The following is a 51,035-nucleotide window of genomic DNA, read 5'->3' on the forward strand; positions in this document are numbered from 1 at the left end:
CTACGGTATCTTAGTCACTTAATGTTTACATATCTTGCATTACTCATCTCATATGAATATACTGTATTCTATACTATTCTACGGTATCTTAGTCACTTAATGTTTACATATCTTGCATTACTCATCTCATATGAATATACTGTATTCTATACTATTCTACGGTATCTTAGTCACTTAATGTTTACATATCTGGCATTACTCATCTCATATGTATATACTGTTTTCTATACTATATCTTAGCCGTTCCGCTCTGATGTCGCTCGTCCATTTGTATATAGTCTTAATTCATTCCTACTTAGATTTGTGTGTATTGGGTACATGTTGTGTAATTTGTTATACATATATATACTTATATATATATATATATATACTTGTTAGATATTACTGCACTTTCGGAGCTAGAAGCAGAAGCGTTTCGCTACACCCGCAATAACATCTGCTAACCACATGCATGTGACCAATAAAATTTTATTTGAACAAGAGAAACTACACACACACACAACCAAATTTCGATATTGCACCTTGTTGTATTCTACTATTATAACTGTCAACAGTAAATTGAGACTCCGACTGAGTTCCCTGTCCTAGGGGAGCTGTGTCATAAATTTAAATTATCAGGCTTGTGCAGGCATGCTGGTAGTTACTACAGCCACGAATAACATTGTGTTCCATCCAGTTGGTCACATGAAGAGTAAAGGAAACATGATTTTAAAGAATTGACTGATAGGGATGTGAGAGATGAGCATATAGCCATGTCCATTGTTATAAGCAATCAGTTCATAGTTAAAATGTTCATATTTCGTTAACAACTTGGGAGGAAATTGTATGGGCTCCGGAGTTGCGCAGCGGTCTAAGGCACTGCATCTCAGTGCTAGAGGCATCACTACAGACACCCTGGTTCAAACCCAGGCTGTATCACAATTGGCTGTGATTAGGAGTTCCAAGGGCGGTGCACAATTGGCCCAGCGTCGTCTGGTGTAAGCTGTCATTGTAAACAAGAATTTGTTCTTAACTGACTTGCCTAGTTAAATAAAGATAAAATGAAAAACACAGTGGGTAACCAACTGTTCAGAAGATTTGCAGGAAAATAGCCATTTTGATCTATTATGTACATGCACACCGGGAAAAAGATGGTGGAAAATAGAAAAACATGTAAACACGTTACCGAGATCCAGGTCGACAAGAGTATTGCACCTTTGCAATAGATTCCGACACTCGCTGAACAAGGCAGCCATGCTTATTTCCCCTTGACCTGGGCGTTTACAGGGACACGTCTATTAAGATTACAGCTTTATCAAATTGACGTCAAAAGTTTTTGCATTTTAGCTAACCCTGATGGACCCTAACCATTTTCCTAACCTTAACCTTGTAACGGTCGTTTTCCTCGTCGTCTGAGGAGGAGCAAGGATCGGACCAAAATGCAGCGTATTGTGAAGACATAATGATATTTATTTGTGAAAGACGAACAAACACTTGATAAACTACAAAACAATAAACGACGTGAACAGACCTGAACTTGTGAACATATAACAAGAACGAACGAACAAACGAATGACCGAACGAACGAGCCCCGTGTGGCACAAACACTGACACAGGAACAATCACCCACAAAGAAACAGTGAGAACAGCCTACCTTAATATGGATCTCAATCAGAGGAAACGTAAAACACCTGCCCCTGATTGAGAACCATATCAGGCTAATTGAACATGAACCCAACATAGAAACACATAACATAGAATGCCCACCCAGCTCACGTCCTGACCAACTAAACAAAGACAAAACAAAGGAAATAAGGTCAGGAACGTGACAAACCTACTTATCCTAACCTGCTACGTTAATTATCCTAAGCTCCTGTGTAAATTCTCGAACCTGCTACGAAAAGTCAATTTTTACAAAAGTTGTATCCCTTCTAGATAAAACCGGGTTACATTGATGACGGCTGACAGCCAGGAAGTAAAGGGGAGTTGGTTTTGATTGAGCGCTATTCGGACCACTCACGAGTCTTAGCTGAGCGCAACAGCCAATGGAAAATCTTGCAAAGGCGGGATATCCTGTGTCTTAATGCCCCTGAACAGGACATTGTTTGTAAGATACAGTAATGAACTGGTCTCAAACGCTAACAGCAATATTTCGAGTGCAGACTCCTCATTTGGTACAAGATTAGTGAATTAAACGACTAAAACGCAAATCGTTTGTGGTCATTAACATGTTTAAACAAAATATTTTCAGATAAGAGGAACCTTGATTACGTTCAATCAACCATAGTTTGCAACAAAACTTTCTAAACATGCTGTGCAAATGTAATAGTTCCGGCAGTAATATTTTCAATTACCCTAACTGATGTACAGTAGAGTAATTCTATTTAGGCTATCAAATGTACTTTACGTTACAGTGGTTCCCAACCAAGTCAGTCAGTTAAAAACAAATTCTTATTTACAATGACGGCCTAGGTAGTGGGTTAACTGACTTGTTCAGGGGCAGAATGACAGATTTGTCAACTCAGGGGTTCGCGCTAACCACTAGGCTATCCGCCGCCCCCTAGAACCCCCAGCGACTCATTCCATCATCACTCTGTGTTGCATACGTTTCGCTCTATTCAAATCAAATCAAATTTTATTTGCCACATACACATGGTTAGCAGATGTTAATGTGAGTGTAGCGAAATGCTTGTGCTTCTAGTTCCGACAATGCAGTAATAACCAACGAGTAATCTAACCTAACAATTCCACAACTACTACCTTATACACACAAGTGTAAAGGGATAAAGAATATGTACATAAAGATATATGAATGAGTGATGGTACAGAACGGCATAGGCAAGATGCAGTAGATGGTATTGAGTACAGTATATACATATGAGATGAGTAATGTAGGGTATGTAAACATAAAAGTGCATAGTTTAAAGTGGCTAGTGATACATGTATTACATAAAGATGGCAAGATGCAGTAGATGATATAGAGTACAGTATATACATATCATTATATTAAGTGGCATTGTTTAAAGTGGCTAGTGATACATTTTTGATCAATTTCCATCAATTTCCACAATTTCCATTATTCCCAGTGCAAGATGCAGCAACTGGCCAAATAACCTGACATTTGCCAGAGATAGCTACTGTATATTCATTAATTGCTTTATTGGTTTATACTTGCAAATAGATTGTTTTTCGTCATCACATCATTGGAATTTGCGCGTGGTGGAAATGGAATCTCTCTCCTCAGCACCGCCACCATCCCATCCCGGAAGTGACACCATCAGTTTTCACATTTCAGGAAAAGCATCAGCATCTTCAATGCTTTGACAACGGGGGTTGAAGCTATTTCCACAACCGCGTTTGGACTGACACATTTGGCTTTCAAAACACACTTTGTCGCAGTTTGGATTCGTAAGACAGGTAATGAATCGATTCAAGCGGAAAAAATAGCTGTGATTGTCATATTGCTAGGGGATTTGGCCTGCTAGCAAGACGTATAGCTAACACTGAGATTATTGCTAGCTAACAAGATAAGCTAGTTTGTTGTCAGATCCGTTAGTCAACGTGACGTTAGTTAGCTACAAGGCCCTTGAAGGTTAATGCGGAGATATCTTAATCGATCCAGTTGTCAATGAACATGATAGTTACGTTAGGGCAACGTTATATATGCGAACAGTATAGCTATCTAGCTAATCATCTTACGTGTGTTTGTGTCAGATGCAGGCTCTTGGAAAATGTCAAGGGAATATTAGCTCGCTACCTAGCTATAGTTAGCAACTCCCCGTTCGCCTGTGGTAAATGACACCTGTACTGGCTGTGTTAAATTTGGCCGTCCTTGTTTGGGCGATCACTCGCTTCAGCTTTTGGAAGCCTATATTGTGGTTTTTAGTTGACATGATCTCATGCAGTCTGTTTGCCATCATGTCGTTATTTTAACATGTTTAGGCAGGCTTGGAATTCTTCCATGTTACATTTCAGTTCACTAGCATGTATTTACATTTGATTGTACATGGGTAAAATGTCAATTTGATGCGTGTGTATATATGTGTGTATGTGTGTGTGAGAGAGGGGGAGGGAGAGAAAATATGCATGCCCAACCAGAAATGTTTTCATATCCCTTCCCTATATTCTTTTCCCAAATTCTCTCTATTACTAATTTTCCCTGCAGTTCGGACAAATGAAGTGACAAACAGGATATGATGTCATCGTTCCAGGTGGTGGGCTCTTTGCCCAGCAGTGTCATCGGCGTCATGGAAACATCAAACTTTGCCCATGTCATCTTCCAGAACGTTGGGAAGAGCTTCCTGCCCCAGGAGGCACTGGAGTGTTGCTACACCCTCACCTCCTACATCACCCCCAACCCCAAAGACTGGGTGGGAATATTTAAGGTAACACAAACACACACATCCTACATCACTCCCCACTCCAAAGACTACTAGTGGGCATATTTAAGGTACACCCTACCCTACTTACAACCCACCCCCAATGACCGGTGGGCATCTTTAAGCTACACCCCACCCAAAGACTGGGTGAGCGACACTAGATCTCGCTTAGCCCTGCATCAGTACTTATCACACTCTATGGTGCATTGACTCATCAGACGCTATGCAGTCATCCTATGCAGTCGTCACAGGGCCTAAATGTAGCCTCATGACCATCCAACTAGAAGATTGGCCGTTAGGCCTCGTCGTGTCTCCAACTAGAAGATTGGCCGTCGGGCCTCGTCGTGTCTCCAACTAGAAGATTGGCCGTCGGGCCTCGTCGTGTCTCCAACTAGAAGATTGGCCGTCGGGCCTCGTCGTGTCTCCAACTAGAAGATTGGCCGTCAGGCCTCGTCGTGTCTCCAACTAGAAGATAGGCCGTTAGGCCTCGTCGTGTCTCCAACTAGAAGATTGGCCGTTAGGCCTCGTCGTGTCTCCAACTAGAAGATTGGCCGTTAGGCCTCGTCGTGTCTCCAACTAGAAGATTGGCCGTTAGGCCTCGTCGTGTCTCCAACTAGAAGATTGGCCGTTAGGCCTCGTCGTGTCTCCAACTAGAAGATAGGCCGTTAGGCCTCGTCGTGTCTCCAACTAGAAGATTGGCCAACTAGAAGATAGGCCGTTAGGCCTCGTCGTGTCTCCAACTAGAAGATTGGCCGTCAGGCCTCGTCGTGTCTCCAACTAGAAGATTGGCCGTCAGGCCTCGTCGTGTCTCCAACTAGAAGATTGGCCGTCAGGCCTCGTCGTGTCTCCAACTAGAAGATTGGCCGTCAGGCCTCGTCGTGTCTTCAACTAGAAGATAGGCCGTTAGGGCTCGTCGTGTCTCCAACTAGAAGATAGGCCGTTAGGGCTCGTCGTGTCTCCAACTAGAAGATAGGCCGTTAGGTCTCAACGAGTCTCCAACTAGAAGATAGGCCGTTAGGCCTCGTCGTGTCTTCAACTAGAAGATTCTTGTCTCCAACTAGAAGATTGGCCGCAAGGCCTCGTTGTGTCTCCAACTAGAAGATTGGCCGTAAGGCCTCGTTGTGTCTCCAACTAGAAGATTGGCCGTAAGGCCTCGTCGTGTCTCCAACTAGAAGATTGGCAGTCAGGCCTCGTCGTGTCTAACTAGAAGATTGGCCGTTAGGCCTCGTCGTGTCTCCAACTAGAAGATTGGCCGTTAGGCCTCGTCGTGTCTCCAACTAGAAGATTGGCCAACTAGAAGATAGGCCGTTAGGCCTCGTCGTGTCTCCAACTAGAAGATAGGCCGTTAGGCCTCGTCGTGTCTCCAACTAGAAGATAGGCCGTTAGGCCTCGTCGTGTCTCCAACTAGAAGATAGGCCGTCGGGCCTCGTCGTGTCTCCAACTAGAAGATAGGCCGTTGGGCCTCGTCGTGTCTCCAACTAGAAGATTGGCCGTCGGGCCTCGTCGTGTCTCCAACTAGAAGATTGGCCGTCGGGCCTCGTCGTGTCTCCAACTAGAAGATTGGCCGTCGGGCCTCGTCGTGTCTCCAACTAGAAGATTGGCCGTCGGGCCTCGTCGTGTCTCCAACTAGAAGATTGGCCGTCAGGCCTCGTCGTGTCTCCAACTAGAAGATAGGCCGTTAGGCCTCGTCGTGTCTCCAACTAGAAGATAGGCCGTTAGGCCTCGTCGTGTCTCCAACTAGAAGATTGGCCGTTAGGCCTCGTCGTGTCTCCAACTAGAAGATTGGCCGTTAGGCCTCGTCGTGTCTCCAACTAGAAGATAGGCCGTTAGGCCTCGTCGTGTCTCCAACTAGAAGATTGGCCAACTAGAAGATAGGCCGTTAGGCCTCGTCGTGTCTCCAACTAGAAGATTGGCCGTCAGGCCTCGTCGTGTCTCCAACTAGAAGATTGGCTGTTAGGCCTCGTCGTGTCTCCAACTAGAAGATAGGCCGTTAGGGCTCGTCGTGTCTCCAACTAGAAGATAGGCCGTTAGGGCTCGTCGTGTCTCCAACTAGAAGATAGGCCGTTAGGTCTCAACGAGTCTCCAACTAGAAGATAGGCCGTTAGGCCTCGTCGTGTCTTCAACTAGAAGATTCTTGTCTCCAACTAGAAGATTGGCCGTAAGGCCTCGTTGTGTCTCCAACTAGAAGATTGGCCGTAAGGCCTCGTCGTGTCTCCAACTAGAAGATTGGCAGTCAGGCCTCGTCGTGTCTAACTAGAAGATTGGCCGTTAGGCCTCGTCGTGTCTCCAACTAGAAGATTGGCCGTTAGGCCTCGTCGTGTCTCCAACTAGAAGATAGGCCGTCGGGCCTCGTCGTGTCTCCAACTAGAAGATTGGCCGTCGGGCCTCGTCGTGTCTCCAACTAGAAGATTGGCCGTCGGGCCTCGTCGTGTCTCCAACTAGAAGATTGGCCGTCGGGCCTCGTCGTGTCTCCAACTAGAAGATTGGCCGTCGGGCCTCGTCGTGTCTCCAACTAGAAGATTGGCCGTCAGGCCTCGTCGTGTCTCCAACTAGAAGATTGGCCGTTAGGCCTCGTCGTGTCTCCAACTAGAAGATTGGCCGTTAGGCCTCGTCGTGTCTCCAACTAGAAGATTGGCCGTTAGGCCTCGTCGTGTCTCCAACTAGAAGATAGGCCGTTAGGCCTCGTCGTGTCTTCAACTAGAAGATTCTTGTCTCCAACTAGAAGATTGGCCGTAAGGCCTCGTTGTGTCTCCAACTAGAAGATTGGCCGTAAGGCCTCGTCGTGTCTCCAACTAGAAGATTGGCAGTCAGGCCTCGTCGTGTCTAACTAGAAGATTGGCCGTTAGGCCTCGTCGTGTCTCCAACTAGAAGATTGGCCGTTAGGCCTCGTCGTGTCTCCAACTAGAAGATTGGCCAACTAGAAGATACGACGAGGCCTAACGGCCTGTCTCCAACTAGAAGATTGGCCGTTAGGCCTCGTCGTGTCTCCAACTAGAAGATAGGCCGTCAGGCCTCGTCGTGTCTCCAACTAGAAGATTGGCCGTCGGGCCTCGTCGTGTCTTCAACTAGAAGATTGGCCGTCAAGGCCTCGTCGTGTCTCCAACTAGAAGATTGGCCGTCAGGCCTCGTCGTGTCTCCAACTAGAAGATAGGCCGTTAGGCCTCGTCGTGTCTCCAACTAGAAGATTGGCCGTTAGGCCTCGTCGTGTCTCCAACTAGAAGATTGGCCGTTAGGCCTCGTCGTGTCTCCAACTAGAAGATTGGCCGTTAGGCCTCGTCGTGTCTCCAACTAGAAGATAGGCCGTTAGGCCTCGTCGTGTCTCCAACTAGAAGATTGGCCAACTAGAAGATAGGCCGTTAGGCCTCGTCGTGTCTCCAACTAGAAGATTGGCCGTCAGGCCTCGTCGTGTCTCCAACTAGAAGATTGGCCGTCAGGCCTCGTCGTGTCTCCAACTAGAAGATTGGCCGTCAGGCCTCGTCGTGTCTCCAACTAGAAGATTGGCCGTCAGGCCTCGTCGTGTCTTCAACTAGAAGATAGGCCGTTAGGGCTCGTCGTGTCTCCAACTAGAAGATAGGCCGTTAGGGCTCGTCGTGTCTCCAACTAGAAGATAGGCCATTAGGTCTCAACGAGTCTCCAACTAGAAGATAGGCCGTTAGGCCTCGTCGTGTCTTCAACTAGAAGATTCTTGTCTCCAACTAGAAGATTGGCCGTAAGGCCTCGTTGTGTCTCCAACTAGAAGATTGGCCGTAAGGCCTCGTCGTGTCTCCAACTAGAAGATTGGCAGTCAGGCCTCGTCGTGTCTAACTAGAAGATTGGCCGTTAGGCCTCGTCGTGTCTCTAACTAGAAGATTCGCCGTTAGGCCTCGTCGTGTCTCCAACTAGAAGATTGGCCAACTAGAAGATAGGCCGTTAGGCCTCGTCGTGTCTCCAACTAGAAGATAGGCCGTTAGGCCTCGTCGTGTCTCCAACTAGAAGATAGGCCGTTAGGCCTCGTCGTGTCTCCAACTAGAAGATTGGCCGTTAGGCCTCGTCGTGTCTCCAACTAGAAGATTGGCCGTTAGGCCTCGTCGTGTCTCCAACTAGAAGATTGGCCGTAAAGCCTCGTCGTGTCTCCAACTAGAAGATTGGCCGTTAGGCCTCGTCGTGTCTCCAACTAGAAGATTGGCCGTTAGGCCTCGTCGTGTCTCCAACTAGAAGATTGGCCGTTAGGCCTCGTAGTGTCTCCAACTAGAAGATTGGCCAACTAGAAGATAGGCCGTTAGGCCTCGTCGTGTCTCCAACTAGAAGATAGGCCGTTAGGCCTCGTCGTGTCTCCAACTAGAAGATTCTTGTCTCCAACTAGAAGATTGGCCATCAGGCCTCGTCGTGTCTCCAACTAGAAGATTGGCTGTTAGGCCTCGTCGTGTCTCCAACTAGAAGATTCTTGTCTCCAACTAGAAGATTGGCCATCAGGCCTCGTCGTGTCTCCAACTAGAAGATTGGCTGTTAGGCCTTGTCGTGTCTCCAACTAGAAGATTCTTGTCTCCAACTAGAAGATTGGCCATCAGGCCTCGTCGTGTCTCCAACTAGAAGATTGGCTGCTGGGCCTCGTCGTGTCTCCAACTAGAAGATTGGCTGTTAGGCCTCGTCGTGTCTCCAACTAGAAGATTGGCCGTTAGGCCTCGTTGTTTTTTCAACTAGAAGATAGGCCGTTAGGCCTCGTCGTGTCTCCAACTAGAAGATTGGCTGTTAGGCCTTGTCGTGTCTCCAACTAGAAGATTCTTGTCTCCAACTAGAAGATTGGCCATCAGGCCTCGTCGTGTCTCCAACTAGAAGATAGGCTGTTAGACCTCGTCGTGTCTCCAACTAGAAGATAGGCCGTTAGGCCTCGTCGTGTCTCCAACTAGAAGATTGGCCGTTAGGCATCGTCGTGTCTTAAACTAGAAGATAGGCCGTTAGGCATCGTCGTGTCTTAAACTAGAAGATTGGCCGTGTCTCCAACTAGAAGATAGGCCAATAGGCCTCGTCGTGTCTCCAACTAGAAGATTGGCCGTGTCTCCAACTAGAAGATAGGCCAATAGGCCTCGTCGTGTCTCCAACTAGAAGATTGGCCGTGTCTCCAACTAGAAGATAGGCCAATAGGCCTCGTCGTGTCTCCAACTAGAAGATAGGCCGTGTCTCCAACTAGAAGATAGGCCGTGTCTCCAACTAGAAGATAGGCCGTGTCTCCAACTAGAAGATAGGCCGTGTCTCCAACTAGAAGATAGGCCGTGTCTCCAACTAGAAGATAGGCCGTGTCTCCAACTAGAAGATAGGCCGTGTCTCCAACTAGAAGATAGGCCGTGTCTCCAACTAGAAGATAGGCCAATAGGCCTCGTCGTGTCTCCAACTAGAAGATAGGCCGTGTCTCCAACTAGAAGATAGGCCAATAGGCCTCGTCGTGTCTCCAACTAGAAGATAGGCCAATAGGCCTCGTCGTGTCTCCAACTAGAAGATAGGCCAATAGGCCTCGTCGTGTCTCCAACTAGAAGATAGGCCGTGTCTCCAACTAGAAGATAGGCCAATAGGCCTCGTCGTGTCTCCAACTAGAAGATAGGCCAATAGGCCTCGTCGTGTCTCCAACTAGAAGATAGGCCAATAGGCCTCGTCGTGTCTTCAACTAGAAGATAGGCCGTGTCTCCAACTAGAAGATTGGCCAATAGGCCTCGTCGTGTCTCCAACTAGAAGATAGGCCAATAGGCCTCGTCGTGTCTCCAACTAGAAGATAGGCCGTTTTTGTTTTACTCTCTTTCATCAACCTGATTCTCTTCTCTATTTCAGTGTTTTGGTTTTTGCCCTTACACTACACAGCTGATTCAAATTATCAAAGCTTGATGACTAGTTGGTTATTTGAATCAGCTGTGTAGTGCTAGGGGAAAAACCAAAACGTGCACCCCTTGGGGTCGCGAGTTCCGAGTTTGGGAAATCCTGGCCTATTTCCTTCTACAGAGATGTTTCCAGTAGCTGTGGTGTGGTTATTCAATGTGCAGAGGGAGGTGGGAGAAGGCAGGGAGAACAGATAGGTGTTGCTGGGGGGTATTTTCTGGTCTGTCTCTCTGGTCTAACCAGATATTTTTTTCCTCATTGCACATACACACACACACATCCTTATTTCTTTCTCTCTCTTTCCATCTCTCACTTTCTCTCTCTTCCACCTCTCCTTCTCTTGTTTCCCCCTCCCTCCCCCTCTCTCTATTTCTCTCCTCTTTCATCGGGCCGTCAAATTTCACACTGAATTAACAGGAAATGTGAACGAGGAAGCTTAATGTCTCGTAAAGACACAAAGCAAACATTTATCATCCTTTAAGAAGTTACTTCAAATCCACCCAGCTCAATTAAAAAGGAATAAAGATGGTGGGTTTATTTGGAAAATGTAGATTGGAAAATGTAGATGGTTAATCTGCACTAATGAAAACTGTTTCATGGTGAAGCGTTGGGAGTGTGATAAAGAGCTGTGTATTTCCGCAGCTAGAGGTGGTAGGCTTTTCCCATGAAAAGCGTGGCATGAAAGAGTGAAACTCAGCCACAGGAGAAATGATTAAAAAAATGTCAGTTTTTCAAGCCAACACTCCTCCCTCCCTTTTCACCCTTCTCACACTTTTATCTTCTAATGCTTTTCTCTTGTGCCATGACACTACCCCTCCCCCCCTCCTCCCCAGCTCTCTCTGTCTGTGTGTGTGTGATTGCACTACTGAGAGATCTCCAGACACATACATCTAGCACAGCTGCTTGGGCACTAACTCACATTACCCTTGACACACACACAGACATACCCTGAGGTTCTCTGACACAAAGTATGTAGGTTAGGTACAGGCTCCCCCTACTGGCTGTATACTGTCATTGATACTGTCTTCTAAAACCTGGGATTGGCATCACAAGGCCTTGATAATACCATGATAATATTCCTACACTTATCACACTTATCCATATATCAAACAAAGTAAGATTGGAATGAGATTTAAGTTTTAAGACATATTTTTTTCTAATGCAATTATATGCTTAAATTTACTTGTATCAACTCTTAAGATTTAAAACACACACCTCTGGAAAAGCCCCTGATTCAGGAGGTAGTGGAGTTGTGGCATGTAGCTGGGAGAAACCCGTGCAGTAAGAGTGTAATTAACATGTCATCGGACCGCGTGCATACCCCTCTAATTCGTGATGGATGGCAGCTTTGTCTGTGATTATTTTATAACATCACTCCTGAGTCTGAACACTCCAAACCAAACTCCAGTCACCTGCAACCCTCCACTATACAATTAGCAAATAATTTATGTGTTTAAACCTCCCCATAGACCAGCGTTTCGCAAACTCGATCCTCTGGACCCCAAAGGGTGCACGTTTAGTTTTTCCCCTAACACCAAAGCTTGATGACTAGTTGGTTATTTGAATCAGCTGTGTAGTGCTAGGGGAAAAACCAAAACGTGCACCCAGAGGGGGTTGCGAGTTCCGAGTTTGGGAAATCCTGGCCTATTTCCTTCTACAGAGATGTTTCCAGTAGCTGTGGTGTGGTTATTCAATGTGCAGAGGGAGGTGGGAGGAGGCAGGGAGAACCGATAGGTGTTGCTGGGAGGTATTTTCTGGTCCCGAGGACCGAGTTTGGGAAACCCTGACTTAGACTAACACACACACACACACACACACACACACACACACACACACACACACACACACACACACACACACACACACACACACAGACACTTGGGTATAAATAATGTTCTCACCTGAAAAGAGTTAGATATTTATTATTATCACTTGGAGTTTCACCTGCATTCCGAGTAGGCCCTACATGCATTACACTACTTTATAATATCACACCAATTACTGTCAACATACTAAAAACATTATCACCCTCGCACAGAACATTGTCATCAAACTAACAATCATCATCACTGGGAACATTGTTATTTCATTAGTAGTGGATGTTGTCATCAAGGTAGGGCTGGGCGACTATGGCCAAAATATAATATCACAGTATTTTATTTGTTGTTGACGGTATTTGTCGCTGTTTTTTGTTTTTGAATAATAAAAGTTCTAAATGTGCTTTATGAGTAGTGTGATCCTAGGGTAGCAACACATACATTCTAATGTATTTCAATGGGTCTTTCTCCATTCTGATTGTTTTATACTGTTCAATTCAACCCCCCAAAAATTCAGCATTTTCATACATTTCTGCACTTCCTGTACTCATTTGAGAGAATTTCCACACTGCCATGTAGGGTCCACGATATTGGCAAACAATCTAGGCCTTATTTTTTTACCAAATGTTGCAGTTGCGGTTTGACTTGTGATTTAGAGCAAAACACTTGGGTGAACTCTTGGAATCATGGAAATATAACTATTGTTCTAATTCTATAGTTAGAATATAATAGTGGGCACTTTTGAATACTGTGTTTGACATGACAACAAATTAAAATGCCAGGGAGGAGTTATTGTGACAGGGTAGGAACCAAAGTGTTGACAAGTGTTTCCTAGGGGACCCTATAATCTTTGGCTACATTTAATGTTTTCTCTTAGCAACTTTATAGCTAACATTCTTGCTTTGTGTATTCCTCTTTGATTTAGAAGATACTGTTGCACAAAAATCATTCAGCTGTAGGTCTACGCCACCACTGGTATTATCAGGCTGTATAGCTTGTTATGTTTGTTCTGACTCAGTTCATTTATTAGCTAGCTAGCAATTAGCCTTAGATTTAGGCCCAACTTGCTAAGAAAAAACGAATTGCTGTTTGCTGATGTAAGAAACACAAACTAATAGTGTAATTTATAGAACACTAGTGGATTTATATTAAGAAGAAAAGTGAAAACAGCATCGTTGTCATCAACATTGTTGCATGTGCTGCATTGACCATGCAGACTGAACGCAAGTGTCTCGTGGTCGAGGAACATCAAAATGCGCTCCTCAAGTGACAGGGGGCGACATTCATATGATTACATCTCTCTCCCGCCATTTAGAAGTATGTGTAAAATTAGAACCTCTTTCTCTTCTGCGTCTTCTTCTGTTTAAACTAGGCTCTGCTGCTCCCCTCTGTCAGACCTTACACACACACACACCTCCTCCCAGCCTCTCCACGGAGAGAGGAGAGAACTGGCAAGGAGTGAGGGAGGGTTTGTGGTTTCAAATAAATGTTTCCATCCCTGTAATTGTATGTGGTACATTATTTTGGTTTAGCCTACTGTTACATGAGAATGAGAAAAGGACTGGTGTGCATGATGTGAAACAAACTCATCTTCAACTTTGGCTTTCTATCACAACTCGGCTGTGAAATACAATACCGGTGAAAAGTTTTAGAACACCTATTCATTCAAGGGTTTTTCTATATTTTGTCTATTTTCTACATATTAGAATAATAGTGAAGACATCAAAACTATGAAATAACACACATGGAATCATGTAATAACCAAAAAAGGGTGAAACAAATAGCCACACTTTGTGCAAAGCTGTCATCAAGGCAATCTTGGCATTTTCTCAACCAGCTTCATGAGGTAGTAACCTGGAATGCATTTCAATTAACAGGTGTGCCTTAAAAGTTAATTTGTGGAATTTCTTTCCTTCTTAATGCGTTTGAGCCAATCAGTTGTGTTGTGACAAGGTAGGGGTGTACAGAAGATAGCCCTATTTGGTAAAATACCAAGTCCATATTAATGCAAGAACAGTTAAAATAAGTAAAGAAAAACGACAGTCCATCATCACTTTAAGACATGAAGGTCAGTCAATCCGGAACATTTCAAGAACTTTTAAAGTTTCTTCAAGTGTAGTCGCAAAAACCATCAAGCGCTATGATGAAACTGGCTCTCATGAGGACCGCCACAGGAATGGAAGACCCAGAATTACCTCTGCTGCAGAGGATAAGTTCATTAGTTACCAGCCTCAGAAATGGCAGCCCAGATAAATGCTTCATAGTGTTCAAGTAACAGACACATCTCAACATCAACTGTTCAGAAGAGACTGTGTGAATCAGGCCTTCACGGTCAAATTGCTGCAAAGAAACCACTACTAAAGGACACCAATAAGATTAGACTTGCTTGGGCCAAGAAACACGAGCAATGGACATTAGACGGGTGGAAATTTGTCCTTTGGTCTGGAGTCAAAATTTGAGATTTTTTTGTTCCAACCGCTGTGTCTTTGTAAAACGCAGAGTAGGTGAGCGGATGATCTCAACATGTGTGGTTCCCACCGTGAAGCATGGAGGATGAGGTGTTATGGAGTGGGGTTGCTTTGCTGGTCACACTGTCTGTGATTTATTTAGAATTCAAGGCACATTTAACCAGCATGGCTACCACAGAATTCTGCAGCGATACGCCATCCCATCTGGTTTGCGCTTAGTGGGACTATCATTTGTTTTTCAACAGAACAATGACCCAACACACCTCCAGGCGGTGTGAGGGCTATTGTACCAAGAAGGAGAGTGATGGAATGCTGCATCAGATGACCTGGCCTCCACAATCCTCCGACCTCAACCAAATTGATATGGTTTGGGATGAGTCGGACCGCAGAGTGAAGGAAAAGCAGCCAACAAGTGCTCAGCATATGTGGGAACTCCTTCAAGACTGTTGGAAAATCATTCCAGGTGAAGTTGGTTGAGAGAATGCCAAGAATGTGCATTCATGGAGGCAAAGGGTGGCAATTTGAAGACTCTCAAATATAAAATATATTTTGATTTGTTTAACACTTTTTTGGTTACTACATGATTCCATATGTGTTATTTCATAGTTTTGATGTCTTTCACTATTATTCTACAATGTAGAAAATAGTAAAAATAAAGAAAAACCCTTGAATGAGTAGGTGTTCTAAAACCTTTGACCGGTAGTGTACGTTTCACTTTTCGGCTGCTGGGCTGTTCGACTTGTTGGTCTTGCTTTGGGCAATACCACTCTTGTATTATGATTAACAAGGTACGTAACAGGTATTTGTGAGATCCTAGTCTTGCTGTGTGTCCTGTGTTGGTGTGAGAACAATATGGCAGTGTGTATGTTTTAGCTGTAGCCTGTCCTCCTGCGTTGGGTCTGTAGGTGGGTTGGAACACAGCGAGGGATTACTACACGTTCCTGTGGTCTCCCATGCCGCAAGACTACCAACCTGGAAGCACCGTACACAGGGCTGTGGTGTTCCAAGGTACACACACACACACTTACTTAGGAACGTACACACACACACCGAGCATGGGAAGCACTGTGGTATACTAAGGTAACCTCATGATTTAACAGTCCCTATATTAAACCAGCTACCTTATTTTATTGATGGAATACAACCGCAACCTTGGTCAGAGACTTGAACACCTCTCTTTCGCTCTCTTTAGGGATATTACACACACACACACCTTGGAGGGCCGATGATCTGGTTTTACAGGGGCTGACATGGTCTCTGTGGTGTCAGTGGAACTCTGTGACTTCTGCATGTGTTTATATCACGGACAGTGATCTTTACCTCAAATACAGTGCAGTTGAGTTACTGGACTTCTACTCTTATTGAATGATGTGTTTACTATGAGTAGAAGATGGAAGATAAGGGATTTTATATACATTAGATTTAGACAGGTTTCACAGTGCCTCTCAGAGTGCTGATCTATGGTTCATTTTTGCCTTTTGAGATCATAATGCATTATGATGATATGGGCATGTGGGGACCAGATCCTTGATCAGCACTTCTTCTAAGGGATGGGCACGGTTATTCCAATATCTGAACGGACGTTAGTATTCGATTACTTGAGAGAGTAGCCTATTTTAACAATGAAAAGATTTTGTCTGAAATTAAATGAAATTAAATATGTGATGTTGCTATATAGGCTGTAAGGATGGACCATTAGATTTAACAGTTTAATAAAACAACAGTTTAATGACAGTTTTTACGAGTGTGCCCCATTAAAAAAGGATGCACCATTACCCTACACACCCGTTTCACACCTGTCGGTCAAGGCGTTACAGTCAGAGGCTTCATGGGAAGATAAAGATTTTAGTCAATGCAAAATGGAATTAAAATGACGGAATTTGGTTGGATAAATGAGAAGGAGCAGGATACCATGATCAACCAACAGGTAGGCTGTTGTTTCATATCAATGGAGTTGTTGTAGACAAGGATGAGGAGCGCAGCAAAATAGACTCAGTTAGCATTGCTACTTTAGCTAGCTAGCAGGCTAACTTAACTGTCTACTGTAGCTAGCTAGCTTCTTTAAAACAATTTGATGTAGTCAACATTTCCCCCCCCAGTTTTATTATTGGGAATGTGATACAAAATGAGGCAACAGTGTGCTTTAGGACCACGCGGACGCCTCCGAGCGGTCGGATAGGCTTTGGAGTGTTTATCAGACTGGTCAAAAAAATAAATAAAAAATGTCCCACCCACTTCTAAAACCAAAGTTGCGCACCTGGTCACACACACCGGCCCCTGCTCCTCCTTTCCCGCCCCTCCCCCACATTCTGCTGAAGCAAGTAGAGTGTAGTTCACCAGCTTCCTCCAGAGTCCAGTGAGCAAGTCTCCATTGAAGTAGAATAAAAAAAATATATAAAAAAAATCTTTAAAACATGTATTTTAACTATCTGGATATCCAGAAAAAAGTCATGATATTATTCTAATAGTTAAATCATTTCAAATGCCCATCCCTAGTCCTACTCTGATACTCTTTATGAATACTCTAGACGAAACAAGCGCAACCAATTCACCTGACGATACTGTCTCAAAATGCCACACCCTTCCTAACTTTTTCCCACTCGGTCTCTCCCATTGCAGGGTACTATGTTCCCAAGAGTGACGGGGAGTTTTATCAGTTCTGTTACGTCACACACACGGGTGACATCAGAGGCGCCAGCACACCTTTCCTGTTTCGCCCGGACACGCCCACCGAGGACTGTCTCACCGTTACCGAGGATGACAGCAACTCAGACATTCTGGTGGTGACCACCAAGAGCAGTGTGCTGGAGGTACACACACACACACACACACACACACACACACACACACACACACAGAGATACAGTATAGCTGTCTAAATGTTACCGGTACACAGTCTCCTCTTCTATCCTCTGGTGAGAAGCAGCGTGTAGAGGAGGCGCAGCAGGAGCGCAGGGAGCTGTTGAAGACCATGCACCACCTGCAGGAGGAGAAGCAGCAGCTGCAGGAGGAGCACAGGAGGCTGCACAGAGAGAGAGAGCAGGAGAGGGAGACCTGCAGCCTGCTACGCACACACAACCAGGTGAGGGAGGGAGAGAGACCTGCAGCCTGCAACGCACACACAACCAGGTGAGGGAGGGAGAGAGACCTGCAGCCTGCAACGCACACACAACCAGGTGAGGGAGGGAGAGAGACCTGCAGCCTGCAACGCACACACAACCAGGTGAGGGAGGGAGAGAGACCTGCAGCCTGCAACACACACACAACCAGGTGAGGGAGGGGGAGAGACCTGCAGCCTGCAACGCACACACAACCAGGTGAGGGAGGGAGAGAGACCTGCAGCCTGCAACGCACACACAACCAGGTGAGGGAGGGAGAGAGACCTGCAGCCTGCAACGCACACACAACCAGGTGAGGGAGGGAGAGAGACCTGCAGCCTGCAACGCACACACAACCAGGTGAGGGAGGGAGAGAGACCTGCAGCCTGCAACGCACACACAACCAGGTGAGGGAGGGAGAGAGACCTGCAGCCTGCAACGCACACACAACCAGGTGAGGGAGGGAGAGAGACCTGCAGCCTGCAACGCACACACAACCAGGTGAGGGAGGGAGAGAGACCTGCAGCCTGCAACGCACACACAACCAGGTGAGGGAGGGAGAGAGACCTGCAGCCTGCAACGCACACACAACCAGGTGAGGGAGGGAGAGAGACCTGCAGCCTGCAACGCACACACAACCAGGTGAGGGAGGGAGAGAGACCTGCAGCCTGCAACGCACACACAACCAGGTGAGGGAGGGGGAGAGACCTTCAGCCTGCAATGCACACACAACCAGGTGAGGGAGGGGGAGAGGGGAGAGAGAAATACGTAGCACAGGAGACTGTACAGAGCGAGGCAGTAGAAGAGAGAAACCTGAGTGCCAGTTCCTATTCAGTGATCACAGGTTCAAAACATCAACGTTTATGAATGATCTGTGTCCATGGTTGAACACACAAAGCAGTGTGTGTGCACTTTATTTGCACAGTGTGTCATATTTTTTTGTTTGTTTCGTGTGCGTGTGTGTGTGTGTGTGTGCCTGTCTCTCTGTCCCTCTTTAACGAGCTGACTCACTGGGCCAGGACGCTAACTGGACACGGTCTCCCAGGCATCTGGCATCAGGGCAATGCCATCTCAACCACAGAGTGAACAAATATGACGTCAATGCCACACACATACACACAGACTACTCCTCCTCCCCCCACACACACATTCTAATTCACCCATACAGACACACACTCAATCCCCCTGACACACACACTCACAATGCCACCCACTTGTAACTTCTTTTAAAATGCGTGTGGAATGAGAGACGGTTGTCTGCAAAACCGCCTGGGTGAAGAAAGGGCCTGCCCAGTTTAGGGAGTAACATGACTGAGTCACGCCAATGTACTAGGGGCACTGCTCTCTCTCGCCGTCTCTCTGTTTCTCTCTCTTTCTGACTCTCTCATCTTTCATCTTAGTACAACTGCTGAGAGTGACTTAAATTTTGTAATTTATTTGAAGTACCATTTGGTGTTGTTCAGTGAATAAACATTTCCATGTGATTTAACCTGCAAAGTAAGATTTAACCCACTGAAACTAGAGGAAAGAGGGGGAGGATGAAAGGAGAGAGGAGGGAAGCAGGGAGCATGAAAGCAGGGAGGATGAAAGGAGAGAGGAGGGAAGGAGAGTGGAGGAAACTAAGGGGAGAAGGTTGATGATATGGAACCAGTCTCTTACTGCCCCCTGGTGCTTTTTCCTAGTGTGTGTGTGTTTTAGTATCCTTATGGGGACCGGAGGTCCTCACAAGAATAGTAAAACAAGGAACATCTGGACAGGTGGGGGCATTTTGCTGATCCCCCACAAGGAACAAGTAGATTTTAGGCTTAGGGTTAGGTATAGGGTTTGAATTAGGGTTAGGGAAAATAGGATTTTGAATGGGAATCAATTGTTTGGTCCCCACAAGGATAGTAAAAGGAATGTGTGTGTGTGGTAGACAGCTTTGAGAGATTTCCTACTTGGTCATTTTATGAAGTACTAAATCGCTGTAAATAAAATGTACACAGATTATTAATGTCAGATTCTTCATTCAACAAGGGTTTCTCTTATGAAATAAGGTGTGTGTGTGTGTGTGTGTGTGTGTGTACTCGTGTTCAGTTGTGCAGTACACAAGAACATTTGAGTATATTCACCATGGCCCTTTAGTGCAGCATTGATGAAAATATCCTTTAGCTGGACCATGAAAACGTAAGTACATATTTTGCGGCTGCTAATTTTACGACAACATGTTTTATAAGGTCTTTATGCGCTGCTAAAGTGCCTCCCGGCTGCAGTTGAAATCATACAGTCCTCCAGGGAGCCAGCGGGCTGTACCTGAACTACACATGACATCTGGCTGTGACACTGTGCACGTGTTTCCTAAAACAAATAGAAATGTATATACTGCACCTGTATGTTTGATGGATGTGTCTGGTCTGTCTGATGCACAAGTGCGTGTGTGTGCGTGTTGAGCGATGGAGGGGTGTTTATGTAGGCGTGCTGGTCTGTCAGGTGCAGTGTGTTGTGGGTGATTTAATGTCCTCTACTTCTCAACGTGTTCCAACAGGGGAGATCACTGGCAGGACCAGGTACAAGATACAGGATAGATAGGACTCCCAACTGGTTCTCATGGTTGTCTCTTGTTTCAGAACATTGCCATTCGTCATTCGTTATCACACAGCATTTTGATTGAGAGGGTCACACTCAATACAAAGCCAAGCATTTGCAGCATTTCCCTCCATTTTACTTGATTGATCAATAAAGGTCATTGATTAGATAGGAACTCCCCTCATATCATTGGCTGGGTCTTAGTTGAACACAAATTGAGAGGAAAAGACAAAAAACAGAAAACACTCAGCCTTCCAGGAATTGAGTTTGACACCTCTGGTCTAACCGGACTGACCGACAGGGCCTGTGATTGGTTAACAGTGTGATTGACAGCTGAAGTTGCCTGTGGTGTGGTTGCAGGAGCTGCTACGCTCCTCCCAGGGCCTGTCAGAGGAGAGGGAGGAGGTGAGGAGGAGGCTGCAGGAGGCCACAGACCGGGTCAGACAGCTGGAGGAAGACCTACAGGGAGTCACACAGAGGGGACTGCAGAAAGAGACCGAACTGGACTGGTGAGGAGGACACCAGGGTTTCCGTTAGGAAAATGTGGACAGGACGTTTGGCCGGCAACATTTTAATTTACCGGACATTTGAGAAATGTGCCGGACCCATATCCATTGGGTGTGTAACCTGATTAGGGTGTCCACCCACACTGCTCAGAATGACAGAAATCACATTTGGATTATGGTCATTCATATTAACAGAACATGTTGAACATGCAACAATGTGTAGTTCTTCATACTGAATTCTGATGTGCATTTTGAAGATTCTAGAATAACTGTCCACATTTACTTTTCCTCATCAACAAGACGAGTAACAAACAGCCAAATCACTAGCCTACGCCAATCTACTATCCCCCATAGTAGAAAAGTTGACCTATTCTATTGGTCAGCTTGTTGAGAAATAGCCTATTCCAAACAGACTGGGACAGCTGTGGGAAGATAGAGCCCAAATTCATACAACCAGTAAGCCTAAGCTACATAAAAAAATGTATTTTTAAATACGTAAAAAGCAATGAGGGCAACAGATCAGAGCGTTTATCTTCAAATGTTGATGAACTATTATTTCTTCACATTATAAAGCTCAGCGATGTGCACAAGGCAGTAGGCTACATGCACATGTTCTTTCCATAATGCAATTAGCAGGAAACACCGTTGTCAAAAGGGCAGTGCACATGGGAGGGGTGTAGATCTAATAGGCTGCTTTGAAGCAAGGTAAGACATGCCTCATAATACATGTTAAAACGTTCAGCTTTCCAACAATGAACTATGTGTTTTCAAAACGCGTCCTGCCTCCAGCTCATTGCAAAGTGGTGTGTGACGCACTGATGGAGCCTGTCCTCTGTTGCAGTTTGAGATGCTGCTGCTGCAGATTTTCCAGCTCCAAGGCTCTGTATCTGTGTGCTGTAGGGGTGTGATAAATAAGATGCATAAAGACTATACAGTAGCCTACGCACGCTGCAATTTAATTACACACAATTATGCAAATTACCCTATAGACCGATAAGCATGGCCAGTCAAATGTATTTCCATCGACTAGTATTTCCACCATTTAAATAGGCTAAAAATCATTATTTCGCAATCTATTTTTTTCTTCTCCCGGCCTGGCACCAATTTTAATTATCAGCTCTTTTCATTTTTTATAGGCCAAGAGCCGGCTATTACCGCCTAGTGGAAACCCTGCCCCCCCCCCCCCCCCCCCCCCCCCCCCCACACACACACACACACACACACACACACACACACACACAGCTAGACTACTGGGAGTCACACAGAAAGGACTAGAAGGAAACTAACTGGACTGTTGATGAGAAACACCATAGATACAGTACTATACTCAAATGACATACAGTACAGAAAACTAGAGAGAACATTATTGGCATTAATGCAGTTGTTGTTGTTGTCCAGTCTGAGAGACAGGTTAAAGAAGCTGACAGCAGATAGAGACACTCTGGAGACCCAACTGAAGAATGAGAAGGACGAGAGGGACCTTTACAAGGTGAAATGATACACTCTGTGTGTGCACATGTATGTACAGTTGAAGTCGGAAGTTTACATACACCTTTGCCAAATACATTTAAACTCAGTTTTTCACAATTCCTGACATTTAATCCTAGTAAAACTTCCCTGTCTTAGGTCCATTAGGATCACCACTTTATTTTAAGAATGTGAAATGTCAGAATAATAGTTGAGAGAATGATTTATTTAAGCTTTTAATTTCTTTCATCACATTCCCAGTGGGTCAGAAGTTTACATACACTCAATGAGTATTTGGTAGCATTGCCTTTTAAATTGTTTAACTTGGGTCAAACGTCTTGGGTAGCCTTTCACACGCTTCCCACAATAAGTTGGGGGAATTTTGGCCCATTCCTCCTGACAGAGCTGGTGTAACTGAGTCAGGTTTATAGGCCTCCTTGCTCGCACACACTTTTTCAGTTCTGCGCACAAATGTTCTATAGGATTGAGGTCAGGGCTTTGTGATGGCCACTCCAATACCTTGACTTCGTTGTCCTTAAGCCATTTTGCCACAACTTTGGAAGTATGCTTGGGGTCATTGTCCATTTGGAAGACCCATTTGCGACAAAGCTTTAACTTCCTGACTGATGTCTTGAGATGTTGCTTCAATATATCCACATAATTTTCCTCCTCATGATGCTGTCTATTTTGTGAAGTGCACCAGCATCTCCTGCAGCAAAGCATCCCCACAACATGATACTTGTCACGATCGTCGATGTAAGCATACTCAGACCAAAGCGCAACGTGATATCGGTTCGACATATTTATTTATTATGTGAACCGCACAAAAAACAATAAAGAATACACGACACGTGAAGTTCATGCAGTGCTCACAGTGGGGAAATGGCTGCCTAAATATGATCCCCAATCAGAGACAACGATAAACAGCTGCCTCTGATTGGGAACCATACCAGGCCAACATAGAAATAAAACACCTAGATAAGAACACCCCCCCCCCCCCCCCCTAGTCACACCCCGATCTAACCAAAATAGAGAGTAAAAAGGCTCTCTATGGTCAGGGCGTGACAATACTGCCACGGTTGAGATGGTGTTCTTTGGCTTGCAAGCCTCCTCCTTTTTCCTCCAAACTTAACGATGGTCATTATGGCCAAACAGTTATATTTTTGCTTCATCAGACCAGAGAACATTTCTCCAAAAAGTACGATTTTTGTCCCCATGTGCAGTTGCAAACCGTAGTCTGGCTTTTTTATGGAGGTTTTGGAGCAGTGGCTTCTTCCTTGCTGAGCGGCCTTTCAGGTTATGTTGATATCGGACTCGTTTTAATGTGGATATAGATACTTTTGTACCTGTTTCCTCCAGCATCTTCACAAGGTCCTTTGCTATTGTTCTGTGATTGATTTGTACTTTTCGTACCAAAGTGCGTTCATCTCTAGGAGCAGAACGCGTCTCCTTCCTGAGCGGTATGATGGCTGCGTGGTCCCATGGTGTTTGTACTTGCGTACTATTGTTTGTACAGATGAACGTGGTACCTTCAGGCATTTGGAAATTGCTCCCAAAGATGAACCAGACTTGTGGAGGTCTACAATTTTTTTCTTAGGTCTTGGCTGATTTCTTTTGATTTTCCCATGATGTCAAGCAAAGAGGCACTGAGTTTGAAGGTATTCCTTGAAATACATCCACAGGTACACCTCCAATTGACTAAAATTATGTTAATTAGCCTAACAGAAGCTTCTAAAGCAATGACATAATTTTCTGGAATTTTCCAAGCTGTTTAAAGGTACAGTCAACTAAGTGTATGTAAACTTCTGACTCACTGGAATTGTGAAACAGTAAATTATAAGTGAAATAATCTGTCTGTAAACAATTTTTGGAAAAATTACTTGTGTCATGCACAAAGTAGATGTCCTAATCGACTTGCCAAAACTATAGTTTGTTAACAAGAAATTTGTGGAGTTGTTGAAAAACGAGTTTTAATGACTCCAACCTAAGTGTATGTAAACATCCGACTTCAACTGTATGTCTGTGTGTGTGTGTTCATAATTGTATTTCTTTGTCTGTGTGTCTATAATGGTCTCTCTGCATGTGTGTGTGTGTAGGTCCACCTGCGTAGCACGGAGCTAGAGAACACTAAGCTGAGTGCAGAGCTGCAGATGCTGAAGGCTGTGGAGCTCAACAGAGAGGTGACCATCGCTCAGTTCCAGGAAGAACTGGACAGGCTCCGAGCCTGCGTCACTCAGAAAGATCGCCTGGAGAAAGAGCTGCACACACACGCTGTCGACAAGGTGAGGAGGGAGGGGTGTGTGTGTGTGTGTGTGTGTGTGTTCATATGGGTCTTTCTATAAATTAGGGCAGCAGTGAGGATTTGTTGTAATGGACATCTGTTTGGAGCTGTTACAAAGTCATTAATACATTTAGATATAAAGGGGGAACATAGATACATTCAATATAATTCATGAGTAGTATCGAAACCTTTTTTGGTGGGTTGGGGGAGATCTCGGAAGTGTACTGTAACCTCGTAACATTTTCTATCTTCCTATGTTATGGTGTGAAAACAGTTTTCATGGGCACATTAGGGTCTGGCAGTATCCAGGTGTTTATATTGTCATGCAGTACTTCTCTCATACCAGGATATACACAGTATTACTGGCTTTGGGTGTCTGTTACCAGAATGCTTGTCTGAAGGAAGAACAGTACTTGCTCTGGAGCAGCATGTGTAGGCTGCACACTGTGTCTGAGTGGAGTGGAGTTGCTAGGGCAACGGACCTGCCTGCTCTGCTTGGAGGAGAAGACGAGCTGAGAACGGGAAGTAGGGAAAAAAGCAAGAAAATCAAGATAGTGGCAGCTGTACAAATGGCTTTGACTTCTCAAACATGGCAGCAAGCTCACACAATATGATGCCCCGTCACCTTATTCATTCAGCCACTAGTAAATCAAACTTAAGGGTTGTGTTAACGCAGAATTCTGCATTTTTCTCACAGGATTTTTTTTGGAAAATGCATAACAAACATCTTGCTGTGTTTTGTAAATGCAGATGTAAAATGCTTCTTATTGTAATTTCTGCTTGGCATCAGAGTAATTTTGTGCTTCTGTTGCACTTCTCCACTCGGATGAGAATTCACCAATGGGCATTCTGTCAGTTAGAGCTTTATGACTGATGTGTAGCTACTTTTCCCCAGTACTTTTCTATGTGTAGCTACGTTTCTCCAGTACTTTTCTATGTGTAGTTACTTTTCCCCAGTACTTTTCTATGTGTAGCTACGTTTCTCCAGTACTTTTCTATGTGTAGCTACTTTTCCCCAGTACTTTTCTATGTGTAGTTACTTTTCCCCAGTACTTTTCTATGTGTAGTTACTTTTCCCCAGTACTTTTCTATGTGTAGCTACTTTTCCCCAGTACTTTTCTATGTGTAGCTACTTTTCCCCAGTACTTTTCTATGTGTAGCTACTTTTCTCCAGTACTTTTCTATGTGTAGCTACTTTTCCCCAGTACTTTTCTATGTGTAGTTACTTTTCCCCAGTACTTTTCTATGTGTAGTTACTTTTCCCCAGTACTTTTCTATGTGTAGCTACTTTTCCCCAGTACTTTTCTATGTGTAGCTACTTTTCCCCAGTACTTTTCTATGTGTAGCTACTTTTCCCCAGTACTTTTCTATGTGTAGTTACTTTTCCCCAGTACTTTTCTATGTGTAGTTACTTTTCCCCAGTACTTTTCTATGTGTAGCTACTTTTCCCCAGTACTTTTCTATGTGTAGCTACTTTTCCCCAGTACTTTTCTATGTGTAGCTACTTTTCCCCAGTACTTTTCTATGTGTAGTTACTTTTCCCCAGTACTTTTCTATGTGTAGCTACTTTTCCCCAGTACTTTTCTATGTGTAGCTACTTTTCCCCAGTACTTTTCTATGTGCAGCTACTTTTCCCCAGTACTTTTCTATGTGTAGCTACTTTTCCCCAGTACTTTTCTATGTGTAGTTACTTTTCCCCAGTACTTTTCTATGTGTAGCTACTTTTCCCCAGTACTTTTCTATGTGTAGCTACTTTTCCCCAGTACTTTTCTATGTGTAGCTACTTTTCTCCAGTACTTTTCTATGTGTAGCTACTTTTCCCCAGTACTTTTCTATGTGTAGTTACTTTTCCCCAGTACTTTTCTATGTGTAGCTACTTTTCTCCAGTACTATGCTAGATTAACTTTAAGCTAAACATTAGGAAATGTAGATGGATACATTTTTTCTGTGATAAACATTAGAAAAATGATGGCCATTCATAATTTTTGCAAAAAATTGTGAGAATTTTCTTGTGTGGCTGCCTGCCAAATAGCGTTGCATCTGATGAAAATGAATCTATTTTCTGCTGAATGTGTTGTGTTGCACTAAAGTATTTTCTGTGAAGGTTAATTATAGTTGCACGTCCCTGATCAATCTATTGAAGCAAAAAAACACTGTTGCCTTTTCAATGTGAAGTGTGAGCCCTGTCAATACACAGCTGGACTCACCTGCTCCCGCTTTCTCTCCTTGTGCTATTTACAAACAAACACATGTCTGACTCAACTGTTCTGGGGAACTATGGCTGCACATATTAAAATGTGTTGAAAAACTTCAAAGAAGTCGTTTCAACAGTTTTGAAAAAGCATCCAGTGGCTATTTCCAGATACCCCGGTACACAGTATATATGCACACATATCCAAAATAATGTATGTGATTCCAAAATCCAATGCTTCAAATGGAAAGAGTAACTTTCATATGATTAATAAAACAAAATAGATACGGTCATTAACAGGGTTCTTCAATAATTATGCTTAATAGTTTGATACACGCTTGATGTCTAGCTGTTTAGTTACGTGGGGAAATTATTGCAAAGCAACAGCTGATTGAGGAAAGGACTTTCTGAATGACAGTCAAGTGATAAAGAGATTTTCTCTAATTATCTTAAGATAATTAGCCTACTTCGTGGACAACATTAAATCAAGATTCCTGAGGTAAGATTACGGTCCGTGTACGTTTTGATTGCTCCGTTTTAACTCTGGGGAAAACAACAATCGGGAATGTGAAAACGGCCTGTATATTCGTTTTTTGAATATAAATTAAAAAAAATGACTTGATATTGCGAAGTTCAAATGTGGGTGGGGTTAAATGTGGAATGCCTGGTCAAGTGCTCAGCCAACACTTCCTGTCCTTTCAAAGTAGGAGGTCACACTTCCATGAATTAATAGCTGCCCATACCGGGCCACAGTGCCAAGATAAGGTAACATTTCTCAATTTCTGCATAATAATTAGTGTGTATTTACTTATTAATGAACTGCTGTTACTGTAAATGGTTAGCTGACTGATATGTCCTAGCTAATCATTGGTAATCTTATTAAATGGTGATATCCAGCCTAAACAACAGTATCAATTGCTAGACTAGAGATATGCCCTAGCTATAGTTGGTCAGTGGTTGCACATCTAACTAGCTGGAATGAAGCACAGGTGTAAATATATCATTTCAGTGTTTCCAGCAGGTCTCCAGCTACCCAGGCCTGTCTGATCAGCCTGATAGGGTGCCGTGGGTGTCTCCAGCTACGCAGGTCTGTCTGATCAGCCTGGTAGGGTGCTGTGGGTGTGTCCAGTTTACACCTGTTTGTGTGTATAGCAATGGAATGAAACATCCAACCAATGCCTCAAGTGTTGTACTGTAGGTCCACCCCACACCAGACGGGTTCTGGGGTCCAGAAACCACTACTACCCCTAGACACTTGTGGAGATCTGAGAGAATTGGACAGAATTGGACATTCAATGTCAGCAAAACAAAAGAAATGATCATGGACTTCAGGAAACAGTAAAGGGTGCACCCCCCTACCCACATCAACGAGACATCAGTGGAGAAGGTGGAAAGTTTTAAGTTCCTCTGTGTACATATCACAGAAATGGTCTCAGGAGGCTGAAAAAAATGTGGCTTGTCACCGAAAACCCTCACTAACTTTTACAGGTGCGCAATTGAGAGCATCCTGTCGGGCTGCATCACCGCCTGGTAGGGCAACTGCAGAGGGTGGTGCAGTCTGCACAACGCATCAACGAGGGCAAACTACCTGCCCTCCAGGACACCTACAACACCCGATGTCACAGGAAGGCAAAAAAGATAATCAAGGACAATAATCACCCAACCCACTGCCTGTTCACCTCGCTTCCATCCAGAAGGCGAGGTCAGTACAGGTGAATCAAAGCTAGGACAGAGAGATTGAAAAACAGCTTCCATCTCAATGCCATCAGATTGTTAAACAGCCACCACTAGCACAGAGAGAAGGCTGTCTACCTACAGACTTGATATCATTGGCCACTTTAATAAATGGAACACTAGTCACTTTAATAATGCCACTTTAAGAATGTTTACATATCTCGCATTACTCATCTCATATGTATATACTGTATCCTACACTATCTATTGGGGCGGCAGGTAGCCTAGTAGTTAGAGCATTGGGCCAGTAACCGAAATGTTACTAGATCGAATACCCGAGCTGACGATGTAAAAATCTGTCATTCTGCCCCTGAACAAGGCAGTTTAACCCACTGTTCCTAGGCTGTCATTGTAAATAAGAATTTGTTCTTAACTGACTTGCCTAGTTAAATAAGATAAAATAAAAATGGCATCTTAGCTGCTCTGTCACTGCTCATCCATATATTTGTATATTTATATATTCTTATCCCATTTCTTCACTAGATTGTGTTTCCCATCTCACCTTCTTATCAATGGGTTTTTGAGCAGGATGTCAGGAATTTAGGAAATGGAATTGAGATTCTCCCCTTGTTTCCTCCATTCCTCACCTCCCTCTCAAATCACATTGGGGGAGAGGAGGGAAGGTTCCTCCCCTCGGGCTCCAATGCACTTTCAAGGAGTGGAGGAAACAAGGACAGAGGAAGCAAGAATGTGATGTCTAGTTTTCACACACACACCATGAAAACTTTACTGATTTATAAACATTTCATTATTGGTTATTATTATTATTGTCAATGATTTTGTTGACAGAACCCATTGTATTATATTATTGTATTAAATGATCGTATAAACTATTACAAAATATAGAAATGCTGTTTATCTTTTGCTGTTTAGCATGGGTATAAATGATAGACAAGTTGACTAAAGCACTAACAGACATGCAGTGTCCATGTTTCATGTGACATTTTTGAATGACATGTAGATGTTTTGTTGTTGCTAGAGTTACGGTCTCATTGTGCCTACCTAGACTCTTATTCCTGTAACTACACGTGAAGAAAATCATATTTAAATGTATATCAAACCATTTAGAAATGTTGACCCTGATGTCACATATTGGCCCCTTTATTTAGAAAAGAAAGACTCACATGTAAGCTAAGATAGCCCTTCTGAGGTAGCAGTTACTGTGTGTCAGGCCTCGCAGCACCTGTGTGTAAATGTGTGTATTAACCTGTCTGCCCCTCCCTCTCCAGGCTGAGATGGGTCGTCTGAGGGAGAAGCTTCGCCAGGCCGAGGAGCAGCTCCAGGCGTCTCGCCAGCAGGCCGCCATGTTGGTGTCGGAGCTCCGCGACTCAGCGTGTGCCCGCGACCGCACCATGACCGAGCTGTACCGCGCCCGCCTGGAGGTCGACGCCCTCCGCGCCAGCCTGGCCGATGCCCAGGCCGAGTGCCGGCGAATGGAGACGCAGCTGGACCGCATGAGGACCACCTCCCAACAGGAAGTGGTAAGGAGACCATAGATATCCACAGATGGATCTTTCTTAGTTTTTAAGAATATAAATGTAAGAGGAATGTACAACTGCTGTGTGCTGTAGACAAATTTAGTAACAGAATTCCAGTATTGAAAGATTTATTTGTGCTGAACTACTCCCCCTCCCTCTTTCTCAGGGTGTGGGGACCTCCAGTGAGGGGGGGTGTGTGGTGTCTGAGGCGGAGGCTGAGCTACAGAGAGAAGTGGAGGAGCTGAAGCTGCGTCTCCACATGGCCGCTGAGCACTACAAGGAGAAGTACAGAGAGTGTCAGCGACTCCGCAGGCAGGTGGCCAAGCTCAGCGAGGCCCAGGGGGTGAGTCTGTCTGTCTGCAGTACTGTAATACACCACACCATAGCGCCATCTAGTGGCACACACCCAAGGCCACTGACGGTTTGCATCCAAAATGGCACCCTCTTCCTTATATAGTCCACTACTTTTGACCAGTGCCCATACATATATGCTCCCTATATAGTGCACTACTTTTGACCAGGGCCCATACAGATATGTTCCCTATATAGTGCACTACTTTTGACCAGGGCCCATACAGATATGTTCCCTATATAGTGCGCTACATTTGACCAGGGCCCATACGGCTCTCTTCCCTATATAGTGCACTACATTTCATAAAGGCCCTTAGGGCTCTGGTCAAAAGTAGTGAATGTTAGGGAATAGGGTGCCATTTCATAAGCAGCAAAGCGGTCTCTTATGTCCCCAGCCTGATTCAGCAACAGAAACATTATATCTAATGACTGGGAGTTTATCATTGGGGTACATCTCAATGGTGTGAAATGGCTTCCTCAACTTATTTCCCCTTTATGTCTGTAGGAGTCAAAGAGAAACGCTGCTACTGAGACGACACAGGCGCCACTGACACCCAGTCCAGAGTCACCTACAGCAGGTACTGACACACACACACACACACACACACACACACACACGTTTCTCTTTAATACTAAGTCCTCTAACTTCTGTGTGTTTGCAGGCAATCTGGCTGCAGCTGTGCTGAGAGGAGACACTGAGAGGCCTGCTGTCCCTAACCGCAGTTACAAAGACAGGGAACACACACACACCAATACATTCTCAGGCATGGAAACCATGAGAGTAGGGGAGAAAGAGTGGAAGGGGAGAAATGGGGACGAGGTAGAGAGGGAAGTGAGTGGAGGAGAGGAAGGGAAAGAAGAGGGGAGTGTGGAAGAGGAGAGGAAGAAGGACAGGAGTGTAGGAGGTGAGTTCATGAGCATGAAGATGGAGAGTTGGGTGGAGGTGGAGAATGAGAGGAGGAGTGCTGAAGAGGTGGATGAGAGGAGTGTGGAGGAGGATGAGAGGAGGAGTGTGGAGGAGGTAGAGAAAGAACAGACTCGTTCGGTGGAGGAGGAGCTGGCGAGGATGGAGGAGAAGTGGGCGGAGCAGTGTGCTATCAACGAAACGCTCAAACAGAGACTGGCCAATGAGGAGGAGCGATTCCGGGTGAGTCATCCACACACACATACACACGATCATGCTCACATTTAACAACATTTGTACACACACACATGGACGCACAAATTCTGGCACACAAACACACCCAGTCTCTCTGCCAGGTTGATAAGGTTGTGTCTAGGTCAGCCCTGTGAGGTTAGCTTGGTTGTTACTCTTTAACCATTCATCACCATGGTCCTCTACACTGAATGTGTGTGTTTCTCACGATTAAGTGTGTACTTCTCGCTCAGTGAGGGTGTGTGTGTTTCAGTTTCAATGCACAAGTACAGTGAAATGCCTTCCTTTCTAGCTCTGTGTGTGTGCTTGATCTCTGGGAGTGAGTGTGTGCTTGATCTCTGGGAGTGAGTGTGGGCTTGATCTCTGGGAGTGAGTGTGTGCTTGATCTCTGGGAGTGAGTGTGGGCTTGATCTCTGGGAGTGAGTGTGTGCTTGATCTCTGGCAGTGAGTGTGTGCTTGATCTCTGGGAGTGAGTGTGTGCTTGATCTCTGGGAGTGAGTGTGTGCTTGATCTCTGGGAGTGAGTGTGTGCTTGATCTCTGGGAGTGAGTGTGTTTATCTGTGCAGTAAATAGTAGTCTCTCTCTCTGGGAGGGAGTGTGTTTATCTGTGCAGTAAATAGTAGTCTCTCTCTGGGAGGGAGTGTGTTTATCTGTGCAGTAAATAGTAGTCTCTCTCTCTGGGAGGGAGTGTGTTTATCTGTGCAGTAAATAGTAGTCTCTCTCTCTGGGAGGGAGTGTGTTTATCTGTGCAGTAAATAGTAGTCTCTCTCTCTGGGAGGGAGTGTGTTTATCTGTGCAGTAAATAGTAGTCTCTATCTCTGGGAGGGAGTGTGTTTATCTGTGCAGTAAATAGTAGTCTCTATCTCTGGGAGGGAGTGTGTTTATCTGTGCAGTAAATAGTAGTCTCTCTCTGGGAGGGAGTGTGTTTATCTGTGCAGTAAATAGTAGTCTCTCTCTCTGGGAGGGAGTGTGTTTATCTGTGCAGTAAATAGTAGTCTCTCTGGGAGGGAGTGTGTTTATCTGTGCAGTAAATAGTAGTCTCTCTCTCTGGGAGGGAGTGTGTTTATCTGTGCAGTAAATAGTAGTCTCTCTCTGGGAGGGAGTGTGTTTATCTGTGCAGTAAATAGTAGTCTCTCTCTGGGAGGGAGTGTGTTTATCTGTGCAGTAAATAGTAGTCTCTCTCTCTGGGAGGGAGTGTGTTTATCTGTGCAGTAAATAGTAGTCTCTATCTCTGGGAGGGAGTGTGTTTATCTGTGCAGTAAATAGTAGTCTCTCTCTGAGAGGGAGTGTGTTTATCTGTGCAGTAAATAGTAGTCTCTCTCTCTGGGAGGGAGTGTGTTTATCTGTGCAGTAAATAGTAGTCTCTCTCTCTGGGAGGGAGTGTGTTTATCTGTGCAGTAAATAGTAGTCTCTATCTCTGGGAGGGAGTGTGTTTATCTGTGCAGTAAATAGTAGTCTCTCTCTCTGGGAGGGAGTGTGTTTATCTGTGCAGTAAATAGTAGTCTCTATCTCTGGGAGGGAGTGTGTTTATCTGTGCAGTAAATAGTAGTCTCTCTCTGGGAGGGAGTGTGTTTATCTGTGCAGTAAATAGTAGTCTCTCTGGGAGGGAGTGTGTTTATCTGTGCAGTAAATAGTAGTCTCTATCTCTGGGAGGGAGTGTGTTTATCTGTGCAGTAAATAGTAGTCTCTCTCTCTGGGAGGGAGTGTGTTTATCTGTGCAGTAAATAGTAGTCTCTATCTCTAGGAGGGAGTGTGTTTATCTGTGCAGTAAATAGTAGTCTCTATCTCTGGGAGGGAGTGTGTTTATCTGTGCAGTAAATAGTAGTCTCTCTCTCTGGGAGGGAGTGTGTTTATCTGTGCAGTAAATAATAGTCTCTCTCTCTGGGAGGGAGTGTGTTTATCTGTGCAGTAAATAGTAGTCTCTCTCTGGGAGGGAGTGTGTTTATCTGTGCAGTAAATAATAGTCTCTATCTCTGGGAGGGAGTGTGTTTATCTGTGCAGTAAATAGTAGTCTCTATCTCTGGGAGGGAGTGTGTTTATCTGTGCAGTAAATAGTAGTCTCTCTCTCTGGGAGGGAGTGTGTTTATCTGTGCAGTAAATAGTAGTCTCTCTCTCTGGGAGGGAGTGTGTTTATCTGTGCAGTAAATAGTAGTCTCTCTCTCTGGGAGGGAGTGTGTTTATCTGTGCAGTAAATAGTAGTCTCTCTCTCTGGGAGGGAGTGTGTTTATCTGTGCAGTAAATAGTAGTCTCTCTCTGGGAGGGAGTGTGTTTATCTGTGCAGTAAATAGTAGTCTCTCTCTGGGAGGGAGTGTGTTTATCTGTGCAGTAAATAGTAGTCTCTCTCTCTGGGAGGGAGTGTGTTTATCTGTGCAGTAAATAGTAGTCTCTATCTCTGGGAGGGAGTGTGTTTATCTGTGCAGTAAATAGTAGTCTCTATCTCTGGGAGGGAGTGTGTTTATCTGTGCAGTAAATAGTAGTCTCTCTCTCTGGGAGGGAGTGTGTTTATCTGTGCAGTAAATAGTAGTCTCTCTCTCTGGGAGGGAGTGTGTTTATCTGTGCAGTAAATAGTAGTCTATCTCTAGGAGGGAGTGTGTTTATCTGTGCAGTAAATAGTAGTCTCTCTGGGAGGGAGTGTGTTTATCTGTGCAGTAAATAGTAGTCTCTCTCTGGGAGGGAGTGTGTTTATCTGTGCAGTAAATAGTAGTCTCTCTGGGAGGGAGTGTGTTTATCTGTGCAGTAAATAGTAGTCTCTATCTCTGGGAGGGAGTGTGTTTATCTGTGCAGTAAATAGTAGTCTCTATCTCTGGGAGGGAGTGTGTTTATCTGTGCAGTAAATAGTAGTCTCTCTCTGGGAGGGAGTGTGTTTATCTGTGCAGTAAATAGTAGTCTCTCTGGGAGGGATTGTGTTTATCTGTGCAGTAAATAGTAGTCTCTCTCTGGGAGGGAGTGTGTTTATCTGTGCAGTAAATAGTAGTCTCTCTCTCTGGGAGGGAGTGTGTTTATTTGTGCAGTAAATAGTAGTCTCTCTCTCTGGGAGGGAGTGTGTTTATCTGTGCAGTAAATAGTAGTCTCTCTCTGGGAGGGAGTGTGTTTATCTGTGCAGTAAATAGTAGTCTCTATCTCTGGGAGGGAGTGTGTTTATCTGTGCAGTAAATAGTAGTCTCTATCTCTGGGAGGGAGTGTGTTTATCTGTGCAGTAAATAGTAGTCTCTCTCTCTGGGAGGGAGTGTGTTTATCTGTGCAGTAAATAGTAGTCTCTCTCTGGGAGGGAGTGTGTTTATCTGTGCAGTAAATAGTAGTCTCTCTCTGGGAGGGAGTGTGTTTATCTGTGCAGTAAATAGTAGTCTCTCTCTCTGGGAGGGAGTGTGTTTATCTGTGCAGTAAATAGTAGTCTCTATCTCTAGGAGGGAGTGTGTTTATCTGTGCAGTAAATAGTAGTCTCTATCTCTGGGAGGGAGTGTGTTTATCTGTGCAGTAAATAGTAGTCTCTCTCTCTGGGAGGGAGTGTGTTTATCTGTGCAGTAAATAGTAGTCTCTCTCTGGGGGGGAGTGTGTTTATCTGTGCAGTAAATAGTAGTCTCTCTCTCTGGGAGGGAGTGTGTTTATCTGTGCAGTAAATAGTAGTCTCTCTCTGGGAGGGAGTGTGTTTATCTGTGCAGTAAATAGTAGTCTCTCTCTCTGGGAGGGAGTGTGTTTATCTGTGCAGTAAATAGTAGTCTCTCTCTCTCTGGGAGGGAGTGTGTTTATCTGTGCAGTAAATAGTAGTCTCTCTCTCTGGGAGGGAGTGTGTTTATCTGTGCAGTAAATAGTAGTCTCTCTCTCTGGGAGGGAGTGTGTTTATCTGTGCAGTAAATAGTAGTCTCTCTCTGGGAGGGAGTGTGTTTATCTGTGCAGTAAATAGTAGTCTCTATCTCTGGGAGGGAGTGTGTTTATCTGTGCAGTAAATAGTAGTCTCTATCTCTGGGAGGGAGTGTGTTTATCTGTGCAGTAAATAGTAGTCTCTCTCTCTGGGAGGGAGTGTGTTATCTGTGCAGTAAATAGTAGTCTCTCTCTCTGGGAGGGAGTGTGTTTATCTGTGCAGTAAATAGTAGTCTCTCTCTCTGGGAGGGAGTGTGTTTATCTGTGCAGTAAATAGTAGTCTCTATCTCTGGGAGGGAGTGTGTTTATCTGTGCAGTAAATAGTAGTCTCTCTGGGAGGGAGTGTGTTTATCTGTGCAGTAAATAGTAGTCTCTATCTCTGGGAGGGAGTGTGTTTATCTGTGCAGTAAATAGTAGTCTCTATCTCTGGGAGGGAGTGTGTTTATCTGTGCAGTAAATAGTAGTCTCTCTCTGGGAGGGAGTGTGTTTATCTGTGCAGTAAATAGTAGTCTCTCTGGGAGGGAGTGTGTTTATCTGTGCAGTAAATAGTAGTCTCTCTCTGGGAGGGAGTGTGTTTATCTGTGCAGTAAATAGTAGTCTCTCTCTCTGGGAGGGAGTGTGTTTATCTGTGCAGTAAATAGTAGTCTCTATCTCTGGGAGGGAGTGTGTTTATCTGTGCAGTAAATAGTAGTCTCTCTCTCTGGGAGGGAGTGTGTTTATCTGTGCAGTAAATAGTAGTCTCTCTCTGGGAGGGAGTGTGTTTATCTGTGCAGTAAATAGTAGTCTCTCTCTGGGAGGGAGTGTGTTTATCTGTGCAGTAAATAGTAGTCTCTCTCTCTGGGAGGGAGTGTGTTTATCTGTGCAGTAAATAGTAGTCTCTATCTCTGGGAGGGAGTGTGTTTATCTGTGCAGTAAATAGTAGTCTCTCTCTCTGGGAGGGAGTGTGTTTATCTGTGCAGTAAATAGTAGTCTCTATCTCTGGGAGGGAGTGTGTTTATCTGTGCAGTAAATAGTAGTCTCTATCTCTGGGAGGGAGTGTGTTTATCTGTGCAGTAAATAGTAGTCTCTCTGGGAGGGAGTGTGTTTATCTGTGCAGTAAATAGTAGTCTCTCTCTCTGGGAGGGAGTGTGTTTATCTGTGCAGTAAATAGTAGTCTCTCTCTGGGGGGGAGTGTGTTTATCTGTGCAGTAAATAGTAGTCTCTCTCTCTGGGAGGGAGTGTGTTTATCTGTGCAGTAAATAGTAGTCTCTCTCTGGGAGGGAGTGTGTTTATCTGTGCAGTAAATAGTAGTCTCTATCTCTGGGAGGGAGTGTGTTTATCTGTGCAGTAAATAGTAGTCTCTCTCTCTGGGAGGGAGTGTGTTTATCTGTGCAGTAAATAGTAGTCTCTCTCTCTGGGAGGGAGTGTGTTTATCTGTGCAGTAAATAGTAGTCTCTATCTCTGGGAGGGAGTGTGTTTATCTGTGCAGTAAATAGTAGTCTCTCTCGATAATGTCTCCGGATAGATATAAATACACACAGTTATAAACCCTAGCCCCAGACACACAGATACACATGCTTTATAGCTGTTTACATCACACACACACACTGGGGAGGGGAGGAGGGCGAAGGGAAGGGAAGAGGGGAGGATATACGAGGAGTTAAGAGGAGATGAGAGAAAAGAGGAGGAGAGGAATGGAGAGAATTGCACTATTGCAGCCCCCTTCACCAAGAACAATGGAGAGAAAGAGAAATGGAGGAGGGAAAGGGATAGATACTGTAGAAAGAGATAATGGGGAAAAGACAGACGAGGGAGGGAGAGTCGGAGGGAGGGAGGGAGAGTCGGCGGCAGGGAGGGAGTGTCGGCGGGAGGGAGGGAGTGTCGGCGGGAGGGAGGGAGTGTCGGCGGGAGGGAGGGAGAGTCGGAGGGAGGGAGGGAGAGTCGGCGGGAGGGAGGGAGAGTCGGCGGTACAGAGGGAGTCGGCGGGAGGGAGAGGGAGTCGGGGGGAGGGAGGGAGTCGGAGGGAGGGAGGGAGAGGGAGTCGGAGGGAGGGAGGGAGGGAGGGAGAGGGAGTCTGAGGGAGAGAGAGAGGGAGGGAGGGAGTGAAGGAGAGTCGGAGAGGGGGCGGGAAGGAGAGTCGGGGAGGGAGAGTCGGGAGGAGCTGAAGAGGGGGGAGGGAGGTGGAGAGTCAGAGAGAGAGAGCGAGAGAGTGGGAAGAGAGTCAGGGGGAGAGTTGGAGAGAGGGGGAGTCGGAGAGAGTCAGGCAGAGTAGCTGCCTTTGTAGTTGTTTGAGAAGAGCCCAGACACACAGCCATGTAAACTTTGCTTGATTTATATTTACCCCAGTGCACTAGACTAGGTTATGTCTAGGATGGTATATACATGATGACTTACAATGGGTTCTTAAAGGATAAATCTGTAAGTTCTCTGTCCCTTGTGGCCAATGGGTACAATGTTTGTCTGATGGTCTAATGTTTTTCCAACGTTTCCTCTGTGTAGATCCAGATGGCAGAGAGGGCCATAGAGGTGACAGAGCTGAAGGAGAGTCTGGCTCAGGCCCTCAGAGAGAAGGACCAACTCAAGGAGGTACTATGAACATTCATACAGCTGTCATAGCATAAGACCTCAGGAAATACACAGTTTACACAGCTGTTAAAACATCAGGACACTGGACCTATGAGCTGTCATATGTTTGAGATGGTATAAAATGCTTTCATATAGCTACTGCTGAAGCCTGCAAGTGTTTAGCTGTTATAAGCCTACCAAAGCACTGGATACCCCAACATAGCTTCCTCCCTCTGCCCCAATTTCTAGATTCAACTAATGATACACCCATCCCTGTACTGTACTGCCTTAATACACTAACCATTAAATGGTGGAAATGCCAGCCTTCGTGTCTGTTTCACCCCGCGGTCACCCTCGTTTAAATGTTAAACCGGATAGCTCTGCACTAATGAAGTCATCAAGAGAGGGAGGAAGAAAAAGGTGGGAAGGAGAAAGAAAGGAAAGAGAACCTTCAGCAAGCATTCGAGAGCTATGTGGGCTGGAGTTTGACACCTCTCACAGTAAGACTAGATTATTCTAGCAGTTGACTTCAGATAGAACTGCAGGTAGAACTGTTTGGTGTTCTATGATAGAAAACCCTGAAGTTGCTCCTAATCGTACATAAGCTCCAATGGATCATTTCAGATCTAGGAGAGGTGTCTAGGTATATGAAAGGGTATTTCAGATCTAGGAGAGGTGTCTAGGTATAGGAAAGGGTATTTCAGATCTAGGAGATGTGTCTAGGTATATGAAAGGGTATTTCAGATCTAGGAGAGGTGTCTAGGTATATGAAAGGGTATTTCAGATCTAGGAGAGGTGTCTAGGTATATGAAAGGGTATTTCAGATCTAGGAGAGGTGTCTAGGTATAGGAAAGGGTATTTCAGATCTAGGAGATGTGTCTAGGTATATGAAAGGGTATTTCAGATCTAGGAGAGGTGTCTAGGTATATGAAAGGGTATTTCAGATCTAGGAGATGTGTCTAGGTATATGAAAGGGTATTTCAGATCTAGGAGAGGTGTCTAGGTATAGGAAAGGGTATTTCAGATCTAGGAGAGGTGTCTAGGTATAGGAAAGGGTATTTCAGATCTAGGAGAGGTGTCTAGGTATATGAAAGGGTATTTCAGATCTAGGAGATGTGTCTAGGTATATGAAAGGGTATTTCAGATCTAGGAGAGGTGTCTAGGTATATGAAAGGGTATTTCAGATCTAGGAGAGGTGTCTAGGTATAGGAAAGGGTATTTCAGATCTAGGAGAGGTGTCTAGGTATATGAAAGGGTATTTCAGATCTAGGAGAGGTGTCTAGGTATAGGAAAGGGTATTTCAGATCTAGGAGATGTGTCTAGGTATATGAAAGGGTATTTCAGATCTAGGAGAGGTGTCTAGGTATATGAAAGGGTATTTCAGATCTAGGAGAGGTGTCTAGGTATATGAAAGGGTATTTCAGATCTAGGAGAGGTGTCTAGGTATAGGAAAGGGTATTTCAGATCTAGGAGAGGTGTCTAGGTATAGGAAAGGGTATTTCAGATCTAGGAGAGGTGTCTAGGTATAGGAAAGGGTATTTCAGATCTAGGAGAGGTGTCTAGGTATAGGAAAGGGTATTTCAGATCTAGGAGAGGTGTCTAGGTATATGAAAGGGTATTTCAGATCTAGGAGATGTGTCTAGGTATATGAAAGGGTATTTCAGATCTAGGAGAGGTGTCTAGGTATATGAAAGGGTATTTCAGATCTAGGAGATGTGTCTAGGTATATGAAAGGGTATTTCAGATCTAGGAGAGGTGTCTAGGTATAGGAAAGGGTATTTCAGATCTAGGAGAGGTGTCTAGGTATAGGAAAGGGTATTTCAGATCTAGGAGAGGTGTCTAGGTATATGAAAGGGTATTTCAGATCTAGGAGATGTGTCTAGGTATATGAAAGGGTATTTCAGATCTAGGAGAGGTGTCTATGTATATGAAAGGGTATTTCAGATCTAGGAGAGGTGTCTAGGTATAGGAAAGGGTATTTCAGATCTAGGAGAGGTGTCTAGGTATATGAAAGGGTATTTCAGATCTAGGAGATGTGTCTAGGTATATGAAAGGGTATTTCAGATCTAGGAGAGGTGTCTAGGTATAGGAAAGGGTATTTCAGATCTAGGAGAGGTGTCTAGGTATAGGAAAGGGTATTTCAGATCTAGGAGAGGTGTCTAGGTATAGGAAAGGGTATTTCAGATCTAGGAGAGGTGTCTAGGTATAGGAAAGGGTATTTCAGATCTAGGAGAGGTGTCTAGGTATAGGAAAGGGTATTTCAGATCTAGGAGAGGTGTCTAGGTATAGGAAAGGGTATTTCAGATCTAGGAGAGGTGTCTAGGTATAGGAAAGGGTATTTCAGATCTAGGAGAGGTGTCTAGGTATAGGAAAGGGTATTCATCAACCTGATCTCCACTGTAAAAAGCAGCTAGACATTATCTCCGTTGCTTTTGGCCAGCACTTGGTTTACAGCAGCTGAGATTTGTAGAAACCTTGCTGTCTGTCTCTCCGACATTTGCAACATTATTACAACATTGAAATGCGATATCCACTGTCCCATCGAGAATGAACGTGTCGGGACGAGACAGATGGCTTTCCTCTGCCAGTCGAAATCATGAATTCGCAGCATTTTTATGGATATATGCAAAGAAATGTCAATAGAAAAACAGGTCAAACAAATGCAGCTAGTTTGCTGTCTTTCCAGCTTCAGTTTGAAGTGATTGTGTTCGCTGTGTAGTTGGCTGTGTAGTTGGCTGTGTAGTTGGCTGTGTAGTTCGCTGTGTAGTTGGCTATCTACCAAGGAGGAAAAGCCTGCATAGCAACCATTTTTTGTTTGGAATGGTAACGATGCCAATCGAACCAACTACCAGATGGCTTGGGTAGCAACCTCAGGACTATATCCTCGTGGAAGGATGAAATGGTATGAATAAATGAATCGAAATAAAGTTTTTAATGAAAATATGTCAATCATTATTTTAATATGATGGTAGCCATTGTATAAAAGTGATAATGCCCTCGAAGCCTTGGTTTGGAGGATATATTGGCACAGTTTGCTGGCCCAAGACAACACCCATGCCAATATATCCTCCAAACCACGGCTTCTCTGGCATTATCACTTAAATACATAGCTATAGTTATACATACAGACATGCATTTTCTGTATATCTAAGATTGTGGCCCAGCCTAAAGGGACATTTCATTCATAAATGTAAGTTTGTCAAATATTTTCAGACTTTAAAAGTAGAGTAATGTCAAGATGAAACCACGCCCCATTGCATTGGTTTTGTTTATCCAGCTATATGAATGAAAAGGATTTCCTGGTTTTATTCGGTGCTGATATTTGTTTCAAATGATTGAAGTTCTCAGTGGCCATCTCCTTGTCCCCGTGCCAGGAGCTGCATCAGTGTCAGGACCGACAGAGGGAGCAGGAGGCTGAGGGTGGGTCAGAGGTCAAACAGCCTGTGTTGCTACGCTACCCCCTGCCCTACCCCCAGGACCCCTCCCCACCCCCCCTGGTACCCCAGAGACCTGCAGAGCTGCAGTACGGGAACCCCTACTCCACCGACAACACTCGAGGTGAAACCCTCTGCCCCAATCTAACTGTCTGTCTCTTTGGCTGTCATTTCAACATCACTCTAGCTATCTACTATCTACAATATCTGTGTTTGTCTAAGGGTTTCTACATTTTTTAAATCTTACTGTCTCTCTGGATCTCCCCTTCTCTTGTCGCTGTATCTTCTCTCACTGTCAACCTGTTACATTCTCCCCTCCCATTGGTCTGTTGAACCCCAGCCACATCTCCCACCTAAAGAGACATCGATCCTCTTGTTTTCTGTGTGGTTGTTGTGTTTTCTCCAGACGGGGCAGACGGTGCCCTGTCCCCTGAGCAGATGCCCCGCCCCCCTCCCGAGGCTCCTGGTGCATGCGCCCCTCCGGCCACCCCCCCGACCCCCCCAACCCCTGGTGCAGGCTGGGAGAGAGAGGTGGTCTGCATCCAGCCCTCCTCGCGAAGCATGAGCCCCCCCGACGGACTGGAGCACCCCCCCGAGGAGCCACGCAACGTGAGTTCATACACGGACACGCACACACACACACACTCTGCTAAGTTCTGTAACCTAGTCCTCTTTTATTGCTGTTTTTGTATGTCCATTTCTGTCCTCCACCGCCAATCCTTTTTCCACGTACACTGAGTATACCAAACATTAGGAACACCTTCCTAATATTGAATTGCACCCCCTCCTTTTGCCCTCAGAACACCCTCAATTCATCAGGGCATGGACTCTACAAGGTGTCGAAAGCCCATGCCATGTTGACTCCAATGCTTCCCACAATTGGCTGGATGTCCTTTTGGTGGTGGATCATTCTTGATACACATGGGAAACTGTTGAGCGTGAAAAACCCAGCAGTGTTGCCGTTCTTGACACAAACCGGTGTGCCTGGCACCTACTACCATACCTCGTTCAAAGGCACTTACATTTTTTGCCCATTCACCCTCTGAATGGCACACAATCCTTAACAATCCTTCTTTAACCTGTCTCCTCCCCTTCATCTACACTGATTGAAGTGAATTTAACAGCTGAGTTCATAGCTTTCACCTGGATACACCTGGTCAGTCTGTCATGGAAAGAACAGGTGTTCTTAATGTTTTGTAAAGTCAGTGCATTTACTTTAGCTTGTTCTCTTGTATCCCACTTTCTATTTCTGCTTCTTCTCTCTATCCCTCTCCTCTTTACCATATTTCTTTCCTTTCCATGTCCCCTGTTTTTACCCTCTAACCATTGCATTATATTCTTTATCTTTTCTTATCTCTCTTTTTCTCTTACACCCTCCATCTCTTCCTCTCTCTCTCCCTGCTGTTTCTCCTTCGTTCCCATATATACACCATTCAAACCAATACGCTTTTTTTGCCGCCTTTAACATCGCAGCAACTTTTTTCTGCCTTTTCTTTATATCTGAAAAGTGTTGCTGGTATCAAAGCCTAAACTTTTATTTCCGCGAACCGACCTAGTGATGACTGCGGTAAAGTTCTGCCTACGGCTTTGTATGAAATGTAGCCGTAATGCTGAGGCGGCATAGGCACGCACTACGCTCTGAAGTTCTTGATGGTTGATAGGCAGCGACTATCCTCCTGGCAGTTCTAAACTTTGCAATGCATGTGACTTCACCCACCACATGTACTGTTTTCTTAAGCCAGGGTTTCCCAAACTCGGTCCTGGGGCCTCCCTTGCCCTAGCACTACACAGCTGATTCACATGATCAAATCTTGATGACGAATTCATTATTTAAATCAGCTGTGTAGTGCTAGGTCAAAAAACTAAACGTGGTCCCCAGGACCGAGTTTGGGAAACACTGTCTCAACCACAGAAAATGTGTTTTCTTTTCACTGAATCTCCGTTTGGATATTGGTTAGGCTACAATTATGCTCTGGTAATGTTAGCTAAGTTGAGGTGAGTGCTGCTCATGATCATCTTGCCTAGTTGGCTCATTATTAAACACTGACCAGAACGTTTTGACAGCATGTTATTTAGTTTAACAAGTGGATTATTTTGCTCTTCACTCGCATGTCGCTTATGCTGCGTTCAAAACAACTGGGAACTCTGAAATCTCTGACTTCAGTGAGTTCAAAACAACTGGGAACTCTGAAATCTCTGACTTCAGTGCGTTCAAAACAACTGGGAACTCTGAAATCTCTGACTTCAGTGCGTTCAAAACAACTGGGAACTCTGAAATCTCTGACTTCAGTGCGTTCAAAACAACTGGGAACGGGCCTCCCGGGTGGCGCAGTGGTCTAGGGCACTGCATCGCAGTGCTAACTGCGCCCCCAGAGTCTCTGGGTTCGCGCCCAGGCTCTGTCGCAGCCGGCCGCGACCGGGAGGTCCGTGGGGCGACGCACAATTGGCATAGCGTCGTCCGGGTTAGGGAGGGTTTGGCCGGTAGGGATATCCTTGTCTCATCGCGCTCCAGCGACTCCTGTGGCGGGCCGGGCGCAGTGCGCGCTAACCAAGGGGGCCAGGTACACGGTGTTTCCTCCGACACATTGGTGCGGCTGGCTTCCGGGTTGGAGGCGCGCTGTGTTAAGAAGCAGTGCGGCTTGGTTGGGTTGTGCTTCGGAGGACGCATGGCTTTCGACCTTCGTCTCTCCCGAGCCCGTACGGGAGTTGTAGCGATGAGACAAGATAGTAATTACTAGCGATTGGATACCACGAAAATTGGGGAGAAAATGGGATAAAATTTATTAAAAATAAAAATAAAAATAAAAAACTACTGGGAACTCTGAAATCTCTGACTTCAGTGAGTTCAAAACAACTGGGAACTCTGAAATCTCTGACTTCAGTGCGTTCAAAACAACTGGGAACTCTGAAATCTCTGACTTCAGTGAGTTCAAAACAACTGGGAACTCTGAAATCTCTGACTTCAGTGCGTTCAAAACAACTGGGAACTCGGGAAAAAACGAGCTCCGACTGGGGAAAAATCTATTTGAACGGTCATCCAACTCGGCAACTAGTGCCTCTTTCTAGAGCTCTGACTTTCCGACCTGAAGATCAATGGCGTCATGATTTGACCTCGCATTTTTCACAGTTGTTTTGAACGTGGCATTAGTAGACTAGGCTTACTCCCGATCTGTGACTTGACTTATCAATGTGACTTTGTTTCACTGAATATCTGTATAGAAACCAATTAAAAGGGAAAGCTCACCCATTTTTACATGTGGCCTTATTTTCACTCTTTCTGTGCTTGTAGTTGATCCCCCAAACAGGATTTAAAATATATATATTTGGTTGTGTTACAGAGAAAATTGGTTGTCACACTTTGCTGAGACATCACTTGCCATTGACTACAATGCACTATGAACATGTGTCTAAAGCATGAAATGCTCCAAAACACTCCTAACAAACTCATATTACATCACAATCTCATTCTGGATAATGTCTCTACCCAAAAAAACGAAACAAAATATTTAAAAAAACGGTTTGGGTGATCAACTACAAGTGCAGAAAGCGAAAATAAGGCCACATGTGAAAATGGGTGAACTTCCCTTTTAATTGGTTTCTGGCTGGGCAAATAAGTAGAGGTGGTATAGCTCTTCTATTCGTTTTCTCATCTGTCACTGATCAGAAACATTTACCGTGCAATAATGTAGCCTAAATCAAGTGTAGGCCAATCATTTTGCTCGATCTCGTATAGTAGTGTTTCCGCTGCAGTCATTTAACTGTGGCGCTGTGCCACGGTAAAATCATTTCTGCCACACCAAAGAATATGAAACCCAAATTTTTTTTTTTTGTCGAGGCGTACTTTGAAGATGCTAGAACAGTCCACATTTACTTTTCCTCAGCATACATACTCAGCATGAATAGAAACATTTGACAACCCCATAGTAGAATAGTTTATCTATTTACCTAGTCGGCTTGATGTGTGTTCTATGTGAGAAATATTCCTCTTGAGGTGCATTCAAGTTGAGTGCCAAAGGGAGGGAAACTTGCACTCTGACAAGCAAATGCACAACAATTCTTGCAATCATGTAAAACAGCAGTTTTAATGGCCTTTGTTAAAAAGAGGACAATCCCAGTTCTCTTCCTACTTTATTTCTCAACTCCTAAATACTGTGTGTTCAAATGTACCATTTTAAACCTAGAGTTTTTAACAGCGTCATGGTTAAGCTCGTTACTGCTCCGCAATTCGCCATGAGTGCATAGGGGAAGAGTGGGGCTACAGAGCATTTGGAAAGTATTCAGACCCCTTGACTTTTTACATATTTTGTTACGTTACAGGCTTATTCTAAAATTGATTAAATTGTTTTACACACAATACTCCATAATGAGAAAAACATTTTGTTGAAATTTTTGCAAAAATATTACAAAAAAATATCACGTTTACATAAGTATTCAGACCCTTTAATCAGTAATTTGGCCTTTAAGCACCTTTGGCAACAATTACAGCCTCGAGTCTTCTTGGGTATGACGCTACAAGCTTGGCACACCTGTATTTGGGGAGTTTCTCCCATTCTTCTCTATAGAAACTCTCAAGCTCTGTCAGGTTGGATGGGCACAGCTATTTTCAGGTCTCTCCAGAGATATTCGATCAGGTACAAGTCCGGGCTCCGGCTGGGCCACTCAAGGACATTCAGAGACCTGTCCCAAAGCCACTCCTGTGTTGTCTTGGCTGTGTACTTAGGGTTGTTGTCCTGTTGGAAGGTGAACCTTCATCCCAGTTTGAGGTCCTGAGTGCTCTGGAGCAGGTTTTCATCAAGGATCGCTCTGTACTTTGTTCCTTTCATCTTTGTCTCGATCCTGACTCGTCTCCCAGTCCCTGCGGCAGAAAAACATCCCCACAGCATGAGGCTGACACCACCATGCTTCACCGTAGGAATAGTGCCAGGTTTTCTCCAGATGTGACGCTTGGCATTCAGGCCAAAGAGTTCAATCTTGGTTTCATCAGACCAGAGAATCTTGTTTCTCATGGTCTGAGTCCTTTAGGTGCCTTTTGGCAAACTCCAAGCGGGCTGTCATGTGCCTATTACTGAGGAGGGGCTTCTGTCTGGCCACTCTACCATAAAGGCCTGATTGGTGGAGTGCTGCAGAGATGCTTGTCCTTCTGGAAGGTTCTCCCATCTCCACAGAGGAACCTTGGATCTCTGTCAGAGTGACCATCACGTTTTTGGTTAGCTCCCTGACCAAGGCCCTTCTCCCCCGATTGCTCAATTTCGCCGGGCAGCCAGCTCTAGGAAGAGGCTTGGTGGTTCTAAACTTCTTCCATTTAAGGATTGAAGGATGGAGGCCACAGTGTTCTTCAATGCTGCAGACATTTTTTGCTACCCTTCCCCAGATCTGTGCCTCGACACGATCCTGTCTCGGAGCTCTACGGACAATTCCTTCAACCTCACGGCTTGGTTTTTGCTCTGACATGCACTGTCAACTGTGGGACCTTTTATAGACAGGTGTGTGTCTTTCCAAATCATGTCCAATCAATTGAATTTACCACAGGTGGTATCCAATCAAGTTGTAGAAACATCTCAAGCATTCTTTGTGATGGTGTCTATTCAATGGATTTATTAAAGTGACATTGGCCCACGTCTACTCCTAGCATGTGTACAGGAGATATAAAAGGCTTGTCCCGGCAGGAATGTGCTATAAATGGGACTGGATGAATTAGGATCCAAAAAATTGCCAGATCTTTATTTTACTGGCAACATTCCGTACAGTCTGTAAAGGGTATAAAACAGGAGGACCCCAGGGTGGCCAGAGATAGAGTTCTTTTAAATAAAAGTCTAACGTCTCCCACTCTGAGCTCGTTAGTGTTAGATTGACGTCCGCGGGGGCTGGATGAGGCTAATTGGTAGAAGTTGCCCTTGGGCGCAGATTTAGGATCAGTTTATCCTCCCCAAATCTTGTCCTCAAGCTTTAGGGAGGGAAATGCTAAATTGACCTTAGATCAGTTACTATGGGCAACTTCATCTTACTTCCTCCCAATGGTGTATTAGGAGGGCATCGCAGACACACACACACTGCTCTTCACTGATACACTGGTATCATGACCCTCTCCTCTCTAGCTCTATTAACACTCTATTAACCTTTGGAGAGAGTCATCAGTGTTCAGACAGCCATGGTTTGAGAGAGAGAGAGTGTGTGTGTTGCATGCAGTAATGTTGTGTGTGTATATATTATAGGTTGGTGATGGGGAGCAGCCTGCCTGCAATCATCAGTCCAGCAGCAGACGCAACGATAACAGGAGCAGCTTCTGTTTTGACCCCAGGTAACACACACACACACTGCACACAGACAATACACAAAATGCTATCCCAGCTTTACCAACACACACAAAACCTAACCCTACTCTCTCTGCTCCCTCTCTCTCCCCCTCTGCTCCCTGTCTCTCCACCTCTCTGCTCCCTCTCTCCTGACCCTCTGCTCCCTTTCTTCTCTCTCTGCTCCCTCTCTCTCGCCACCTCGCTGTTCCCTCTCTTCTCCCCCTCTCTCCATCTTTCTGTCCCCCTCTCTCCTCCTCATCTGACTATTATTTTCTATGCCCCTCCACTCAGTAGTGAGGTCCACAAGCGCTGTCCGTTGTGCGAGGTGATCTTCCCGCCCCACTTTGAGCAGCGTAGCTTTGAGCAGCACGTGGAGAGCCACTGGAAGGTGTGTCCCGTGTGCTCTGAGCAGTTCCCCCTCGACTGCCATCAGCAGCTCTTCCAGAAGCACGTGCTCACACACTTTGATGGCCATGTGCTAAACTTCGACAATATGGAGTAGCGGGGAGGTTGGGGGGTGTGTGTGTGTGTGTGTGTGTGTGTAAAAGGGAAGGTTGGATTGGATTAAATTATAATAATCGGTTGAATTAAATTCAAATAATTCTAGGAACGTGTGCTCAAATTGGGGTTGGGAATGATTTCATTTCAACTCTGATTAGGAGGGGAGATTACAAATCATCACATCAACATTTGAAAAATAATCTGGGGAAAATTGCTCTTTTAAATGTTCTGAATTTAAATGGAATTAACTTCAATCCTGGCCTCACATGCTACCTTTCAATTAAGTAAAGGTTAAATAATAAATAAATGCTACCTTTCAAAAACATCAAGGAGTATGTAAGGGGGAGTTTGTCATTTCCGGTTTAGGGAAATAATTTAAAAAAGTACTTGGCGTGAGAAGTTCGGATCACTTTGGTTTCGTCCCATGTTGATGATGTCATCTTTCTGCTTCGGGGTTGTAGTGTCATCACTGCATGTGTTTAGTATCCGTAGGATCCATCACTCAGTAGCCACACCTAGAAACAGGTGACATCCAGGGATGGGAGGGGGAGTAGGTTGACGTTGCCTCTAAACATTGATCTAAGGTCAGTTTTGGGTTTTACCTAATGGTTAAGGTTGGGTAATCTGATCCTAGATCTGTGGTTAGGGGAAACTAATGTACAGCATGACAGTCAGACTCTTGTCAGCAAAAGACGTTAGACATTTTTTTAATATATAACAGGAAATAGCACTACTGTTTAAATTTGACTGCACTAAAAAGGCTTCATTATTCTGAATGTATGTATATATATGAGAAGTAGGACTATTATGGAGACCTCAATGTATTCCCTCATGTTTTAGTAATGACAGAATGATGGACCAATTGTTTTACTTCCTGGTCTCTGGATAGGCTAACATTCTCCTTCAGTTGGAGGGAAGGTAACTGGAAATATGACTGCTCTAGAAGACTACTGTACACCTGGCTATGGTCTCTTTCACTGTGTTAAGTCTATGACCTGAGACTCATCCTTTGTCGGGGTCCAAGTCAGTTTCTGTTGGCTGTGCGTGCGTCTCCACATTGAGTCTCCTTTAGTTCTTGACATCTGTCTGTCTGAGATTTGACTGTTCTTTCAACGTGACCACAGTGCTGTACTTTTGGCTTCAAAGTTGCAGCTTTGTATGTGTGCATTAAAAATATCTTTATGAATAAAGTACGCCTGTCAAATGGATACAATTGTCATTTTGTCTTTGGGGGTCACAACACACACCAATCAACCACAGACAGTTCTGGGCTCCAGAGTTTTTTAATGTTTTTCTTTTTATGTAATGTCGTTTTACATTTATGAAGCAGCTTCTTGTATATAAAGACAGTTGTACACAGGTCTCCCTACTCATAACCTCTGCACAAATAGGAAACATATGAAAATATAATTTAAAAGCACTTAAGACACACATTACAATACATTCACTGTACACAGTATATCGAAATAGTCCCCCTCACACACACACGACTAATGTAATCCTCCCATCCCCACTCTAATACTGTTAGTCGCCCTGTTAAAGTGTATTTAAACTGTAACCATGGCGACCTGCTTCTCCGTGTGGAGGGGTCTCCTAACTCAGTCTCTGATCCCTTGCCAGAAAGCTGCTACGGAAACCCCGGCAGAGTCCGGAACGAGTTCTGTACACCACCCCAACGATGCTACCTTCCTCTTTCACTGCCATTTTCTTTCTGTCTTGTATCCTGGGCCTGTGTTCAACGCATCTCAGAGTAGGAGTACTGTTCTAGGATCAGGTCCCCCCTCCTACCATTTTAAAAGGAAAATTTGATCAGCACTCCAACTCAAATGCTTTGTGAATACGGGCCCTGACCTTAACGCCACACCCATGTAAAGTGGGGTTGTGTGTGTGGTGGGGGACCATCACAGAACTGAATGACAGGTTAGAAATGTTTTGACAAAATGGCACCACTGACATTCCACCACTCTGCTGTACTCTGAAAGCATGATATCACAACATGTCCACCACTCTCCTGCTCTACAGGGGCAATGGGCAAGGCCTTGGTATGACACTATCTACGACCCAAATGGCACTCTATTGCCTATATAGTGCACTAATTTTGACTAGGGCCCATAGGAATAGAGTGCAATTTGGGACTCGCCCAGTGACCTGGCACTGTAACACATGGTTCTGTGACATTTGAGCCTCAGCCATAAATTGTAACACTATAGAGGACTAACAGAAAGAAGAATAACACTAGAAGCTCAGATACTGCAGAAAGACTCTCCTAAGAAGCAACTCACACTGACTACTGGAATGCTGTGGTCTACAACACAAGGCAATCAAAGGTTGTAGGTGTAATCTCTCGACACACACACACACACACGCGCCCTTTAAGACAAAAGCATGCACACACAGTCACACTTGAGGCGCAATGAGACAGTATTCCCTTGACACTTTTGCACGCCTCTAAGATGAAACCTTATGACAGTCTCTCTCCCCCCTCAGGCACATGGTAATGTCAATGTTTGGCAGTAGAGAGCTGTTGGCAATGATCATGGAAAAGAAACCAGAAACAATACTTGGCAAATGGAATAGAGCATGATGCTTCAACTAGTCTGCTCACACTACAGTCTAGAATAACCTTCTAGAATACAGTATGATGCCTTAACTGGTCTGCTCACACTAGTCTGGAATAACCTTCTAGAATACAGGATGGACAATCCATTCCGGGATCAGTCCTATAACTCTTCTAGAACTGTGGGAATGAAGGGATTCAATACTTTCCCTGTTTCTCTATATGGGCCAAATGATAACATGAAATCTGCATGTAACTTTAGCGCAAATCGTGCATTAAATAGCAATAGGAGAAACTGAAATAGATTTTGGACACAGATCTCAAGTTAGGATTCAAGTCATAGTCAGTTTGTTTTTTGCTGCTGGGAATATCTAGACCTGAGGTCACCTAGCTGTTTCAACTTTGAACTATGACACCACAGAATAGGTTGTCTCAGGGGGTTGAGGAATGAAACACATACTTATTGATAAAATATCAAAAGAAAATATCTGGAAAATATATTGAAAAATAAAGTATAAAATAAAGCAACTATTT

The 51,035-nt window shown here is 44.6% G+C and overlaps 1 protein-coding gene across 1 annotated transcript; it reads left to right on the plus strand.

The window, feature by feature from the left end:
• The first annotated feature begins 4,216 nt into the window (after window positions 1–4,216).
• On the plus strand, window positions 4,217–49,125 carry LOC120022695 (tax1-binding protein 1 homolog A-like). The gene is made up of 17 exons (XM_038966678.1): window positions 4,217–4,364; window positions 15,393–15,495; window positions 17,107–17,297; window positions 17,411–17,526; window positions 20,549–20,659; window positions 22,055–22,145; window positions 24,220–24,396; window positions 29,559–29,810; window positions 29,974–30,162; window positions 30,664–30,732; window positions 31,084–31,305; window positions 37,651–37,737; window positions 38,352–38,391; window positions 41,146–41,274; window positions 41,557–41,759; window positions 47,363–47,448; window positions 47,735–49,125. Exons 1-17 carry the CDS (start codon window positions 4,227–4,229, stop codon window positions 47,943–47,945), a joined length of 2,415 nt encoding a protein of 804 aa, XP_038822606.1. The 5' UTR covers window positions 4,217–4,226; the 3' UTR covers window positions 47,946–49,125.
• The last annotated feature ends 1,910 nt before the right edge of the window (window positions 49,126–51,035 follow it).

Source organism: Salvelinus namaycush, chromosome 27 (genome assembly GCF_016432855.1).
Source record: "Salvelinus namaycush isolate Seneca chromosome 27, SaNama_1.0, whole genome shotgun sequence".
NCBI lineage: Eukaryota > Metazoa > Chordata > Actinopteri > Salmoniformes > Salmonidae > Salvelinus > Salvelinus namaycush.

Excerpts from the sequence above, each read along its gene's own strand:
- LOC120022695 (XM_038966678.1), top strand. The coding sequence starts at position 4,227 with ATGGAAACATCAAACTTTGCCCATGTCATCTTCCAGAACGTTGGGAAG. Across the intron at positions 4,365-15,392 it reads ACTGGGTGGGAATATTTAAG|GTGGGTTGGAACACAGCGAG; the intron begins GTAACACAAACA and ends TTGGGTCTGTAG. Across the intron at positions 17,298-17,410 it reads CCAAGAGCAGTGTGCTGGAG|CAGCGTGTAGAGGAGGCGCA; the intron begins GTACACACACAC and ends TCTGGTGAGAAG.